This window comes from Megalops cyprinoides, chromosome 5 (assembly GCF_013368585.1).
Source record: "Megalops cyprinoides isolate fMegCyp1 chromosome 5, fMegCyp1.pri, whole genome shotgun sequence".
In the NCBI taxonomy this organism is placed as follows: domain Eukaryota; kingdom Metazoa; phylum Chordata; class Actinopteri; order Elopiformes; family Megalopidae; genus Megalops; species Megalops cyprinoides.
Genome location: NC_050587.1, coordinates 19,657,976 through 19,730,064, shown reverse-complemented (window position 1 = coordinate 19,730,064; position 72,089 = coordinate 19,657,976). Strand labels below are relative to the sequence as shown.

General features: G+C 41.1%; 1 protein-coding gene across 1 annotated transcript; it reads left to right on the top strand.

Annotated features, from left to right (window-relative positions):
- Positions 1-39,260: 39,260 nt before the first annotated feature.
- rasa1b (RAS p21 protein activator (GTPase activating protein) 1b) lies at positions 39,261-69,105 on the top strand. Its single transcript, XM_036529405.1, has 25 exons — positions 39,261-40,461; positions 55,365-55,517; positions 56,643-56,778; positions 57,336-57,406; positions 58,751-58,868; positions 59,241-59,272; positions 59,691-59,743; positions 59,995-60,145; positions 60,358-60,436; positions 60,547-60,670; positions 60,856-61,012; positions 61,431-61,518; positions 61,697-61,777; positions 62,328-62,485; positions 62,595-62,671; positions 62,761-62,933; positions 63,290-63,449; positions 64,574-64,716; positions 66,026-66,141; positions 66,304-66,390; positions 66,663-66,730; positions 67,089-67,177; positions 67,529-67,606; positions 67,828-67,962; positions 68,854-69,105. Exons 1-25 carry the CDS (start codon positions 39,935-39,937, stop codon positions 68,929-68,931), a joined length of 3,132 nt encoding a protein of 1,043 aa, XP_036385298.1. The 5' UTR covers positions 39,261-39,934; the 3' UTR covers positions 68,932-69,105.
- Positions 69,106-72,089: the final 2,984 nt, after the last annotated feature.

The window sequence follows — 72,089 nt, the reverse complement described above, 5'->3', positions numbered from 1 at the left end:
GCCGTGTTGTCCATTATTTTGGCTACCATGGATAGAAGAGAGAGATCATAATTTTTTGAGAAGTATTTTGAGAAGCGTCACAAGCTCCTTCAGGCAGGAGCTTCAGACTGCTCAACTTGCTGATGTTTCACAAGGAACTGGCTAAGCTGATTTTGACATGGAAGTCTCAGGGAAAGATATCAGCTAGGGGCAAGTGTGGTCAAAGTCTATACTCCATGACTGTGATGGCTGAGTATTAGTTTGAGGTTCAAGGCAATACAGTTAAGCAACTCTGAAACAGTTGACTGACAATATCAATATAGGGCATGAGCGGGTAGCTTCATGAAGAACACTGTATTGAGAACTTCAGAGAGGGATACCAATTCAAGTGAAGTTGAATTTAAAATTGCACAACAGCATTTAATTTCAGTTAATTGAGTTAAAGAGCACTGTGGAGCTATCACTGTCCTCTGAGATGGAACACATCAACATTGACAGTGTGTTCTTTGTCCCCAATCCCCATGGACATAAAAAATGCTGCTCATATTTCACTCATCAAGTGACACCTTTTGTCACACAATGGGCAATACCACAGAAAACAAACCTCCATAGTCAAAGCCAGATTTATCACTTGTGCATTAGTAGTGGATATAGTAGTAATTCTTAAAGCATTTCCATATCTCACTTGACAGCTACAGGTCTGCTTTACATCTGATCATACAATCATATGATAACATAATTCTTCCCATGTTCTTATGATGTATCATAATTTACATTTCTGGAAATAATTTTGCTATTTACTATATCACTACAATTTACAACATACTGTAAGCTATCCCCCTTGGGAAATGAGCAGTAATGCAGTAGTGATCTCTTGGGAGAGGTAACTGCTAACTGGTTTATGTAATAATATTGGATTTCATTTGTACTTTATTTACCCTTATAATGGATGCTGTTGTATTGTTTATTTGTTAGGCTCAGCAAACATCTATTTGCACAACACAAGTTCATTTTTTGTTGTATGTTATTACTATTCTAATTAATATTAATTGTTATAAGTTTTTGAAAGAAAATCACTTCACAGTCTCTTTTAAGTTGGATTTTTTAAGTAGGATTATTTGTTATTGGTGCCATCTTTGCTTCAATATACAGAGAAAATGCTCTCTAATCAAAACCGCCTGTTAGCGTTATGCATCCTTAAATGCATCAAAGGAGCAGGGGAAATGATTTTTACTCCCGTTACTGGGTTCGGTATTTCACACTGTGCTTAGTGACAAGTCTGCATGAACAAGAATGTGCGAGGAAAAAGAAACCAAGCACTATAGCCCAGTGAAAAGCTCTAAGCACCCATTATGTGAATAAATAGGATGTGTTAATGTAAGGCCCAAATGAAACAACCATTGCTTTACTGGTTTGAAAACATTACAGTTTAGGTATTGTTTTTAAACTGTATGCGTCAGCGAAGTGGTCAGACTTTGCTGAATAACCCATTTCAGTTCAATTAACCCCCAGGGCTCATGGACACGTATGAATATTTAAGCACAGATACAGGGGTAAAAGTGACAGGTTAATATTGTGAAAATACAGGATGGGATGGTCGTTAATGTTTGTATTTTCCATGCCGCGAGCAAAAAAAAAAAAGTCCTGGTGCTGTGGCTACAGGGGAATGCTTTTGGGCAAGACACAAAAAGGGATGGAGGTGGCAGAATAACAGAGAAAATAAATCTCAGGGAAAGCCCAGCTGAAGCCTCAGGACGATCAGACCTAATACATTTGACACTGGATTTCCATTTTCTTGCATTATAATGGCTGCTTAGCTCCTGCCTCAGGTCTGTAAATAAATTTGCAGTTTGGATGGTGCAGTGCAGGGGTAAACAGATGTGCAACAGAGTCAAAGACATGAGCAGATTTTTTTCCCAACACACAGGTCTGAATAGAATACAACTGGTACAGTACCAAAGCAGGCACTCCATTGTAGGCAAACATTAGACTGAATCTAGTGATTCTACATCTATAACAAATGGGGCCTCTGTGAGTAGCTTGACGACTTTGGGTTAGAGTTAGGGTTTCATGTACTTGTTAAGGCGGCTGTGCTGTGAACTCTTCAGGAGGGAGCCTCCTTTTGCCCCAGTTTGAATAGGTTGTTTCCATCTTTATGTGTTTAACAAAATAAATTCAATCGAAAATGAATATGATTCCCAAATATTCTTTTGTCCTGAAAATTAGCTTTGACGTTTTAAGACTGGCAGTCAAGACAGTTGTCCCTTCACCCTCCAGGGGAGAGTTACAAGGACTGACAGCATAACAATCCTGTACCTTAAAGTTTTTATCTACTCAATATTTTAAGAAATTTGATACTTTGCTTTGATGAAGGTGAAAATTACTGACATTTTTTCAGTCCAACATCGCAAGTACGCACCTGGACATGTATAGCGAAGTAATATCTTTTTAGGTAGACCACCTATCCTGTCGAGGGAGATGTTTTTTTCATGGAACAGAGCCAATAACTACAAAATTAAAAATTTGCTTGCCATCTTAGAAGCTGATAATACCCAAATATGACAACAACCTAATTGTGAAGGGTGTTATAGTATCATGTTTCATTATAAAAAAAACTCAGAGTGAGTCCCCATGCAATATTCCAACACCATACCTTACACATTCCATGTGATCTGAATTAATGAATGCTCACGCATTCAGCCAGAGCTGAGGCATGTTTGACTGGATATAATAGCCAACTGGGGTATGAAAAGAAGACATAGAAGATATATTTTTAGAACTTAACCGTTACAAATATAAGTACAGCCTTAGTACCAAAGGAACCGAGGGTCAGAGGTCATTTGGACGAAATGAACAGCAAATACCAGGAGAATGCAGCTCTCTTTCTCTGCCTATTCACAGCATGACCCATCAAATTCAAGTATATTAAAAGAAAAAAAACGCCCACTGAAACGTCCTGGATGTTTTTTTATACCACCTGGGAGTTGGGTGGAGAGTGCTGGTTATCTCATCTTAGTTCAGAGAAAGGTGCAGCCTACAGTACAATAACCTTATGGCTGCCGCTGATTGAAGCTTAATTGTGTCATCTCATCTTCGAGTTCCCTGATTGCAGCTGCCGTGCCATTTCACCTCTGCGCCTCCTGAGAGTATATAAAAGGCCCTTGTTAGCTCCACGTAATCGAAATCACATGCGGCCTCATTTTGTGTATTTCATGTATTGAGTGAGAGACTTAAACGGAATTCCGACATTGTGGCACTGCAATTTGAGAAGTAAAGAGAGAAGTTTTTCTGCAAATGGATGACTGAGAACAAGTCTTGATATAAACACGCAGCAATGGTAATTAAAATTGAAGCCTCTTTTTCAATAGTCATAAAATTAAAAAAGCATACATACATATCATCACCATCAGGGAACTTGTGTCCCTGCCGTGTTGCCGTGTTCCTGTTTAATGCATTTTGTGTCACTGCTGACCTTTACATTGATTTACACCTGTCATTTTTGTTGTTGTGAAGAAGAGAAAATGTGCAGTGATGTGTTTTGAATTTTATGTTGTTATATAAGTTTAGAAACACTAACATTTACATCTGCACACACAGTTACAAATGCATGGAATAAGTGGTCAAAGACTCCAGAACCCATCTCAGTCAATCTGAGAACAGTAATAGACTCTCTAGAATTTACATAATAGCCAAATGACTATGATTAAGGTAGGACAGGCTGAATGGGTTGTGATTATACTTTCCTATGTCCTTTTGATCTGTGCCTCTTTCTCCTCATTAACTTAAACATCATTTGTGCTGACTACATACTTTTCAGTTTTTGGAGTACCTCATCTACGAATCCTGCCTGAAGGTAAGTAATCCATATTACTGCCGTGGATACACACATACTCAAACAGAAATGGTTTTGTGAGGGAGCCAGGTCAATGATTTGCCATCGTCCTCTCCTGGGTTTAGCAAAGTAACAATAATAAGAGCTTCAGTGTGCATTAGCATGCTAACCAATGCATAATGACACTGATTAAAATGGAGTTTTCCCATTAAAAATCCATTTAATAATTGCATTCTACCATTTCATGGTCAAGAATGGCCAAGAATCTTGGTATAAAGATTCCAAGAAAGCTTAAGATGCTGCAAATGAGCCAGTTTTCACAAAAATAAAGAATTTAAGCATTCATAATAGTTTATTCCACTCATGTTTATAAATAACTATTAATGTAAGTGCTTTCATTATTACAATATTAGTGATTAATCTGAGTCTGATTTAGGAGTTAATTACTGGCCAATTTGGCAGGCCTTTTTTATAGACTTATTCACAAATGAACCAGATATAGGTTCATGGTAATGTAGTGCAGAAACTCTGCAATGAACAGTCTATCTGACCCTCCTTTTCATGCTACTATGCTACATAACATCCTGTATACACTGCATCCCTTCCTGTGATAAAAGATCTTTTGGAACTCCTCCACTGTTGCATACAGGAACTGTTGTGTCCTTTCTGGAGAAGTACCTGTAAGCTCAGAGACAGAATCTTAGTGGTGCTTGTGTGTGTGTGTGTGTGTGTGTGTTTGTGTGTGTAAGTGGTGAGTGTGGGGAGGTGGGGGGTTAGTGTTTGGGGGTACCGCCTCAGGTTCTGAAAAATTAAGAATACCGGTGACTTTCAATGTTATTGTTTCAAATTCATTTTCAAATTCATGGAATGCTTCACATTGAAATCTATTTGAAAAAATGGATTTCAGTTGAAGCCAATGAGATGCTTAAATTAAACAATAATGATCTGATGAGAATTTTATGGGATTTACATCAACATGTACACAGTTCATCGTTCAGGGGCGTTAAGAAAGGAACTTATGATGAGATTACATTACATTACATTACATTATTGTCATTTAGCAGACAGTCTTATCCAGAGCAACTTACAATTTTATCCATTTCTACAGCTGGATGTTTGCTGAGGCAATTACAGGTTAAGTACCTTGCCCAAGAGTGCAACAGCAGTGCCCCAGAGAGGAATCGATCCATCAGCCTTTTGGGGACAAGCCCTGCTCCTTCCCAACTGACAAACAACACTAAACATAAAGTAGGCTATTAATTATATAATAACCTAAACTTCTAAGCTAAGCTTCAGTAATAATTACCTTAAAATGACAGTGGAGACTTGTTTTTATTGCATGCTGCAATCTCAAGTATAATTCCATAACAGTGCAATTTTGCAGGCTATGTATTAAACCTCACAGTATAAAAATAGGTGGAGTCACGCTGTTTTTCAAGATGGAAACACACTGAATGAACTGAATGAGATTTACTGAAAGACTGAACACACTGGAAGAACAGAACAAAGCAGTAGTGACTCGGTGAACTAAAAGAACTGGATGAATGAATGAACTACAGGCTACAGAACTACAGGCACTGAAAGAGAAACATTAGACTGTGTACTAATTTGTTCAGTGATTGGCAGCATTCATGTTCAATGACTCAATGACTAATTCTGATTCGCTACCTGGACGGCAGCCCACCCAAACACGACCTTTCCTCCGATCACCATCGTTGTTGTTTTTTTTTATTATTATTTCGAGAAGCTCATATAGTTGTTGCTCAAAGCATATTGGGGAGGCTGTCTGATTGCTGAGTTAAATAAATTAATCTTTTTGAATATTGAACCACTAAATAGGCTACAGTACACTGAAAAGTTTTGTTCATTTGTAAACTGCACAACATGGTGACTTGAGGCAATCATTGGGAATACATGAGAATAATCTATCTGGAGAGTGGAATTTAAATCATTAATTTATTCTTATTAATTTGGAAGATTAACAAATTAGTGTATGTTGTGTCAGGTTTGATTTTTGTTTTTACAGGTGTATTTAGCTAGCTAACTTAACAGCTGGCTTCACCTGAATTCTAGCTAGCTAACTAGCAATTTCAGCAGACAGTGATAATTTAGTTCATCTTGCAAATTGCCTACATGACTGCTAATGAAGAACATTGTGGATCAGATTTTTTGTAACCTGTTTGAATCCAGTACCTATGAAGAAAGTGAAGAGTACCAAAACCTTTTATTTATTTGTTATTGGCTCAGATGCAGACAGGATGCAGAAATCAGCTCTTTCAGTGCTTCTAGTCCTATTAAAAGATAATGTTAAGGTCGCTTCCTGGTAGCATGGTTGGTAAGTGAATGTACTGCTGGCCTAGTAATCACATGGTCAAGAATGGGATTTGATGACTTCTTAGTTTTGACAGGGATTGAGGAAGGAATAAGAATTCGAGAAATGAGCACATCAGTGAACGTGTTGAATTAAGTCTCCTGGGCAGAATCTCCAAGCGGCAAAGCAGCACGAAATGCTGAGGAAAAATAGGGCAGCCGTAAAACATTTGATTCGTGTATCCTCCTTGCTGGGGCGGCAGAAACTGGCTTTTAGAGCATACAATGAGGTAATTACTTGCATTATTTGCCTGATTTGTTTTCATGCCTTATATGCAATATTTGTTTTCATTGGCAGCAGACAGTTTGCAGTGAGAGGACAGCATTTAATTCAGGAGAGACACAATGCACAGGAGCGTGAGGTAGTTGCTCCATATCCAGAGTAGGACTTAGGGAAATCCAGAAAAGTACTCTGCCCTCAAATGGAAAACACCATGAATGCCTTTCTCGTTGGTGGAAGGGTGTTTACCTTGTTACCCGGGTCTTTCTTGCTTGGGATTTTCACAGTGAATGGGAAAATGTTTATGCAAATCACTATCACTTCAATGTGAATTGCAAGCAGTGAGATTGGATAACATTGCATTTGTTGTGTAACCCCCCAGAAGTCACTGAGACTAGTGATATATATGTATTCATGTACAGTATATACATATACTGTACATTGCTCCCCCCACCCCCACCCCCACCCCACAGCTATAACAGCCTCCACTCTTATGGGAAGGCTTTCCACAAGATTTTGGAGTGTGTCTGTCGGAATTTGTGCCCATTCAGCCAAAAGAGCATTTGTGAGGTCAGGCACTGATGAGAAGGCCTGGCTCGCAATCAGCATTTTAATTCAACCCAAAGGTGTTCAATGGGGTTGAGGTCAGGCCTCTGTGCAGGCCACTGGAGTTCCTCCACACCCATTTCATGAAGCTCCTGATGCAAAGTTCTTGTGCGGATGTTGCAGCCAGAGACAGTTTGGAACTCTGTAGTGAGTTATTCAACAGAGGATAGGCGGTTTGTACGTGCGACGCGCTTCAGCACTTGGCGGCCCCGCTCTGTAAGTTGCTCCTAGATGCTTCCACTTGACAATAACAGCACTTACAGTTGACCGGGGCAGATCTAGCGGGGCAGAAATTTTGCGAACTGACTTGATTTTATGCACCTGTTAACAATCGAATATGAAACACCTGAACTCAATAATTAAGAGGAGTGTCCACATACATTTGGCCATATAGTGTATGTGTGTATATAAATATATATATATATATATATATATATATATATATATATATATATATATATATATATGAGAGAGAGAGAGGTTTATGATCAGTTGAACTTATATGTTAAGCAGTGTGTTGTTGATTTGTGTTCATGGGTGAGGCCATGACACCAATCTTCTGTTCATGACTCACTGATTTAAATATCAGTCAAGTAAAGAGGAACACAAGATGTGTTATAAAATCTCCAGAGTGTCATTATTCTGTTCCCTTCAGGAACACAAACCTTATTAATTAAACTGAACTAATTATAAACAAACTGTCAAACAGTTAAATCACAAATGGCCTCTGTAAAGCTTCCCCTGCAGCAGTGGTGAACAGGTTTATGTCGCCCCCTACAGGTCTTTGTGGTCCTGCTTTGCTGGCACGTGGACGAATCATGACTATCCGTCCTTGTGCTCTTAACAAGTAATAGGTCCACCTGTCAGCTTATTCCCCACTTGACAGAAACTGGCAGATGATTGCTTTTCCAGCGCTGAAAAAGATGTACCCCAATGTAAAGACTTCATTTCCTCCGAAAGAGTTTTCACAAAACAACGACATGCAATTACACTGCAACATATCTGCTGGTTTTAAGTATCCAAAAGATAAGAAGATTTAATGTAATGAAGTTAAATGATGCATAGCATAAAATGCATAAAACAATGCATAAAAGCAGTGTGCATACTAAGCAGACATTTTATTTTTTGCTGTTTTTTATGTGATTGTGTGTTTTAAAAATGATTGTGAACATGCAGAAAATGAATAAGTGGTATATTCTCACATTTTCTTCGGAGAGCATATGCTTCATTTTTAAAATGGAACAACTTATAGTGAGACACATAGCCTGTTCTAGACGTAGAATATAAAGTAGGCTACTGTTGAGGATATAACTTGAAATCTCTTTCGGGGTGGAGTGCCACATCATTAGGAATACCATTCACTTGAGATTAACAGTTCCAATGACAAGTGGCCAGTTGCTGAATTATTTTATGCTAGGCAGGAATAAAATTAGATTTTTGCACCAAATACTAAATAAATATAATAGAGTAAAATGAAAATACATAAGCTTCTCATCCTAAACTCTTCTGTGAGTGTGTTAGGCTGGAGGGGTTAGATATCTGAAGGGTAGAATCCTATACATCTTTTTTAGTATCATACAAAAATGGAAATTAATGAGGTTAGAGATGCAGAAGGGAATCTCAATAAATGGAAAAAAAATCTGTACTGCAAATCTCCCCATCCTCTTTGGCCCAGTTTCATCTTCAACACTATTTAAAATAATGAAATCCTATTCATTGCCAAACTTCCTTCTCCGGGGGCGCCAACAATACCAAGGCCGGCCCTGATTCCACCTTTATTTTGGGTCCCATTGGCACATTATAACTGTCTCACAGCCGACTATATATCTCAAGCCATTGAACAGAAAGGGGATGCATGATATTGATGAAAGTATGCAAACATTAAGAAGATAAGCCTTCGATCCACTATGTTTCCTGCTCACTGGTTGATGAGCCTTGTTAAAGCTGGATAGAATGGGATTTTGTCCATGAGCTGCTAGTGCTAGTGCTACATTTCGGGTAAGTGCAGGTCCCACATAAGTGCTGTCTGGACTCTGCCCTGGAAGGCTACTTCTGCAACACCCGCCACATACCGTAGTAGACCGTAGCAGAACAACCGAGGCTGCATGAGGAGACCAAAATCTCCCCATGATCCATATTTGATGCGGTTGACACAGAAAGGACAGCAGAAGAGATAGAATGAAGAATGCATGCGGTGAGTCCGTCCTGATGCCGGATCACTGGCTCTTCCCCTTCTTCTGCTGAGCCATGGTTTCTGCCCTTTCACAACCGGCATATCAATTTTGCAGATTTTTCCTGCTGTAGAGACATCTACGGGAGGCGCCACGGGCATCTGACGTCCTGTGAATGCCACTTGATAAGAGGCTTTTTTTTTTGTTCCGCCTCAGATGTGGGGGTGAAACGGGATTTTGAGAACCTTAAGAGTACATACCCTTAAATAACCCCTGCCTGAAGAAGTGCACGTCTTGTGAAACAAGTAGACATAGGTGGAAATGAGTTGGAAGGGAATTTCACACTAACACTAGAACGTTTTTTTTCTTTCTCTCAGGGTTGTAAATACACAAGGGAGATTAGGATTCTTTCATTTATAAATACATAAGGGAGATTAGGAAGCAGAGACTGAGTGTTCAAGACCAGGCTTGACAACGTGAACCCCTTTTTTTTCAGAAATACTATGTCTCCCCTCACTTTATGACACCGAAATTATAAATGTTAGGTTTTATTACAATTGGTATTTGGGTAATTATGATGAAAAGGATGCATGTGATAGGTACGGGACAACAGGTACATTCAATAGGTCCTTTTATATTGGCTGCTCACTTACACCTATTAACAGTGTTGCGCAATTATTAAAGAAGCTTGTGTATATCACAGTGCCAGAAAAACAATATTGATGTGCAAGTCACTTCCAGAATATATTGTTTTCCTTGACATTACTTTATTTTCAAGAGAGGATTGTACCAGTTCTATTTGATTAAATTTTTTGGCACTTTTTAATGGTACTCATTATACTCATGTCATTTTAGTGGCCGGGTTCATATCTTAATCTTTACAGTTAATCCACCATTCCAAACCCTTTATGTGACATTAGCTTCTATCCTATTCCAAAGAGCTCCGCCTGTGCTTGGTAACATTTTGTGAAAGTACTTGTCTTTCTCATTCAGCAGGAGTCAGCACATGTCACATCACATCAGATTAATGGTACAGCAAAAGGTAGAACCCATTGATCAGCCATTAGGTGAAGCTGTGACTCAATTTTCACTTTGATAAAGTGTCCCTGCAGTGGAGGTTTGACATGTGACATCTCATGCCTTGAACCAACACACTTTCAACAATAAAGGCATTTGTAATTTCAAACACGTTGTTCAATGCATTTGTATTAAGGTTGAAGAAAAATTCTCTGCTATTTGGAAGACAGTATAACAGATACCTTTTAAAAATGGTATTCTAGCCCTTTTGGAGACCCCTAAGGGTCTTTCAATGGTAAATGCTTTCTTTATCTTTTATCAATTATTGCAAATTCAGTTGTTTAGTAGTAAAGTAGCTTTCTACATAGAAATATGAAAACAAAGATGATGAAGATAATAAAGTGTGGCTGGAAGCCCAAAGAGTGGAAACATTCAAATTATCTATTAATTATCTATTTAAATGATCTATAGTGATGTTTTTTCAAAGTAACTGTGATAAATACTGTAACATATATGTTGCAAATATGTATGATTTAGAAAAGGAATGAGAACACCCCCCCTTCTCTATGTCACTGAACAGAACTGGAAAACAATAGACTTTGTTTGGAAAAAAATCTTCTTTCAGGTCTCAGTCTGGGCTTACTTTGAATTTGTGACACAAAAGCAACCTCATCACACATATGGTTACTATCACATTTTTGGATGTTTCAATCTCAAAATCGTTTTCTGCTTTGAGAAAGAAGTCACCTGAAATGAGAGGTTGACAGCACAGCTGGTGCACCTCGGATAAGGCAACACATGTGACATAGGAGCTGGTAACAGAGACAAAGCATCTCTCCAAAAATAAATATGTGATTGGGAGAAAAGCAAAGCGCATCATTAATTGTACATTTCAGAACCTGCACATGGGGCTCCTCGCTCCCCTTGGCAGAGGAGGGCATTCGTTTCAGCCACAGCAAAGTGGTGGTGGCACAACAGCTCACTTGTGGACTCCTCTAGTGTTCCTCCACACAATTGCCCCTAGTGTTCCTCCACACAATTGCCCTGTGCACACAGAGGCACTCCTTTCAAAGGCAGGGTAGCCAGCAGTCAAATGTGTGTTGTGTGTTGTGAAAATGCCATGCAGAAAATCTGCTCCAAAAAACAAAACAAGACTCCTGCGCTTGGCTCCATTTGATGCAAACAGAATACAGTGCAGGTGCCTGATTCAATACACAACACTCAAATTCTGCAAATGTAAAAAATTACATTTGCAAAACTGTTTGCTCAGCAAACACCGGTGGGACATGACAATCAGTTCCTCTACATATCCTGGAAATACAAAAAGCCTTTAATTTCAGAGAGTGTGCCTGTACTCTTTAATTTAAGATAGTATTACTCTATCAAAAGGCATTCATTTCAGAGTATTGCTCTATCTACACTATCTACTTTCATTTAAGAGCAGTCTAAAGCCAAAAGGCCTTAGTTTCTGAAAGTATTCCTCTACTGAAAGGCATCTGGGGGCAAAATCTACTGTCCAGACTCTTTCCATGAAATAATAAAAATCTTGAGAATTGGAAATGTATCATTACAGCAAAATGCACACTGGGAAAGCACTAGTAAATCTAAAAAAAATCTTAACAGCTGGTCATTTGTATTTATGTATTATTACTTTACTCTTTTGTCTTTTTTGGCTCGTCATTATTTAGTTGTTTAGCACACAGCCGTATGCATGGTAAACAGTATTACCACTAGCATGTTATTTTGTAAATTATTTTGTTTATTAGTATTTCTTGTATTGACAATAAGAAGCTGTCCAGCTCACATTGAAGGATTTTTATGCAAGGAAGGATACGTAATTGAAACTGGTTGATTGACACAGACTGCTGTAAGACCGGCATGAACGGAGCATGTCAGCGGCGAGGCCAGCGGAGTCTTGTTTGTCTCTTTGCGGGAGAGGGCAGTACAATGATTGTTTTCTTGACCTTGGAGTGGGTCCCTGAAGTGGCACAAAGACCCCAGTGAGCAGAGTCCTGAATGGGGTGCCTGTGTCCGGAGGTGGGGCCAACGACGGGCAGAACCACTCGCAGCGGTTTGATGCCAGGCAACTGAATCCCCGCTGAAGAGGAGTGTGCCGGTGCTACGGAGGTCTTGATTAAAAGGCCAGAGTCTGTTTGGTTTGGACCAAACCCAACAGCGTCGTGAATGCTGTCACTTCAGCCAAGGCTCGGTTAACCATGTGGTTAGCACACTGGCGCTGTGTACCAGAAAGGGACAGAAATTATCTTGAAAATGTGTAACAACCTCAGAGGATTAGGGGATTTTTTTCACTCCTTCCAAATGAATGTCATTGATTCTGTGACCTAACCTGAACTATCTGAGTTACCATGTTGTACAAGTGACGTTTTTTGTGCGGAACCTGCGGCTTTTCAAAAGCCAGCTCTCCAAGGACGGCATTTTTGGCTATGCCCAGGAAAGTTCATGTCATGTGTTAAGAATTGATGAAACGCAGAGTGGAAATGTTTTTGTTCTTCTTTAAAAAAACTTTGTATATGTGTTTTCCTGCCCCGAGGTCAGACTACACAGCATGTAAGATAAGCACCTTCTAGCAGCTTTTGAGTAGACACAGGCAAGCTTTCTTATTTCCAACAACCTGTCAAAGAACAGAACGGACACAAGTACTGATCCTGTTAAAAACTAATGCCAAAACAAAACATTTTTTGAACAATTCATGATCCAGTCTCCTAGAACACATTGTCAAAGGCATCCAAACTTTTAAAACTTACACTCACAGGTTATATCATAGGGTTTTATGTCTGCCTGGGGTGAAATGTCCAGCTCTGCCAAGTCTCCATCGACCTTGCCTTTACACTGTCCAGCTTTCTTTATGCACATACATATACAAGATAGTGGGCAACACATCTCATATACTGTCTCACCTTTGGTCATATATTTGTCTGTTCATAGAATAGAAGTCAAAACTTTTGCATAAGGGGGAATGAGAGATATATTGTCATCGTATGTTAAAGAATGAGTGATAGCCAAATTATTTCCCCTTGGTACAGTTGCTGCTTTCTGCAGAAAAAAGAAATTGCTGTGCCTTCAAGCACTGTGAGCACAAATGTGTTAACTAGTTCTGCTAACCAGCATGCATTATCCAATTGGTTATCTTACAATACGGCTAGTTTCAGAAGAGAAATTTACAAAGATTATTACAGGCAAAAATGTTTCATTTTGAGATTGAACATCTTAAAACCTGATAGTGAAGCTGTGAAAAGACAGAATATTACTGAACTGAAAATAGGCTTTCAAGAAAGTGAGAAAACACAAGAAAAATGTTAATGTATTCCTGGCACTGCTTGGTCACAATAAGCTATCCTATGTTATCAGTGGCTTACCAGTTTGATCCAATCATACTGTTTTACTGTGGACAGCAAGTCTTTACATAGGTTCATATGAATGGATGAATGACAGCTCATTGTGGCTCCACCTGTTAGAGGGTTCACATCCAAGATCCAAGATGAGATATTAGATATGCTTGAGATAAGTACAATTGGCATGAAGCCTGACATACCTGTGTGTAGGCCTACCCCATACACACACACATACACACACACACACACACACACACACACGCTGTGGAAATTCAAGACTGAGCAAAGACATGATTAAAGGGCAGGGCTTCAATAACAGAGAATGCAATCACAAATCAACACAGGTGAAACACAGTAACTAAACACAGTAACATAGACAACACAGGAAGTTATGTGGCCATCTTGTGGCCAACCCGGAAAGCAGCAGCTACATTTCTGACATTGATACCATCCTCGTGATTGACAGACGAGTCAAAGATTCCTTTTGGGCCATCCCCTAATCAAATATTTGAGCAGCTGTATAAATGAATGAGAAGTCATGTTGTCACTCAGGGAAGGAAAAAAGTGAGAGGCAAATAGAACGTTTGATAAAGACTGCTGAAGACTGCGGCCCTGGGCAACCACAGAAAGGAAATAAATTTGAATTTCTAATAGGGCATTCCGGCAGAATGCAACAAGCGTTCTCTGCTCAGAGCCTGCAGCAGGAAATGTAATGATTTGGCATACTTGCTGATTTCAAAATGCAGCCATTTTATCTCATTTGGAAATCACATGATATGAATGCCTTTAAACTCTAACACATTTTAATAATGAGTTCATTCAAAAGGTTTGCTCAGTAAGCCCCAAAAATAGTTTTAATAAAGTTTATGGGAGCTCCAATTTCAAACACTTGACAAATGAGCCAGTCTGTGGCATTGATGAAATGGCAAAAGTTTAATGCATTCCTTTTTATTTTTTGCATATTTGTGTGCCATACACGATCGCTTTGGTATTTTTATCCAATGGGTAGCTTTTCATTTTTTCATGAGAGTAACAACCCTCATCTGGTGATGTGATTTTTATTCTTGTGGGCTTATCCCCCCCCCCCCCCAATATGGTGAGGCTGGGTCACTCTCAAAGGCATCAGTCCCTTTATTACTGTCAGGAAGAGATCTGCAGGTATACAAGACTGATTAACGTGCCAGCAATGAACTGTGCCAAGTCATCTTACTGGAACATGTCCCTGTCCCCAATGATAAATAACAACAAAAGGCATAAAGCATTTCCTGTTTACTAAACCGGTGTCTCTATCCTCAGGCCATATAGGGACATCCATGAGAAAACTTAATTGTGTTTGTCCCTTTAAATGGACGCATTTCAGCATGCTGTTCTTGATGATGCAATACCATTGCCACTGCAAAATCAAGCACTTGTTCTTGAGATCAAAGAATCCCTGCATTTCTCCTTGAATTGATATTAAGGGGGTGTTTTGAGGTCTCTTTTGCGCAAAGAGAGTAGTATGTATGGATTCAGTCCATACCAATCTGTTTGACATTTGAAATCCATGGGATGATATAAACATCTTATTTTCAATTTGTTTCTCATTTATCTAATTTTATCGTGTAAAGGTCAATGAACAATCCTTAGAAAGAAATTATTAAACCAATGACATTTAAATCCATTGGCTCTAATCTTCATCAGACTGAAGACTGATGCCTTTTCAATTATGTTTTAGCTTTGACAACAAAATTGTGTCAGAGCATTTCTGCTATAATGTTGTTGCACACAGTGAAAAGTATTTCCCTCTTTTTGATCCAGCACATTACTTTTAGGTCACAAAAGATGTTGTTTTTGATGCCAAATTATATGTATAGATACATAGATAGATAGATAGACAGATAGATAGATTTGTGTTTGTGCAGTTTTTGTTATCATCATTATTATTATTATAAAAGGTTACTTAATATGATTTTTGAATTTCACCCCATAATTGCAAAATGCAGCCATACAAACTACACTTGAAATACGACCTGTTGTTCCACCTGTGTAGAAGGAATGCTAGGGGGAAGGTCCTAGTTAGCCAATACCATTCATCATGTTAGTGCTGACAGACAGGTCCATCACCACCAGCTTGATGAATAGCAATTCCAATAGCTCGGCTTCTCACATCTGAGGCTCAGGCTGACCTCTGTCATCACACCTCTTCCAAACAAGCACCCTAACGGCCTGTGTCAGCAGGAAAGGCCTGAAACCTGACTTGAACCCAGCAGGACTTGACAAAACATGTCTGGTACGGGCCAGTTCAGGTCGATAATTTGTGTTATAGCACTTGGATTTGCATTGGGTAGGGTTCAGCGTTTCTGGATGTCAGGTTCTGAATGCACTGCTATTTATAACCTGGGTTAAAATCTCATTTTGAATGAATGACATATACACAAAAGGAATTAATGTTTTCTAAGAGCTCCAGCTCAAATGGAGGATTGATTTATTTACTTACTCATTTAGACAGGAAGGACTTATTTTTGCGTAAGTGCCCTCGAAAAAACACTGTTCGTTTTGTTGAGCTATTGAATAGATCTTTCTTACTTTCCTATTTGTTTACTTGTACGAACTTTATTCGCTGTATATGGTGTTTTTTTACATAGCCAGACTACATTGTGCTCATGTGTTAAACTCCTGTTCCATATTGTCATTTATTTATTTAAATTTTTGGACAGAACTTCATTCTCTGAGTGCACTGTGTTTCAAAAAGGAGAGGTTTGGGTTACAACATTTTAATAATTGTAAGCTACTGAATATGATTTTGATTTGACTGCACATGTAACGTGTGGTATCAACACTGCGTTGTGTATAGATGTTAACAGGAGTCAGCGAGCAAGCGAGTTTCAAACCAAAGTTCTCACCGCTCACTGCCAACCCCCTAAGACCAGCGTCGTTACCACATGAGCTAAAGGCAAATTGCCGTTAGCCCGTCGGCAACAACGCTACTTAACCAGGTCTCGGGGAAGTGATGTAGCCACTGCAACCGCTCGGCTACCTGCTACCCTCTGTCTAAGGCTTTACGCAGGACTCACACGAGCAACCGCTCGGCTACCTGCTACCCGCTGCCTAAGGCTTTACGTAGGACTCACACCAGCTAATCACTTCAGCTCCGCTACACACACAAGTGCCCCACCCCTGGCCACAGTGCTTACTTCAGAAAATAAATGGCAGAATACATACAGTAAGATTTCATGAGAGAACTCATGATGGTAGTGGTAGCTTTTACATTACAGGCTCAGAGGCTTCACGATAGTACATTAAAACACAGGGGAGATGGGTGGGGCATAGCCCAATATTATTCTGAGAGCTGGAAATACATTTCTAATGCTGCCAGCATATGTTTATGCTGCTATCTATTTGGACTGTAAACTAAAAAAAAAAAAAAAAAGTGTCTTCAGAGTGTGGTAAAGTTAGCTCAGTGTTTGACATTAAGTTGATCCAGGAAAATGTTGGAAGGGGAGCATTTTGTGCAGCCAGCCACAGTGCAAGCTCAGCCAAATGTTTGTATAGTCAACAGACCTCTATGTTTTAGGGGGAATACTTGAGGTGAAAATGATGCCCTCTTTCAGGAAAGAATTCTCGTTGTCATGGTAATACTAAAGGTTTGTCCATGCCTGAGTAACATAGCCTCTGTTCACACCCAGCAGAGACAGTCACCGGGACAAAGATGTAGGCTTTAAATTTTTACCCACTCTCTCATCTGCACTCTCAGGAATCAATCTTCACAACAACCAGGTAGCGCCACCAAGTGGAAAAATCCTTGCCAAGACACTACATGTGATATTTCACATTATTGTAAACAGTAGTTTCATCCTTGATTTTAAAGCATTACTATACCATCTTTATATTCTATACATTAATCAACACCCATAAAAACAATACATTTAGACAAGTAAATTTTGACAAGCTAGACTGCAGGCTAATTATGCCTTGTGCACAGTGGCTGCCATTAATTCTTGAAAAATGAAAATATTGTTGATTTGCAACTTTATTTGCAAGTTGATTTCTAGGGTATATACTCATCATTTCATAATATCATTTGCCAGACATTAACAATGTAATAAGCAGGGGGAAGTTATCGGTGTGTACTGCAGTTGGGGATTTGTAGGAAAGGGTTTCAGTAATGTTGTAACTCAATATGTAATAACTCAATGTAATAACTACAATATCAGTATCATCATTTCAGCAGGTATCAGCCACCTTTCAATGCCATTGAAACACCTTGAAACACAACTCATGACTAAAAACACAATAAGAAGAGGGCTTAAAATTGCAGTTTGTTGCTTGTGCTATTTTTCCTTCTTAAGCCCTCATTCTTGCACATTTAAAAGGTGAAGCTAGTTATCCCCTGAATTTAGATAAAGAACCGTGACAAAAAATGACAACTACAGTCTTTAGCATTAAGAGGATTTTGTTCCTTAATACAAATTACATTCTCTAACAGGTTTCGATGCACACTTGATCCAATTTGATGTGCAAATGATGCTTGAAAACAGCTCATTGTACACTGCATGTGGAACATTGCTCCAGAATGCTGAGCAATCAGGTTGTGAATATAGAACCACGCTGGAGCATTGAAGAATAGATGAGTCATGGAGGGAAGTTAAAGAGTAACAGTTCGCAGGTTCTGAAATGAGGGGCGAATGCTTGAAGAAAAGCTGACTTACCTTTGAGGGAGCATTCTTTCAGCGTTGCCGTTCTGCTACTCAGCAAGAATGGGATCAATTCATCTGACCTCAGAACATGGGAGAAGAATATTGCTTATTACAGGAAAAGATAAGATAAGTTCTGGCATTAATAGATGTGCCTCCCTCAAGAGTCTTGGGCTTTTGTGGAAATAGCCTTCTTTGAAATTTCAGTACACCTTTAGTCTTAGATGTGGTGCTTTTAAAAATGGGTTTTTTCTTTACTTGAATTAGATGCATATACCCCATGTCATATTCTTCTAATTAACATAATTCAAGTGGTGGTTTAAATTTATAAATACATTCACAGCAATTTGAGTTCTTTATCTGAATCTACAATAAAACATACAAGTTGCAAAAAGATTCAAATACAGGATATCTAGAAGCTGGCGTCCTGTATTCCCTTGTGTTTGTTAGCAAAGAAATTATACATAATTCATGATCTCACACACTAGTCATCCATATCACACTGTCTGGTCCATATGGAACAGCTTCCAATAATAGCTGAGACAGAGCAGGTGTTTTGCTGTTCTCATAGGCAGACCTGCCACACACAGTCCATACACCACAAGTCTACAAAACACATGCACATGCGCACACACGCGCGCACACACAGTAATTTTAGTATACCAGTTGTGTGTGCCCACGCTATTGCATTCTGGGAAATAAGGTCAGTGAGATCCGTGCTTCTTGACAATGTATAAAGTACAGTGGTACAATGGGAAACCTGAGTTCATAAATCATCCATACTCAGCACTCCTAAGCCTTCCCGCTAAAAGCGCTCCCCTGGTTTCACAAAGACGCTCCGTTCATCACATGCTACAAAATGTCGCGTCAAAGTGGTGTCCCTCCGGCATTTAATAAAAATGCAGAAACACTGTAATCCAGATTTATGCATTGGATTTAGAGACTGAATGAGACTGAGCAGATAAAAGATACCCACACCGAGATCAAACGAAAACCTCATCTGACTGTGTTATGAAGGTTTAAGAATAGATTAAGAGGTTGGAATTTATCAAAGGATAAATCAGATGGAAAACAGAAAGAACAGGTATAGGAACTATGAACTTTCCATAAGAGCCAATACAAAGTAATCGGATTGTATTCTCTATATGCAGTATGTCAGCAGTTAGTGTGTTTACTAGTTTATTACTGCATTTCATTGGCTTTGTAACATACTATACCAAGATTTTGCTATCATTGTCACCGGACATTCCTTGGAAGTTGCCAAAAGACAGACAGATTTTATATGGAGAATAACATTTACCTAATCCAAAAGAAATAACTAATTTATGAATGCAATCCAAATGGCTGCAATCAGATTAAGACTCGACCTGAAGTGTGATTTTCAGGCAAAGGAGCCAAACAGAAGTATCAGCATGGACAAAAATCCATAAGGTGCAGCTACACTGACGTCCACTTTAAATCTAACTGATCAGTCCCAGAGAGTGTAATCCGGCTAAATCTTACTCTGTGGTTTCCAGTGTGTGATTTATCCATAATGCCTTGAAACAAAATCTCGGAATTTGAAGGGAAAACAGGAAAGCAATCTGTGTCTTATCGATATACATCAAAGTTACTGTACCAGACAAAGTTTAAATATTTAATTGTAGTGGGCTTTAACAGGTTTCTTCTTTATTATCAAAATCAGTTATCAATTATTATTCATTCTGAAATCAATAGATTTTTTTCAGAGTAAAAGAAAAGGGAATAATAATACATTTGCTTGACGTATTCTCAAAAGAAAGAAGGGAGCCTTGATTCCATAGATTTTTTTACTTGATCATGAAAAAATAAGCACTGAGTCATTTTGAATGTCAGTAGTAGAAGTTTTTAAAATGTTAATATGATTATAATTTCAATCAGGAGCGCAAATAATGCAGTAGCAAAATTGTACTCACCATGTCGCAGGCCACTGAAATGCAGTTCGAGTGTATAAAAGATACCGTGGCCTTGAAGATTTATTGCTGTGTGTTTTGTGAAGTTGATGTCATTCTTATATAATGTCTTACATTGCCCTCTGGTGTCACTCACGCCATACTGCAGCCAAACAGGCAGGGGTTTGATGGACTTAATGTGGAAAGGAAGTATTCTGTTCTGTTCTCTATTGTTTTCTCAGTTTCGTGATATTCTACAATATTGCAGCTTGCAAATGTTAGACAACACTAATTTTCCTGAATCTCTCTTTTAATGAGTGTGCAAAGAGAAATCCTTTCACCAGAAATGGTTTTCTAGTCACACAATGGCACTGGATTGTTGCTGACCACATAAACCTACTGAATAATGGACTGTTCAGCTGATAGAAGGTCCCTGTTGTTTGGCTACATGATCTATCTGCTCATTCTGTTCTAGTAAAAAAGTAACAAATCCACGATTACAGATGACCCTCTGGTGACTAAACACTGTCGGAGAAGAGTGGATTATTGTATTAAAGCAAGAAGATTGAGAGTGCAGTCTAGTGACCATTTCACCACAGAAGATTATGTCTGCAGAATGGAGTTATAGAGAGAGTACTGACAATTCTGTATACAGAAGATTTCACAAGAGAAACATGCAGTAGCATTTGAATTGTCAAGTTAGAATGTGGGTACAACTGTAGAGGCAGACTGAGAAAAATCCCATCCACTCAATAATGGCTTTTGTATTCGGAAACTGAATATATCATGATGGGTACAAAACTACAGAAAATCATCATAGGAGTACATTCAATTCATCAATAACATTACCAATGCAAACTGTTAACTGTTGCGCACAGTGCAAAGAGTATTTCAATTATGCAAGGTTAATTTACAGAATAGTTTTCAATGGTCAATTTAAGGCTGATTTGGTGGACATATACTTTAATATTTTAAGACGTTTGAGGTATAACATGCAGCATAAATAGTCAACATATACAGTATATTTGAATATGTACACATATGTGTATACATATGTGCATAGGGTGTGCATTAGTCCTTCTGTTACAGTTTTTATAGTCTTGACAGTTTTCCACAATATGATGTTGGTTGCTTCTCCAGTACCATGGCTTCTAACTGGATCATAAATGACTATATGCATGGCTCAGAGCAACTGCAATACACGGCCCTCACATTGCTCATTGAGACAGATGGCAGGAGACATATTTTGTTTGTATCAAGCATGCAGATGAACGACCATGACATCTAACAAAAGTGACTTATGGGTTTATACAAAGTATCATGGCTTGAACAAACTCACACAACACACCTGTAATCAATTCTGCTTGCATTTAGGCACAAACTACTTCATTACACACATAATAAATGAACATTAGCATTTCCATAATGTACCTAATTTATCTTTCAGAGTTATCCTAATGGCCTGAATCACACCTCATGAGCTCCAGTGAAACTGTTTACCTTTTTTAGTGAATGAGTGAATTTGATTAAAAAGTGAAACTCAATCACTGCTGTGATCTTCAAAAGCATCAGCTCACCTAGTGAAGCTTCAAAAATTAAATTCAACATAGCAACAACTAACAGAAAGTTCTGTTAGCTGGGGTATACTAAGCAAGCCTCATTTATACATCTGTAACATCTATATCTACCTATCTGTTAATATAATATAATCTGTTTGTCTGTCTGTCTGTCATTCAAGGGGAAATATCTCTTCACTGTTCATGGACCAACTTGTGGCCAGGAATTGCTGGAATTTCTGCCATTAGGATGAATCCCTAGTGTCTGTTACTGTAATATCTATGTTGCAGCCAGTTGATTTAAGAGCCCTGTAACCCTACAGTATACAGTAACTATATGAACATTTTTAAAACCATACTGATGGACCTTTACAGTTTACATTAATGTAGCAGAAAAAAGCAAAGGCCTATTGTTTTGGTTCATCTGACCTTTTCATGACCAGTGTACAGTAAAATAATCTCCTTTAATGTCCCAAGGAGGAACAAGGTTGAAGTAGGGAGATACTTCAGGGCAATAGTCCCCGTTCTGAGACCTCCTTCTCAGTCGCTCTGCTGCGGATTCAGCACTGTAATTAAACCAATGAATCATGTGTGAAGTGTAAGTGCGGCCGAACACAATGTAGCACCATTACAACATGACCTCCTTTCCCCACCATGAGCGAGTGCTTTTTTCGTTTCTCTTTTCCCCTTCATCAGCAACTTGGAGAGCACTGCTGTTTCCACAGGCCATTAACTATGGGTCCCATTGTCTTTGTATGTGGTTGTAGGGCACTTGCTTCCAAGTGCAGGAAACGCCTAGATATCTCCTGGAAACAGGAGAGGACTGCTCCTGCTTGTTCATGGGAATAAGATCCTTAAAGCCTAGACATGATGCTCACTTATGAATTCACTAATGGGCACTCACCAACCCAGAGGAATGTTTTATATGCCATCAAATAAAAATGCTTTCCTTTAAATAAATTCTCACTAAAATCCCTCAGTTTTTAAATAGGCAGTGATTAGTGCTTGATCAGATTATTGATGATTAAGCACAATCAGAGCCAGTAGTCAAAATAGTGCATTGTATAATCATATATGGGAAAAATCCTTGTGATTTGATCCTAAACTCTGTAATTCAGTGCAATCATTTCAAAGGCTCTAAAGTAGCACCACTGAAAATATATTCTAATATGATCTGTATCATTTATAAGATAATTACACCTACATTTGAGAGACAATATCATTGTCCGGTAAGCTTAAGTGATTCCACTTTTGACTGGCTTGCACTTTCTGTCTATTTATGTGGAATTGATTCAACTCTACTGTTTCAAAGGTGTCTTAACAATTATCATCACAAAATATGTGGTGATACATTTCACCTGATTTGAATATGTCTTATGGTTTTATGGGGTCAGTATAATTTCTGTGAGTTGTTTGGATATGATATAGAAAATAAGTTAAAATTCCTCCTTCTGCATACCTTATAGCCATACCTCTGGTGACCACTGAAAATTCTGTCTATAAAAAGCAGCATTTTGTCTGAAATATGCTGACATTGTTTTCTAGCAACATGTTTGTATCCTAATGTTTTAGTCAGTCCCATGTATGTAACCCTGTGTTTGTAAATTGAAAGTCTCCATGGCAATGGCGCCATCTGTTGGACATGGGGCCCCCCCAGCCCACCTCACTCTGTCATGACTAGCTGATTCTGCATCTAAGCTGCAGGCAGGCTCTAGAAACACAGGAGTGGTATTCTGTTTATTGACAAACTTTAAATAGTCTGGGGATCTATACAAGTACAATTTTTCTCCAAGTCTCCTGATACAAACAGTGTCAGAAGTGGCTAACATACATACATTATAGTGCTGATTTTTTTTCCCAAGGGGACACTGCTAAATCTCTGCATTGTGAGTTTAGCAGAAAATTTGAAAATGAAATGAAAGATAATTCACAATTAAAGGCTTTACTTGAAGTGAAGGACACAATTCAAGGTGGAAAGGTGAGTTGCACTGTATGTATATGGATACAGTGTTAAGAAAAAAATATATGATTTATTTTCTTCAATTTTTCCATTGATTTATTTATGGTACATGCATGATGTAATATAGTATAAGCATTATAGGTTAATTGGCAGATATATTATTTTTCTGCAGTGTGCTGTAACATAATATGCATTATATGCTTTTTTTTTGAGAAGTGCTAGGCACTAAGGCATTAACTATTTCTTAAACTTGTGAATATCTAGTTCACAAGTTTAAGAAATAGTTAATTAGGCTTTCTAATTTTGCTGATTACAACCAATCTAGAAGGAGATACAAGTGCAATACAGAATTAATTTTAGGTAGTTACCAACAGATAACATTAAATCAAAATGGCTATCAATAATATGAAAAAATATTAATACATAATTTTCTGAATTTACACATATGACTAATTATAGGGCAAATGTATGAATCAAAGTAAATGAATCAATCTATTTTTGACAGTGGTTAACTGTTGTATTTGCAGTACCATGTTTGGCCTGGAGGGTGCATCGCACACATGCTTTTTCACACAAAGAGGCCAGTACAGATCCCAAACATAAATCGTGGCAGGTCCTTTAATAGAAACCAAAACTATTAAATACAACACCCATTCAGTTAAGAACTTGTAGGAAGGAAACCCACAATGGCTGTGCATCCTTTTGGTCATCCTGCTTTGAGATTTATCCTCCTATCTGGTGGGCCAACATCTCAGATTTTTCTCCTCAGGCCCTCAGGACTGACATTACTGTTCCTGGAACAGTGCTCTGCACTGCCCCCTTAAAGACTCCTATCCTTAATGGAAGTCACTATATTCTAAGGGCACAGTAAAACACATGTCTGCCTTTTACTCAGTCAGTTCCATGCTCTGGCCAGGACTCTAGCATGTGCACATGGATCCACATTAAAATGCAGTGGGCAAATTACATCCAGCATCCACCTCTGTGGAGGACTCCTGAGGAGTTTTCTGATTTAAGCTAACCAGCCTAAGTTGTCGGTGTTTTTCTGTACTATAAATGTGGAATGAGCAGCAAATGACAGATGAATCTTATATCCCACGTTTGAGATTTGAGTATTCCTACTTGTTATATCTATTTTTTCTTTGAAATTGCCTGCCATGTTTTTGTGAAAGTCTTCTGAAAGTTGAAATAAGTCCTTAAACTATTTGACAACAAACTCCCAAATCTCCTAGGTAGGGGAATCTATTTATTTGTTTATTTATTTATTGGGGAAAGGCACACACACACACACACACACACACGTACACATTCTCACCCCCATGCACCGGATCACGCCATCTGAGTGTATAAGACAAACCTCCTGTTGTCAGCAGCAGTAGATCAGTGTCTAATATTTAGTACTTTGGCGCCATGCATGTAAGTCAAAGGCAGCTCCAGATATGCAATGCCCACATTTGAAAACATCCACTGACATCAAGGGAGAGAGTAATGAACTGAACCATGCCAATGAGCCTATAGTAGCTCAGACTATTTGACTTCAGTTTACCTAGGTGAACAATGCTTGGCAGAACTGATTGCTTGTGTGTTGACAGGGAAAAAATGACCCCCTGCTTCTTTGCTGACAAATCACATCATCTAATGGCTAGCTCACAATGTAAGGTGTTCCATTATTTCTGAGTGCAAGACGCATCAGTGTAATTTCTTCAACAGCATGCCACACTTTTCCCATTCCTATTTTGATATAAATCGAATTGGTTTCAAACTGCTGATGATCATACCTGAATTCAATACTCTATCCCTGCTAAAACCACTACCTTGATTCTCAATATGCAAGGCCTTAAAACACCTAAAAATGCCCTGAAGATGCCCTCAGGTTGAACGTCCCTGACTCAAGGCATGCATTTACCTTGTGGAAGGTATGACGAACCCAATGTGATCCTGGCTTAAGGAGCTGACGGCTGTTCCATCAGCAGCAGGAGTCAGGGCTCTACCACGAGCGCCGCACACAGATGGGCAGCTGTCAGAAGGGCTCAGGCTTAGGCAATCGCTTCATCATGTCTGAGTTCCTAAGACAGCCATCATAAGATGACCTCAGAGCTGCCTGTCAGGATTACTGAGGATTGAAAATCAACCTCCCCACTGAAATGTATTTGTTCATTCGTTTCAAACCCAGAAACACAAACTCCAGATATTCATAAATGTCTGTTCCTTAGGTTTTACTGTATGTCTGTTGAAGTTTAGTATCTAAATGTGCCAAGATCTAAAATCTAAATGGACATGAATATTGAAGAGGTTGTAGTGGCAGGGTGGGCATTGCTTTTCTGAATCTCTAGCAGTAACAATGACACCATCCTTGATTTAAATTACGATCAACATCAGCTTAGTGTGGGCAAAACAATGCTTTTCAATCTATCAAAGTTATCCATGAAACAATACCATAGAGAAACACTTCAATAGGATGGGCAGCATTTTCTGACTACAGCTGAAACACTAACACAATAATAACAAACAGATCAGATCTTATCAAGAGCCATACTGGAGTGTGTGTGGAGTGTGTAATTTTACTAAAAATTGATATTTTATATCTTTTACTATCATATAATTGCCTGATTGTCCATCCAGACATGATACAATAAATTAAGCACTTTGTTAAGTCCCCAACAAGCGTATATCTTCCTCATAGTAGAGCAAACCTTACACAACGAGGCATTCCTGGTTGATCTATTTGTGTAAAAAAGCCAAGCATTAAACTGTAATCAGATTAAGTAAATATCACCAAGTAAAACATTGTTCATTTTAGGAGGCAATCCATTCTGTGAAAGATTTATTATAATTAAAAATGTAACCTTTACAGTTAGAATCCATTTTTGCCCAAATTTACATAATGCCCATTTATCACAAATAGAAGCACATAATTCATTTCTGTGTAAATTGGCCCAGAAGGGAGAAAATGGCTTCTCCTCATTTATCAGAGGAAATTTCAAAAATGACCAGTGCTGAAACAATTCCATCACACAGAAATTCTAACAACATAACAGGTCAAGGGCCCCCCTCTTCTTTAAGTACTGTACTTCAATTAAGAAGGATTGCTCATCTTTTCAACCAAATCCCGGACATAAATAATAAAAGAAACACACAGGCCACCAAGGAGGTAAAAAGACAAATGGGGAGGAGCAGAAGGCAATGCCAATGAAAAGGTAGGAGTCTGATGCTGGTTATGTTCTAGGCCTCAGATTAAATGCCTTTTATGTATCCCTGACAACCATTTCTTCTTTGAAAGAGGAAAAAAAAGAGCAACACGAGAGCAGCATAAGAAGAAAAATAACTGACAGACTCAGTATAGTGCAAAATAAGTGGGTCTATACACACAAACACATGCACATACACTCGCACACACTTGGAATTGCCAAGGTCTATGACATAAAGAGCAGATGAATTGTTAACAGTCATCAAGCAAATTTATCCTTCACATAGGCAGAATGCAGAGCGTTTATGTACATCTAATATGAGGTAGCATTACGAAAATGCACACAGCAGTGATAAACGAGAATCCATGTAATAACCCCAGACAAAGGAAAGAAACAGTCCTTCAAATGAGGAAATAGTATAAGGTTCCTCCATACATGTGTACAATCATACATAAAGGTACGAAGTTGATTTGCCTATGCTGACTGAATGTATCACTGTGGCATTGCTACTGTAGTGCTGGACGCTAGCATCTTGAAGACATCTGCGTGTGTTTGGGGGGGTGCAGGGCGCCCATGTCAGCACCATGTGGGCACCGTCTGGGACAGAGCCATTACTCATCCGGCAAGCTGCTGCCCACATCCCTGCCCCTAGGTCTGGCATGGAGATGAGGTGGAGCGATGTACCATGAAAGGGTCCATCTGAGACCCACTGCACAGACGCTTCCAGCAGAGGACAGTGGCCCTTCCTGCGGATCTGCCATCCCTGTCTCTGCTTGGTTATATAGCATTCACAAAAAGGGAATCATTTATAGAGCTGAAAGGAATGGCAACAGCATGCCGTCAGTTCTAGAACATTCTTTGTTAGCACCGTTTCAAACCATCCATGGCCAAACTGACACCTTACCAAGGAGGATCGCTACAAGATATTTGACCAAAAAAACATTAAACTGCATCAGACTAAATCAGCAATGAACTACACCAATCCATGCATTTTGCATTGCAATATGTAAGCCCATCTGAAGGTGTCAGTGAAGCCCAGAAGAAATGAAGAGCCGATACCACCCCCATTGCATGAGTTTAGAGGTTATTCCACTTATTTCTTTATACCACAACCACAAATAAATATTAATATTTTAATTACATTTTTAAAGACCTATACTAAATTAAAATTATCACATCTATATAGTTACATGTCAAACCAGCTTATTTACAGACGTACCAACTGGAGAGCTCACTACCGATGTCCATCTTGTCAGTGATAGCTAGCTAGCTAACTAGCAACCATTTCCTTTAACTTAAATTAAAATGACTGTTGGGACTTGTTTCATACATTTGTCCTTATGTTTTCATACAATAATTAAACACGCATGAAAGAAAATTAGCTTTGTTTGCTTTTAAATTATTTATGATCCTTTAATTAGATTTTTAAATGAATTATGAATCTGAGTAATAACACAGCAAAGTGCTGCACTGCTAACATAGAGATTTGCTTTAGAATTAATGAATCTGGCCTGCCCTGGAAGGCTAAAATTGCAATTATATTCCAAAAACATCTGACAAAAAACACTATTTTCCATTAAACAAGAAATAGGCGTGGTTTAAATGGCATTCTGATGGAGAAAGATCAAGCAGAATTAAACAGCTCAGATGTAATGTGATTATTAGGGAGCAGCAGGGGTGTTGATTGTTGCTGAAAAGGAATGATTACAGTACTGTCCAAAGTAGAAGCTTGGAAAGTTTTGGAGAAATCAGTACAATACAACATTGTGCTGACTGCTTTGTAGATCTACACAGGAATAGGGCTTACTTTTAATCAAACAACTGTAACTATATGCATGCCTGCACACTTACCTACATACGCTACATACAACCACGTTCATGCAGAATGTCTTATACCAGCACAAACACATGCCCACATTTGTATACATTTTTACACACACATTTATCTTCGAACTCCGACACATCCATGTATGCTCTTACATACAGATACACACAGACACACACAAACACAGACAGACAGACAGACACACACACACACACACACACACTCAGTGGAGAGCAGTAGAAAAAGAAAAACAGGACCTCGGATCAAGATATTGGTGGTTCCTTGGTTTATGATTACCTACACGCCAGAGGCCTGCACAAATCTGATGTGTTGGTTTCCATTATTTCCAGGTTTTCTCATGTTCCATGAACGAATCAAAGGGCATCTGGATCAGTGTTTGGTCCATGTTTAACATGGAAGAACAATTCTCAGAGCTGAAGGGCACTGAAGATGCATCCAAAATATCCACAGTGCTTAACCTGTGAGTTCAACTAAGAGCAAAGGCTCAGGGCCTCCAGACAATTTATTCTCATTTGGCTGCTCAGTGCTATATTGATCCCATCCAGGAATCTCATTAAGAGGTTTACTAAGCAATCCCGAAGACTCCACTGCGGCAACATGGCAGCACATGATGCAATGTCTCTGTCCCTAATGTAATAAATCTTCAATCACCAGGTGTTTGCTATTAGGAATGCTGTTATAAATGTGTATCTCTGCAACGCTGAGTTATTATGTTGCATTATATTTAAATCCTCAAATATAATATTTGAATTCTGGATGACTACTGGACCACAAATTTATTAACTGGAGTGATGTCTGATGCTTGTTAATCAACAACAATAAAGTTTTATTCTTACATTTTTTCGCATGCCTTGTGAACAAATCATCCTCATCCCAGGACAGTATGGATTCATCTCAGCATCTGGAAGAAAGAGCTATTAGCCTCGAGACAGTCTCCATTAGATCTATGTGAATATGCCCGGAGACGGTTGCTATGGTATTCGGTATGACCTAACGCAGCGCGAGTGAGCACTTCAAACAGCACGCTCGGTCTCAGGCTGTGTCCGCTGCAGGGAAGGAGCTCACTGGGGAGATTAGTGAGGAGAGGAGCGACCCATCCAGAGCCCACCTATGGGGATTACTATTATTACCACCCTGCAATTCCTGTGCGCTAAATCCGCGTCGATAAGAACCGTAGCTGTCTCGCTGTGAATCAGAGGGGCTTAAAGAGGAAGATGGGGCGCAGGGGACCGAGCGCTGCCATGGGGGGGAACCTCCACATCCTGGGGATGAACTCACGCTGACTGTTTCGGGAAGGATTACCTCACTGGTTTTATTGTGATGGTGGTGATGACTTAATCCACGCACTGCGTCTCAGCAGTCTACAGCCTTCCCTCCGGTTGGCTCTGCAATGATATGGAGAGTGCTGCCATTGTCAACAGCCCCTGATGACTGTCTTAGCCCATCAAAGCAGTCTTCTGCTGATTGGTAATGGGTCCCTACTGGAAGTGCATCTCAAGCAATTATATGGGTCAAATGCAATTTATCAGTCCTAGACATGACTCCTTAATAACGCCTAGCCCATTTAAAATTGAGCTCTTTCATTTTCCTATTTGAAATGAAAGGAAAACAGAAATTGCTGCACTGTTTAACTACTTTCTGAGATGTTTTGTGGAGCACCAAAGTGCACATTAGATAAATAACTGCTTTAAAACTTTCCCTACATATCTGCACTGCAAAACACTCACCTTGTTATCTATTTGTTATATGAAAAGATCCCTGGACAGATACCTCTTTTTGAAATACAGAAATGAGTGATTCATTGCAAGAAGTTCCCATATTGGGACATTGATGTGGGTGTTTTGTAACTACTTCTTCCTCTAAGGTCAATTCCTCTTCTTGAAACACACCATCAAAGTGTAAACTACTGGTGAACATAAGTGTTCAGCTCAGCTGAGGTTACCAGCATTGCAAATGACCAGAAAGACTTTTCTATGGTAATCTTGAAGTTAGAATACAGTAAGTAGATAATCTCAAATAATCACATAAATGCTTGTCTGTTTTTGTAACAGTATCCTGTGCTTATCTTTGGCATGCACTGCAGTGCAAGACATGAGAAAGCCCACGACCAGGAGTTAATGCCTTTACTCATTATTGATCTTTTTTTCATCACAGGAAGTGTGGAGGCTGAGCGGTTGCAATTGGTCGCTGGGTTGTTGTGATGTTGCGAAGTGGCCGAGGACTCTCTCTCCCTGAATGCGGGCAAACTGGAGTTCATATTCCCATGGTGACTTCAGAAGGGGGGGGGGGGGGGGGGGCACTCTGACTCATGAGGCTGGGTGGTGATATCATCAGATAATGACGTCCACCTCTGCGCCCCAAGCCATTCAGTGCATCTCCTCAGAGAGGGCAGGCTCCATGTTTGTGTTTTACTACATATTGATCAAGGGGAAGAAATTCAATTGAGATATAATGCAATATTAGTGACAGGAAACAGTAATCTTGCTCGTCAGTATTCTGAGAATTGTGCGATTTGAGAAGGACCTCCTGTCATTGTGACCATTTTGGTGAGCGTCAAATGCTCATAGCTAGGTGCCCATAGTTTGACTGTGTTCACATACATTTTATGTTTTTAAAATGCAAAATTTTGGGATTAATATTGTAAAGCTATACTGGAGTGGAAGTCTCTGGAGGCTTTTGTTACAATTGGATTATGAGTTCATTAACTGGGGTATACATGAGCATTAGCATGCTGCCGTCTACACTGCTTACACTCATCATCTTTACCCAGATGAGGGTGGATTACATCATTTCCTGCAAAATAGCAAACATTTGCCCTCTCACAACCTCTTGAAAACACAATATTTCAATTATATCGGGCAAATGTATTGCAAAAAAGAACAATGATACTATCTGATACTGCATGACATTTGTTCTACATTTGCAGAATATTTGCATTTATCCAAACTTGCCCTCAGCGATTCCTTTGTTTGTGGGGATTGAAATGTCTCAGACAAACGACTGCCTGTCAGATATTGACAGTTCAATAAAACCGAGCTGAATTTGCGGCCATTTTTTGTGAAGCAAATGTTGGGCCATCTGTTTCAGTTAATCCATGTGTATGGAATAGTTCCTAGCTCAGTTTCATGCTTCGTTTCTTCCTAAAATTATCCAGGGGCCTCCTCAGCTGTTACATATCCCTTATTTAAACTAGAGCATTGGGGACTGACATCAAAGACAAGTTTATTGACCAGAAGAAATATTAATGCATGGGTATGCTGCACTATCAGGTCCATTGCACACACACACACACACACACACACACATATATATATATATATATATATATACACACACACACATATATATCCAATAGAATAGCAGCATGGGTCATCATGCTGATAAGCTCAATGCATCATGCAACACTGTGGTTGGGACCAATTACATGATCACACTCTTCCTGTTTCTTGAGCCCCAGATTTGTTTTCCCAGCTCCAAATTATTGACATCCCCTCATCAAATGCCCGCCCCCTGTTTTTGCTGCAGTGACAATACTTAGCCTGTACTACAAGGTCAGAAGATGCATTGGGAGGAGCACATGGTATACTGCTAGAATACATTTTCTCGTCAAGATTATCTTTCTGTGTCATTATAAACAGTCTGGGTGAACCTATAACTACAGTTATTGATAATGTGTTTAAGATCAGTAAAGCAAGATGTATTTATCATTAATGTATGTGCAGGCAGACTACAGAATCAACACAAGGCATTCCCTGATATTCTCTAGGATCAGGGAATGAGAATCTGCACTTTTTCATTGCAGATGTGCATCGCAGCATTTTTTTTTTTTACTTCAACCCTTAAAGAGTCAATGCCAGAATGCTTTCAGATCAATAAGCCAATATGTCTGACCTGTGTTATTGGGTTTGCTGACTTCTCTGGTGTTATAATTATTGCTGTCAGCCTTCTGGTGTTACAGTTGTTCCTGCTTGTTACACAAATGAATTTAGCTACTGAATCAAACAGAATGTATTGTATGTGTATGTGTGATATATGTGTAGCCCAGAGTTAGCCATAAACACAGTACCCAGGACTTGCAGAAGTCCCAGTCAGTACATTTGACATACACACTCACATGGGTAAACAGTTATTTTCATTTTGCAGGCCAGCACAACTCAATCAACCAAAGCACGCAGCTGTGATTATGACTACAGAGATCGCCCACTAGTGGTCTACGAGTGAACAGCTCAGCAATGTGCAGCCCTGGCACTGCCAATCAGTCCAAAATGATCCCCCCTTTAATTTTCATTACACTGTATTACTTTAATACCACTTAATGTTATTTAAATCACTTCTTTGCATATAACGATCCATATGCTTTGTGGGAACTCAACATGACATTTTTGCCAATTTTTTACCATGTCACCATGTCATCCTGTGACATGCAGTAATGTACAGCCCACTTTTTTAGGAGAGAATCCTCGAATATTCCTGCCTCGGTGAAAAACTGAACCAGATGTACTCTGTCAAGCTCAACCCAGGCGCTTGGACCATGGCCTGCGGGCATTTGTCCCCCCCTCTCTCACTGCGTGACTGACTGGTCCACGTGTGCCAACGCGCTGCCGTCCATATGTGCTGCCCAGCGGCAGCTGCGGGCCACCGATGCTTCCAGGCCTCAGTCTGCACCACCCATAACACCATCCACCCCCCACCCCCATGAGTGAGAAAGTCAAAAGAATGCCCCTTGCTTTTTTCCTGCTGCCTGCACTCATCAGCCAGGGGAACATTCTAGCACTGCACATGGCACAGTGTAATCACAGCAGGCCATCTTTACCCCAAAAGCACATGGTCATAAGTGTTGCCAGCTTCTTTTAGGTTGAACTGAAGTTGATTGGTTGGCATAAATAGAAAGCACCCATTCTGGGTGTGGATTCACTTTAAGTGTTGTGTTTTTCCCACACCAAATAATGTCAAAGTAAAATTAAAAGCACCTCAAACACACAGTTCAGGAAATTGTCACAATATTGTCTATATGTATAGTTTTTCCAGGGCGATAGTCATTTTGAATAGCATTGTTACCTTTCCACGCTCCTTGCCTGATCCAAAGTCTTTTGCTCTGAAGACCTAAATTAGGAGGCAGTTTCACACTGTGTGACTAAAGCCTGGGGTGACCTGCTGATTAAGTAGAGCCATCACATCCCCATATGCTTTCCCAGTCCCCGGGGGGAATTCTGGGACGTTGGGCGTCACATCCAGCAGCTTGAATTCCTAATGCATCGTTATCAAGCTGACACCAGCAAGGCAGAAGACAGCCAGGAAACAGTTATATTAAGCCAATCAGAACATCTGGAATGGATAATCATCAGGTGCTGTGGCGTTTTGCATATCGCACCGTACAGCGGGGATGGACATGCCACACAAATGCAAGGCTAATCTGTCTGTTATCGCACATTTAAAACAGATCACAGCAAATCTGTTGCTGAGCATTGAGATTACTGCATCAGAATGCATTGTTTAAGCATATTCTCTACACACTGCCTAATTTGTTTTAACTGCACTGAGATGGAGCATTGGGATCACTGAGTTCATTATGCTTATTTTCTCTAGCTAAATGATTACTACATTTTACACCTTTCCACTGGATTGATCATTAATGTCTAAGGCAGCTTTTTGTTTAATATCAACATTTTGAACTTGATTTGAATTGAATTGCAGTATGATCATTGACTGCTTTTTATTTTTTTTAATAATTTGTCTGTCATAAAAAAGAGGATAAATATCTTCTAACAATAAAACAAATGCTATGCATATGTATATGTATCTGTATAACTTTAAAACAGCTTACAGTACATACATAGTGTTGGAAGTATACTGGGATGATGAATGTGATAATGCATATTTTGCCATAAATGCAGAACAAAAGCTGAGGCACATGTGTTGTGGGCGGGGGGGGGGGGGGGGATTTGTTCCACCCATAGACACTATGTGCTCTGCGCAATTTATGTGATAACTGATATGCCCGCTGTCATTACCATGGTATTGCAGATATTCACTTTTATCTCCCATATAGGGGTTTATATGTGCCTGCCAGTGGGTGTCTGTTTTAGGCCAAACTGTCTATGAGAACACCATGGCTACTCCCCTGGCTTGGTCTCTCTTCAGCGCCTCCATAGACACTTCCTTACTCCATTTTAATATTGCCCACTCCTCTCCTAATCCAATCAGGTAGCTTTAAAACAAACTTACTGTACACATTGTGAGCAATACTACCATTTTTGCCTCATTTTGTTTTTTAACAGAAATGTTTCAGCAGACTTTTCTTATTTTTTGGTAAAATTATATGAATTAATATTACTGTATCAGAGTTTCAAAACATTGTTTCTAGACCATTTTATTCTGAAATGAGAGTCTTTCTAATAAGGAACAGAAAAAATGCTTATGTGCAGCCAGTGGTTAACAATGGGAAAAACCTTTTTCAATCCAGTACTTGACAGAAAGACCAATTAAGCAGGAAATATTGAAATAGTTTATGTATTACAATATGTATTCAAAACTAGGGTGGCTGGTGAGTTCCCTGTGTGTGGTACAGAAATTTACAACTATAAATTCCATGTTTGAGGACATTAATTTAAGACAGTGCAACATGTCAGCGGGTGCCTGTGCAGCAACTGTCTAAAAGGAGCACCGGTCAGAGCTGCGCAGGTGGAAGAAGAGCTGTCTGTGCGCTGACTGGAGGCATAGCTGGTGGGTGCTACACTATCACACAGCAGCGGCCTCTTCTGGTAGTTTCAGATGCCTATATATACAGGAGGTCAATCACAGGCCAGGTGGAAGTCCACTGCTCCCAATCAGAGGAGCCACTTCAACCTGTTTAACTCCCTCTACTTCCTCCTTCAAAAACAGGCAATAAGACATACCCACAAAGCCATATCCCATCCTGACCAGACGTGCCATTTGCACCTGGTCCTGTCTGAACAGGAATCAGACTTTATAGACCTTTCCTAGGCAGCTGCTGCCAAATTTAAAGAGGCAATCTCTTATCCTGGAATGGGAGGGGATTAACAGGTGTAAAAACTATACTGTGAACAGATACTAAACTGTACACTCCAGACCAGGGCATCACCCCACATCCTGTGACAGAATGCAAAAGTAGATAAAACTTAAAACTGAAGGGATGGTTGAATGTACGGATTAATCAGTCAATTCATTTAAAATATTTCACCACTTCCTTGAAGACTGTCAGTGGAAACGTGGACAGAATTACAACAAAAAGCAATACAAAATGTTACCACAGATTAATGCTGTTTTTTGGAACACACTCCAAAGTGCCAGAAAGACCGTTTGATGGAAAGGCTTCTCTGGCTTGACACGCAGCTATTGGCTGGCGATCAGTAACACCACCTCTGATGTCTTCCTTGTGATTGTGCTCTCCCCTCAGACATAGCTTCTTTGCTTTCTAATTTACAGGCTTCTGGCTTCAGAACCCATTTGGGAGAAATCATTATGTGTGCTTAAGTAGAGGGAATTGTTGACACAAAAGGTGTTAACATTGTTACAGGAGCCCTTTTAACCAGCAGTGACGGAAATAAAGCTCACTGGATGAGTAGCACCTATCTTCCAATGAGCACCCTCTCCTCTGTATTGTGCTATGTGATTTGCAGTATGAAAAATACCCATCAGTTGAATGTGTGTATCAGAGGATTGCATTTGTCTCCCCTCAGCACCCTGTATGAGTGCAGAGGGTGTTGCCTTTAGATGAGCCTACTATACGATTGACCTCTTAAAGCATAAAATGCTGTTGCAAAGGAAAATGAATGAAGAAGGAGATGCTGTGGTTTATTTATATTAGTAAAAATCTAATGGATTTTAAAGCCAGTCAGATTATATAATCAATATTTACTGATTATTAGATTCAGTGCAACTGTTCTTGGAGGCTAATGTGCATTAAAACTTTACCCTGAATGAGATTATGCACTGAACAGATACAGTGATTTGTTATTTTATCTTGGATATGCGCCTATACCATACTAAAGAAATATGCACAGTCTCAGTGGTATAGATTTTTTTAAGGGAAAGGACTACTTTAATAAGTGTAAAAAATTTCAGTGAAGTCTGACAGATTGATGGATTTGATAGTGGGTGACAACTACCAGAATCACAATGATACAAAAAACATCACATCTTTTCAAAAGAAAAAGACGACTACAAAAGAATGAAATCTACTCACTATCTGCTCACAATTTATTCAGCCCAGGCATATGAAATTTTAGCAGCAGGACAACAGATTTTATCTCCTTTATATTCGGCTGGGGTACCAAAAGACTATTTCTATCCTATATCTTTGAAAAATCATTTTCTGAAAAACACCACAGAGCTCCACACAATTTATTCCCACCAATACACAACCCTGTGAGCCTTCTTGCCCAGCAGGTAAACGCACATATGGATTGCAAAAAAGCCAGCGGTGCCGCAAACTGTGTGCCTTTGACATCCACATGTCCTGTTTTCATTTTCCATTAACTCTGACACCCGTGTGCGTGTGAGTGAAGTGACTACCGCATGGAAGATTGCCGACTCAATACACCATCTTGTATTTACAGTTCACAGGGACCTTTGCTCGCAAAGGATCAGAAATATACTGCAGCTAGAAACCAAATTAGGCTGACAGTATTCCTCAGGCAGTGAAGAAGGACTGGCCTTTGACCTGCTGGTGGTATTGCTTTTCACGCCACGGTCTCCAGCCCTGATGATAAACACTCGCTGGGTCCTTTTGAAAATCAAAGGTGCAAATAAGAACAAGGAGGGGATGGGAGGGGGGGGGGGTCCCATTACATCAACATACAAGTGCGAGGCGGCCTGGAACAGAAGATACAGGTGACAGGCAACAAGCGGATTTTCTGTAGTACGCGCTGAACCTGGCTTCCCCGCACAAGCACATCCCCCCCTTAATGAGAGGCAAGTTCCAAAAGAGCAATTTGCAGGCTCGCAGCTGGGGGAGACAACCACCGTGGGTCTGCCTGGCGTGTCATTGGAAGCGATACAGATGAGAGCAGCCATGAGGCGTCCACAGAAGGGCAGCAGCAAAGTGAGAGGTGCCTGAGGGCCACTTGAGGTGATTAAGCACAGCCCTGAAAGCTGTTGCCAGCTGCCGTGTGCAGAATCACTGAGCAGTGTGATGGAGTGTGACGGAAACGTCCTATTTTTCAAGCAGCAGCACCAATAATGACACACCTGTCCCTGTTGCTGTCACTGTTCATTATCATACCTCTTTATTTTGTGTTCAGAGCACTCCAGTTGGGATTAAGGATATTTAGCCTTGAAAGCCCCCAAGAGTGAAGACTTACCTCAGAAATTTTTGAAGAATTATACCCTATGAGGCCATTTGATGAAGATGTGCTATGATCCATCCATACTTGGATGAGGTGTAGACTAGCTCCTTCTCCAGTACTGATAATCATATTTTACACTCCTCAGAGGACAGCGAAGTGAAATGTCGCTTCGCGTTCCGTTAAAACACACCTAAAAGAAGGCATTCCTGCATGGAGAAAAGATGCAAAGCAACAGAATGAATGTTATGTTCTACATATAAGCATTTTATCAAAAAGAATATATTTGGATGTAACCCCTTTGTAATCACCAACATTTTCATTAGTAACTGTAACTTACATATTTACAAAATAACTACAGATTTTTTTCTCAGTAACTGTAACGGATTACAATTACATTTATTTTGTAATTTAACCATGTAACGCTGTTACATGTAACTAGTTACTCCTCAACACTGGTTATTACATTACTAACATTTAGATACATATATGTTACAATTTTTACATGTTATCCATTTATACAGCTGTGGGTTAAGTACCTTGCCCAAGGGTTACAACAGCAGTCCCACCTGGGACCTGAACCAGCAACCTTTTAGTTACAAACCCTGCTCCTTACCACTATGCTACACCACCAACAAATGGCTGAAAAATTATAGTCTGTCTTTATATGGCAGTAATATGTCTGCAATGCACTTACATATGTACTACAGAGTACTTGCATAGTAACTTTTGTGAACACGCATGCTGTAGTTCTTGGACAGGTGTATTTATCCAAGCCATTAACACAAGCTGCAGACAGGTATAACATCTGTGATTATGCAACTGTGTGTATGTTCAAAGCAATTGCACTGTGCCACATTTATTAAAGCATTTACAAATGTAAAGCTGGAGCATTTACCCTATTATTATCATAATCTCCCTCTTTCCAGTCTGATTTTAACTCCATCTTTTAGGTATCCGCGCTTTATCATGTCCAGTCATGGACATGTCCAGTTTCCACCATCTGCATTAAAGTAGCCCAATCCAAATTCAGAGTGTCAAAATTCCTTTGCATGAATCTCAGTTTTTGACACAACGTTCCGGCGAGTGCACTCGCATCGGGCAAGACGCCGCTACATGAAAAGAAAAAAAAATCTTAACAAGTTACACAACTCGTTATGGTAACTTCCCTCTCCACTCTCGGCCACAGACCACAACCTATTCCCTGCGATGCCAGATATAACGGAGTCCTCCGCGACTCTGCGCTCGCTTAGCCGGGCCTGCGCGTGAGCGAGCACGCGCTCCGACAGGACAGGACTGGACTGGAGGGGAGAGAGGGTGAGAGCAACGGCGGCAGCAAAGCCACCAGCCATGTAATCGGGGAAAGAAAAAGAGAACTTGCGCAAGAAACCCTGCGATTTTCCCACCCGCCGGGCTTAATAAGGACAGCTTGATTGTACCGCAGATCCACATCGCAGCGGCGTGACACGGCCAGAAAGTGCATATCTACGCGGTTGGAACTCATCGAAAAAAAAAAAAAAAAACAGGAGACGCACACTGACAATAAACACTCCCCGTCAAGTGGGCTGCTGCTCTGAGAAACTGACAAAAAAATAAGGAAAAGAAGGAAGCAAACGCGTTATCTGCCTCATCCTGTGATATTTTCGCGAAACCGGTTACTTTGCATATATGTTTTCCTAAAACTCAGGAGCAAAAATGAAAACTTGAAACTCTCTCAACGTTGCTCACTACTACTAGCTGGCTAGCTAGCTAAAAGCTAGTCAGCGTATCTTAGCTAGCTTTTTTCGTAGTTTGTGAGTGCTGCGCGGAACAGCTAGCTAGCAGACCGTGTTGTTTTCTAAGTTTGAAGTTTTGCCGTTCCGCGTTTCTCTTTGTCAGAAGTGTCTAAACCGGGAGAGGAAGGGATCGTTCCCTTCTAAATTTCCCCCTTTTCACGTTTTTAATCAAAATGATGGCCGCGGACGACGGCAGAGAGGAGACGGGTTCGGTTTCGGCGGGGACAGGAGTAGCTGGCGGAGGAGGCCCTGAGACGGCCCATTTTCCGTTTTCCACCAAGCAGAGATTGCGGGACATTGATTCCGGGCCGGGAGCGGCTCAGAACCTCCGCCACTCTCCGGACACGTCTCCCGACCCGGTCTCCGAGATAGTGCTGTGCTCGTTTGCCGGGGGAGTTCTACCGGGCTCGTCCCTGTCCGCCGCTGGGAGTGGCAGCGGCGGTGGGCACGTTGTGTTTGGGACGGGCTCAGACACAGGGAGCGGAGCGTCACTCTCTCCCACTTTGGAGGGACTGCCCAGTCGGATGTCACCCACCTCCGGGAGTCCGGACGGAACTAGCGGCTTCCCCCCATTGCCACCCCCTCCGCCTCCCCCTGCTTGCGGGACACTTGGCACTGTGGATGAAAGCGATGCCTTGGATGGGCAGGAATACGAGGAAGAGGAGGTGGCATACGCACTAACTGCGCCGCCCACGAACCAGTAAGGTTTTTTGTGTGTTTGTTTTTTGTCGAAGATGTTGCCTTTGGTTGTTCTATCCTAACATGACATGTAGGCTAGCTCACTAGCTAGCTGGCTGGCTAGTAAATACCCAAGGTTCAGTGGCCAGCGGGATGACTGGCGGCGTTTGTTTTAAGTGACATTTCAGCAGGCTTCAAAGCCAGGCTCTCCTCAAAGTTTTCTGTCGGGTCAGCTAGCTAAGCTAGCTACAACTTGTTGACTGCAGCTGTCGTCCCAGCCGCTCATTCAAACTGTGGCGTAGAAGCCACTGATAAAATATCGCACAGAAGTGTGTAATAAGCAGAGTGACATTTCTGGAAGTCCTTCGATTTGAAAATGTCGACAGGATAGACTGCACGGCTAACTAACAAGCCGCGTACACCGAGTGGCACACGTGTGCGCTGTCTGTCTACACTAGTGGGGGTTCATCTGCATGGTGGACGGAAAATTCGTAACTTATAACCAACCAGCAAGCTAGATGGTTGTGCAAATATTTATCTGAAGACCGTTTCGTGTGTTGAAATGTGGCAGTCGTTTCAAATGAGATTGCTACACAAGGGGTAGCTTTCACTTTGTGTTTCTGGAAAGCGATGCTGGGATGAGGAAGTCACTTAAGCTGCAGATAGAACTATGTCCTTTTCTCCACTTAAGTTGTACATCTTAAAGCACACACATCCTTTGGCTTTTAAATCAGTCATCCAGGCATAAAACAGCAGGTTACACCTTGATGCCCCCAAAGAATTCAAGGCTATGATATTTTCCAGTTTTACTTGTCAGGCTCCATGTGTGCTCATATCCCCCTTGTCCTGAAATGTGGACACATGGTGACCAAGGGTGAAAAACCACTGGTGTGTCAGAGGTATAAAGTAATAAGTTAAAAGCCATACGGTGTTACCCGAGCATTTCAAGTAGGTGCCAGTCTTCCTAAAGGGGAACAAATCCTGTATTGCACTGACAATAGACACTTAATCTGCAATGTCCATGACTGTTGAGCTCTTTGTCAGTGTTTCAAGGTCTGCTGTATTTACCATCGCAGCAGTGCGCCCACGCAGACCAGCTTATCCAATCTGGTTTGAGGTCATTGCAGGCCCACACAAAACACAATATTTAACACACAGTATTGAACAAAACAAGCAAGTGTGTGTGTGTGTATGTGTGTCTCTCTGTTGATGGTGAAGTTACCAGGGTGCATCAGTTTCCGTGTCATTTTCTTATGGTGAGAGGTGTCAAGAATGTGGCCAAAGGCTGTGATTGGTGAAGTGCACTTTGGTTGGGAGAAGGGTTGCCAGTTCTGCTCCTGGACAGGTGCGATCTTGCAGAAGATTTTATACTCCAGCCAAACACCCTGTAGCCCACATCAGTTGTAGCATCACTGTTCGAAAAACTTGTTTGTCTTTGAACTGTGAGCAGGAGAGATCCTCAGCTGTGAGCAGCTGATTCCATCTTCATATCTGCTCTCCAGTTCTAGACATTTGCCATAGCATCAGGGGTGGCTCACCAGTCAGCGAGACCAGTCACAGATGTTAACCGTAGTACTCTGAAAACATGCTGTAGGTGATTTGTTCTCACACATTTAGTAGAAGATTTAGTTGCACATTACTAGATTGGGGCTCTGTTAAGCCTACACCCAGTGTCTGAAAGAACACAAGGCTTTCAGCAAAGCAGGTAGGTAGCCAGATTGTGTCCTTTTTCACTGTTGGACACCGCAGCTTCAGATTATCTCTAGAATTGTTATAATATATTTAGCATAATCATTACTTTGCAAATACAGTAGGAAAAAAAGAGAAGTTTTATCTTACTTAGTTGTGTTTCTGCCAGCAGATGAATCCTGTTCGTGTTAGCAATTATGTTAACTTAACTGATTTAATCTGAACACAATTTTCATATTGTGGGGCCTATGTAAAAATACTTTAAGATGTTTTTATTCCTGTTAACATTAACACCCACATTTTTGTTTCATACTGTACTGGATTTTTGGTACACACAAAGTCAAAGGTCAGGAATGCCAGGTTTAGGGTAATGTGTAAAATCAACACTATTTCCATGTGTTAGTCAATTTTTTTTAAATTTTGGCTGGACTAATTCAATATTTGGCTTAGGCAGAGGTGGACAAGCAAATCCTTTTCAGCACAACATCACTCATAAAATGACCCTCGGTTAATGGAGCATTATAATCCTTTTTTTGTTTGTTTTTGGGGGGTATTTTTGTTTGCATGGATACTGATTCCTTGCTGGTATAGTCAGAGGGGCCTCGTTGTCAGTTAGATTGATGTGGAGCAGTGCCCCGGATGGAGGTGAAAGCGGTGTGAGTGCTGCCCTCAAGTTTCAGCTCAAGTCTTTATCATTGAATTTGCAAGAAGTATTGGTAACGGTTATAGGTAAACAGGTGTATGTTGAAAGTGCAGATTAACAATAACACATGCACATCCATAAGATTTCACAAGTAGTGGGTGTGGTCACAAGTAATCAAAACAAATTGAACAACTTACTTATAAGTGGATTACAGCTGACAACACGACAACATTTTGGCAAAATCACCTGAAAACCATGGGTTTGTGCATTTTTCCTGTTTGAACTGTTGAATGTCACATAGTTGAAAATTTGTTTTTGAGCATCCTCTGTCAACATCACATCATGTCTTTGATCCAGGTAGGTGCATTTCATTGATGAAAGCATTGCATTACATTACATTATTGGCATTTATCAGGCACTCTTATCCAGATCGACTTACATAAATTGCAGTTTTTTACAATGTTATCCATTTATACAGCTGGATAATTACTGAGGCAATTGTGGGGTAAGTACCTTGCCCAAGGGTACAGCAGCAGTGCCTGAGTGGGGAATCGAACCGGCAACCTTTGACCATTATGTTACACTGCCGCCCAAATCAAACTACAACTGTATGGGCCTGGTAGGAATGTACTGAGGCTTTTTTTCTCAACCATACAAATACCAGTTATTTTTTCAGCAGTATTGACCATTTCAGATACCCACACTCTTTGATTCAGAATCTTGAGAACTGTCTGCAGTTTATTTCTAACCTTACAGTCTTTGAGACAAAAATGACAATGTTGGACCTCAAGTCCTTTTTGAGGTATGGTTAATTAAATTGCTAACTTGCCATTTTATTGCTCATTGTAACTTTTTAATGCAGCCATACATCTATATGCATATTAACGTGTAACTATTCCATCATGGCTTTTAATTTTCAATGCTGTCTTTTTTTTTTTTAAGAAAAATGTACACCAGTGGCAGTGGTGAAATTCAGGGTTGTCAACAGTGAACCTTGGTTTCCTAGGTTTGATTGCCATCCATCAACCTTTTAGATTCCACCAGTATCCATACAGGAATTTCTCTGGAGGGAAAAAAGGCAAAGGCAAACATAGGGGTTCTCATGTGCCATTTAAATAACTATAAGCCAGGGGTTCTCTGGCAGCACTGGTACTGGCATGGCCTGCAAGCGTCACATTGTCTGACTGCAGAACATTGAATGAAAAGAAGGTAGAGCTACAAGGCAGGGAATGTCAGATGTGGGTCACAGTATAACTTTATGGCTGCAAAGGTGGGTTCATGCAGATGTGTCAGTGTTGTGTTGACACTGGTACTGAGAAGACAGCATTCTGTGAAACAGCGCAACATAATTTTGAGCATTATCTGTATTACACATGGATATTATACTTGCATACTGTGATATGAATTGTTATATATATGTAGCATGCTAAATTGAGTGAATGTGTAAGGCTAATGTTTTTTATTGTTCTTATCCAATCAAAGTATATTTGGGCAATTTTGCTAAAGAAAAAGGAGTCAGCCATCAAGCTGTGGAGATGAAGTCAAGTGAAACTATGCAGTCAAGCTACTTATGTTGACAGAGTGGCAAATTTGGCAACAAGGAAACTTGTCACAATAGAAATGGAATAGCATTTGATGCAGAAGAAGCGAAACTAACGGAGCATCACTGAAAAGTGGAAGTGTTAAAAACTGCAATTTTGCTCCATTTATGCCTAAGAGATGACACGTTTGTGCTGCACACTCCATTCAATCTACGTATAAACCCTGTCATCATTGTTACTTTGTCATTAAAGAATAAGTGGGTCTGAATTGGTGGCTTTCTGCATGATCTCTCAGCATTACCGTATATTAGCTAGCTCTTTGTGAACACTGATGCATACACGCGTGAGTTGCCTCAGACTTTCTTACTCTGAGTGTCGTACATGTCATCTTTAGAATGCTTTTTCCACTGTCAGAAATCCCTCTGATTGCTGATCTTGCTAATTCTCTCACGTTGCTTTAATGTCGGATTTGTCTGTGTCTCTAAAGGTAATTATTTACTTGTATTTTTGAAAATATCTTTTTTTATTAGACTTGAAGTTCAGATGAGCAATCCATGTGCATACGTGCCCATCTGTGCCACACTCAAGGCACACACAGCAAGCAAGCACAAAAAACATGCCTAGTTATTGAGGTTGTGGACGACAGTGCTGAATTAAATTCCTCAACAATTGCTTCGATATGGGTCATTTTCTTTGACTGAATATACGAGTCACGGCACACCAGCACACAAAACCCTTTTTGTGAGCAAAAGTTTGTTCGGTACACGCAGACTCTGAGATCTCTCAAGTTGTTCCACTATTCACAATTTTATAATATCTGTTACGTGATTCAGACTTACTAGGTGGTTGTGACAAATCCTGTCACTGTTTAGTAATAAGATACATATAAACCACATTAGACAGTTTAGTGTCAGATGCATTTTTGTAGTTATATTTATCCTTTGTAGTTCAGCTTCAGTAGTTCAGTACCTTTGTCATGGGGTTTTGGGGTCTAGTGAAAAGGGGATCCTGTAAGGACAGTATATATTTACGTGGTTTTGAAATGGATGCGGACACTGCAGACGCTGTCTCTCCAATGTTCTGTAGGTATGCGCAACTGGAGCTGTGGCCTTTTTGGATGGAAATGGAAGGACTAATGATTAACAGTAAATTTAGCATGCTGCCTGCAGTGTCCTTCGTGGGCTCTGCTTGTTGTTCAGCACTGTGTTATCAAGGACCGTGCCAACTGCTGTGTGTTACTGGGAGATCTGACACCTCGTATGCCTGGTATAGTGGATGTATAGCAGTGGTGAATCTGGTAAAACAAGGAACAGCCTTGTTTTTGGGTGAGCAGTTTGTGCTTTTTCACACATCTAGTGAATGATCTCAATGACCTCTGTTATCCTGCCCCTTCTTTAAAGCCTAAAACTGAGTTTTTTATGTGAGGTCTGTTAGGTTCTGCCAAAGGATGCTTATTCCTTGAGGTCATAGATGGGAAGCAGGCATTAACAGGTAGGAGTTGAGTAGTGATAGTTGGATAAGGGCCCGTGTTTCCAGTAGGCGTGACTAAATATTTGCACTATGTAGTGCAAGAATTCCAGCCTGGTCTTATCATTCATACTTCTTTACAACCGGTGTTCTTTCATAAACAACTGAGCCGGCAGGGGAATAAATATTTTGCTAATTTTACTACGCAGCAGCGAGGGGAACGTGAATGTGCTTATCGTGCTGCTGAAGCAGCGCTCGGGCTGAAACAAACGTGAAGCTGGAAATTAGCACTTGGTTTTGAGTTTCCACGAGGATTAGAGAGGATTTGAAGTTGCAGACCATTTCATTAGAAAAGCCAGAGAGTGGGATCAGTGTTTCAATGCTGTTTGAGGCAGTCATTCAGGGTACTTCTTCGACGGAAACACTAACTAAACCTGCAGTGTTCAATTTGCATAAAGACTAATTGAAACTGAACACACCGGAACTGATTGCACAACTTCCGTCATCCATTTAAAACTACCTCGGTCATTTTGGACTGATAGGTGGTACAGTAATTAATTCAATCAATCATTTAATAAAACACAGTAGTGTAATATAATAGTATGTCAATTTAATTAATTTAATTAAGTAAATGGTGTGAAAAGTTATAATTCCCCCCAGAATGTTACTTACTATTCTTATTCCCCCTAGCCCTCTGTAAATGCTTCAAGCGGTGCATTTCTCTGTGAAGTCACACTTCCTGTCGCTGGTGAGAAGTGGTCCTCTTCTGACTTGTTAGCCTCAGGGCCCTGACTTCAGTATGTAAAGCGGTTAAACCTTTTTTGAGGGCCCTGTGAACTACTCTTCATCCTGTTCGTGGTAGAGCTTACCTGCCTAAACCACAATGCATCTCGCCACCGCAGGTTTAATGAACTGCACTCTCACTGCGAGGATCAACAAGACACGTATTCCCACGACTTCACTCAATATTATAGACTGTAAAGAGGATTAGACAAAGAGCTCGCATTTGGTCTCATATGCCCTGATCCTTTCGGACCGACACTTTTTGAGGAACCCGTGGGTCTCCATTGTGACAGCCTTCCCAAGATGGATGCCCATTAACCAGAGCATGCCTTCCTTCCTTTTCTTTCTGCCTTTCCTGTTTGAAACGTCTCAGCATGTCAGTGTGGCTTTTGAGCATGTTGGTGTGAGCATGACCATGATGTTCTCAGGATGCTCAGCCAGAAGGTTGAAGGTTTTATTAAAATCAACAAAAAATAACCAAATTGGTTGAAGGTTTTATGCATTATGCATTATGTATAAAACAAAGGTTTAATGCATTATGTTCTGTCTAGTTCGAAGTCTTAAGATGACTACATTTGCAACACACCAACTGAGCACCTCAGTTTGATAGTTGGGCATGTCATACTAGCTGAACTGAACATTTTGTTAATAGCTACTTTTGTTCGTAGCACACACAGAACCCCTGAAATTCAGGTGTTGGGGAGATGAAGACAGATGAAGCACTCTATGTATTATTGTAATACTTTATGCTGGTGCTGTATATCTGTGATTCCCATCGTAATTAAAGAGTGTTACTGATGGAGAGCATGCCACGTTCAGGCCTATGAAAGGCTGTCCATTTGACCCTGAGGTTATAGCCTGGCTCAGGGTTATAGTTACAGTCTGGCCTCTAGGGCTCATGCAGCCACATGTCTGATCCATTCCCTAACTTGGTCCATACTCTTATAGGATTCTCTCCCACTGAAACGCTTCAGTGGTTCATATGTGGAGAACTGATGTTATTATTTTTTTTTTTTCTAAAATGACATTTTCTTCAAAACCCACGACTGATATCCAGCTGGATTATGTCTTTTTTTTCCAAGCAATGGAAAAAAAGCAACGGCGAGCATATGGGAAGTCCCTGAGAGTGTCGCGATCCGCACCGCTCGCTGACCAAGAGAGAGTGAAGCCGGGTGGAGGGGGGGTGAGCTCAGTGAAGCAGCAGGCTCTTCAGAGAGCCACAGAGACGCGCTTAGAACCGTCCCAGTTCTTCCCCCGACGACAGCGAAGCCGGACCCCCCAGCCTTTCCTCTCAGAGAAGCTCGGCCGCAGGAGATGCAGCAGAGGGCCAATTCACTGTAAGTGGGTGAGAGAGGGGTCGCAGCTGCTGTATCTGAACCTGGTTGCGGAGGACCTCCCTTGCCCGCTTCCTTTACTGTGATCGTATGTGAATGGGTTTGGAATAGTGTTTTTGAAGCAGGACCTTTCAGTTTGGATGCTGGAGTTTTTGTTTGCGGAGAAGGATTAAGACATCGGTATGTTCCTCTGTCTCCATCCCTGTAAGACATTTCTGCGTTATCATATGGTGTGGCATGGTTTGGGTATGCTGATATCGGGTAAAAAAAAGTTCTATAATTTGGAAATGGGATGTGTGTTATGCCATCAGTTCAAAATATGAGCTGGAACCAAAGTCATGATGGTCCGTGTTCTTTTGTGCACTTAAGGGACTTCAGGCATAGGACTAGCTGTGCTTGTTGGAGTAGGCTGCTATTCCAGATGGAGTTGCTGTTGTGGAGAATTTGTCTTTCCAATCTAAGGAGTGCATGCAATGCTGTAATGTTTTTGTGGAAGGTTTTTGTTTTTGCAAAGGGAGTGCAGCCTAAAATACATAACCAAGTGCATCTCTCAACACACAAAAATAATCTGGATTTTTTAGTGTGATATGTGAGTGAAGAGTGATTTTTTTAATTCTGCTGCTTAAGCATTTGTTAGTAGGCTTGTTTACGTGCTTTATCCTTAAAGTGTGCAGCCTGTATTTTTTTTGTCTTGAAGTTCAACCTCTGATGTAACAAAGCTAGTTTTCGTTGTTACTCTTTGTTGACAGCTGGGTTTGTCAGTGGTCATGTGAGCACAGAGCCAATGCGAAGCAGTACACTTTCATTCTTCATTGACACCTGTGAAAAGACAGAGGACATCTTTGGAGAGGTTGTAAAGGTAACCACTCCCGTCAGCATGGGAGAGCGCTCTCTGAACCCTCTAAAGCCTGTCAAATGCAGAAGTTTCTGTGTCCGTGACTTACGGCACAGACGAGCTATGCTAAACTCAAAGGTCACAGCAACAGTGAGAGTAAAGGGGGTTCGTAGGTGTGAAGCGTCTTAGAAGGCTGCGGGGGGTGGGGGGGGTGGGTGAAGTGTGGCGTGCCACTGAGCAAAGGCCCCGATACAGAGAGGCTGCCTCTGCATACGCGCCCACGCATTTAAGGAAGTGGGGAGGGGGAGTTCCCTAAAGGTCTTCTGTGGGCAGGTGAGCGTATCTCACTGTTGAGCTTCCTGCCTTCCTGTGACAGCAGGTTCAATAGATACAGGATCTGTCATTTGCCAGGGAGGTTAGAGTGTCAAGATTTCTAGGCTTTCATAATGGGTGTGTGTTATCCAGCGTTATAATGTGGTAGACAGGCTCTAAAGGTCAGATTTTACTGGAGAGAACAAATGTGGTGCTATGATTTCAGACTAAATATGATGTCTGTTTAATAGTGAATGCATGGGTCCTGAGGGATTGAACAAGATACAGGGCCACTGCTTTTCCGCTTTGGAAAAGGACAAATTCTGGTCAAAATGGCCAGTTCAGTTTTTGTATTGTTTTGATTACATTATCATTCTTTATTCTCATTCTTATTATTTTAGCCACCATTTTTGTCTTACCCTGTTTAATAACAACAGAATTTACATATGTAAAAAAAAAAACAATAACTGTTCAAAACTTTCACAGATGCGGTGTCAGTGATAATGAGAATTAAGTAACTGTATTAAATAGTAGCTAATGAACTATGAGCTATCTTTGTAATGAGGTATCTTTGTAAGGATTTTGAAGAGGTGGAGGTGGCAGTTTTGTCTACCTAGGTGTGTCTCACCACATTGGATCCTTCAGCTCTATACAAAATGAGAGGCACATGTTTTTGCAGACGCATTTTCATGAAATGACACGGTAATTGCATTAGCGCTGAGGAAGATGAGCACCAAGCAGAGACAGCGCATGCAAATGCAGTTAATCTGTGCTTCCTGCATACTGGAGCTAAACATCTCACCCCGCAGTTTGTCAGTTAAAACAACAGTGCTCCCTCTTTTACTTCTAACATTTTAGTTGCCGTGCAGTAAATTGAACGGATGTTGATTACGTCTTGATATGCCTAGATTCAATTTAGACTTCCCAATTCAGTTTAAGTACAAACATTCCATTTCCAAAGGTCAAGTGTGCTATTCTGTCACCAATTCCAGGAAAACCAGGGCTGTGGTGGCACTTTAAAGAGTTAAACATAACAGTAATGAAACAAAACTAGGATTGGATTGCATGCAGGTGCAGTGTACAGATTCAGTGCAGTAAGTTTATTATAATAAGCAACTATTACTGCACTGAGGAAAGGCCTATTAGCTAAGTTAAAACTAAGAGTAATACGGTAACAAAAACAGTATTGTGCCATGTGCAGAATTCAAAAAAAAAAAAAAAAGCCAACCACGGTGCATTGGAGCAAGCTCAGCATTGCCCTGACATAATGTCGCGTTAACATGAGTGGTGCATTAGGGAAGACATTTCTCAGCTCTTCGGGGGAGAAGGAGGGTAGTGGTGCGTTTCATGCACAGACATGAGCAGGCATTCCTCACCGCTGATAACACGGAGCACCCTCTAGCACTCGCTAGAGGTTACGCTCTTTCTCCGTCACCCCACCTACATGGCCCCTTTCAAACCCAGGCACAGAGAGAGAGAGACCAGTGCTGCACCTTCCACGTATCAAGGTCATCCACGGGAGGGGTCTTTCCATGTCCCGTGTCTGAAGTCAGCCATACCTATACCATGTTATTTTTCCCAAATATGTTTGGCAAGCGTGGTGTGACTTAAAGCATGCTATAAATAACTTTAGATTGAGCTCTGCTGAGTTGATCATGAGGCCCGCGGAGCATCTGCGGCGGTTGAAAGTGCAGCCTGCTTCAAATGGGGGGAGAAAAAAATATGAGCCTCATTACATTACATTACATTATGTATGTGCTCAGAATACGGCCTCATTCAGGTCAGCTTGCAGAGCTTAACCACGTTTTGCATATTAGGCCTGGCCATGTAAAAGTCTTTATGGCGAGCGAATGCTGGGCGCTTACTCTCGTTGTGCTTATTCTCGCATGCGACAAACATAATGTGACAGTAGAAATACAACAGCCATCCATCTTGATGTAGCCTAGGCCCCTGCGCATTTAGGCCCGCTGTATGAAATGCCGTAGCAGACAGCCTTGGTATTGTATGTTTTCCATTTGATGGATGGGGATGTAAACTGAAGCCTGGGGGGGGGTATATATTACATCAATTTCTCCAACCCCCCCCACCACCACCCCACACACACTCTTAATGTATTGCACTCTTTAACGTCCAGGAGAAACTGTGAGCTTGCAGTTTGAGCTGTGGCCAATAGGTAAAACTGAGTCAGCTGATTAGTCCAGTCCTTAGTAGTGGAAAGTGAAGCTTGATGAACCCCATAATGGGTTGTGCTACAGTATGGTGTCAATAACTGTCTCATATGAGCTAATGTAAAATCTTCGCTATCTATTGCAAAGACTGGCATCGACATTTGTCAAAGTATCAAGTCTAGGTAGTCATTAATCGCACAATAGCTTCACTCATTTTGGGCCCCCAGGAAGTCTCACTCAGCCACCCCTACCAATCACAGCAGCTGACCTGACATGATTTTGTGGCAGCGTGGGCATACCCTCATCACCTGCACTCTGAGCTTCACAGGCTTGTTAAAGAAAAACGGCATCGCGAGCATGAACTGCATGCGAAGCCCACATCCTCCCGCTTCCGGCCCTCTCTAGCATCGATGCTTCGCCCCGTCCTAACTCGGTAAACAAAGGTACTGAGCGCAGGAGGCAGCCTGGCAGTGCCCTGCGGCACGCCAGCTGCTTTCTGTCCGTCAATGACAGCGAGATGAGGACTGATTACTTTATCCAGCGCTGGCTCCCAAACGTTGCTGCTAACGTTGCTGGTCACAAAATTGTTGCCATTTGTGGCTTAACTGTGAATTCACTGATTTTTTACTGACGTTTCACTGATTGGTTGCGTTGGGTCACATGAAACTTTGTCTAAGGATCTGTTATCTTCACAGATCACAGCTCAAACCTGTGAAACGCCTTGGTGGGAGTGGGTGAGATGTTGAAATGCCTTCACTTCCGCTGCTTTCTTTTAATAATTAAATTGGCTCTGTAGCGTGCTAAGCACATGTACATCGGAAGGAGCGCAGTAAAGAGGTTTGAGATCGCTGAAGCGTGTATAGATGCTCTTCTCTGAGGCATGCTGTGACCCAGGAAATGACACTCCTTAACCGAAGTGTTCTCCAGCCGCTAAAAAAAAACAGGCTCTCATGGAGGTGCAGAGAATGGTTAATTTATGCAAACGCTTTGGAGACGTAAAAGAGTGTGTTCCAGAGAGATTGTGTTGACCGCTGACGCATTAAAGAATCATTCTTTTCGGTTTGACTGTGATCTCAGCGTTCTAGATGTGGCAGTTTGCTTCACTGTGGGTCATAGCAGAATGCAGGCTTACAAGAACAGGACTGCAGGGGGAAAATGAATCTAGGAGCACCTGCTGTTTGATTAAGAAAATGCTTGTCAACATTGTCATGGTTAGAGCTGCACAGTATAGCCGCCTTTACCCTGACACTCATTGCGCTGTTTGAAGTTGTTGAAGTTTGCTGTTTGAAGGTGTATTGTATTAGTTGCCCTATACGCTGTAGTTGTACAAATCTGATGTACTGTGTCCTCAAACAGACCTTGCTCTCAGCTGAGAACTACTGTCTCATTGTGGAACTGTACACATCCTGTCCCCGTACTGTTGCTATACTTACTGTTTGCACTTTTGTAAGTCGCTTTGGATTAAAGCATCTGCTAAATAAATAAATGTAAAAGTAAATATAGCCGTCGCAATGTATCGAACAGCCATTTTTAGTGCAATAACAGCTATCCCTGGTATGCGGTGTTAGGTTTCTTCCCATATTGTTTTCCCTTTAGTCATACCTGATGTGGGAGCACACCTCCAAAGTTCAGTGAAATGCTTCCGGGGCAGAAAAATGTCACTTGTATCTATATGTTGGTTAACTTATCTACTAGCTCTGAAAAACACATAGCATATGTTTTCACTCTTTATCTTTGTAACCATGTGTTTCTGTCTACCACATGGAAGCAGAATACTGTTGCTGTGATATCAACATTGACTAGATACAAATGGCGTTTTTTTTTCCCCCAGAAGCATTTCACATGGCCTCGGAAAACTGGAGGTGTGCTCCCACATCAGGGATGACTAAAGGGTAAAAAATATGGGAACAAACCTAATGCCACATACCGGGGATAGCTGTTATTACGCTATAAATAGCTATTCGATACATTGCGACGGCTATATCATGCAGCCCTAGTCATGGTAGATCTGAGTTATGCCTCCTTGTCTGAGGAATGCCCATTAGCTATTCTTAAGTCCTTATCAGCTTGTTGTGACGACAGTATGCACGAGTCTATGAGGGTGTAGCCCTGACGTGCCTTTGTGCACTAGCATGCATGCCTCCGAGCTGCCTACTAGGTCATGCAGTGGTGTTCTGAACCAGCAGACAGAAGTCTACTCCACATTAGCAGTGTCATTACAAGGGGCAAGATTCAGCAATCACCAGCAGAACTCACGGGAGGTAGTTCATCACTGATCGAGTCTTACCACAGAGGGATCGGATGCAGCTGGTAGTCTGGTAGTATCACTGGTAGTCACAAGGAAGATCGGTAGATCACTAACACAGTCTCATCTCATAGGAGTCAGCTCATTACTGATGCATTCTCAACTAACAGAGAGGAACTTAGCTCGTACAGCCTCATTAACATTAGATTGTTGGAATTTAGCAGATATTCTTATCCAGTGACTTACATAGGTTACATTTTTTTTCCCGTGTTATCCAATTATACAGCTGGATATTTACTGAGGCAATTGTGGGTTAAGTACCTTGCCCAAGGGTACAGCAGCAGTGCCCCAGCAAGGGAATCGAACTGGCAGCCTGTCGGTTTCAAGTCCTGCTCCTTAACCACTATGCTACACTGCAAAAGGCAGGCCTAGCACATCACCAATACAGTCTCATCTGAGGAAGCAGAAGTTGGCTCATTACCAATCGTCTCATCTCACACATGCCTACCAAAGATCCACTCAGCCAGCCTCCCTATCTTATACATCCCCAACCTGCTGTGCTCATCTGAGTGAAGGAGTGGCCTTTTTCCTATGGTCCATATGGGAGTTCTGAAAGGCCTCCTGTTAAAGAGCTTCCTTAAGCAGCCTTTAGCCTCAGCAGTGCTGCAAATGGCTATGTTTTGGAACTAATTTTTCTTTTGTAGGGACTTAAATTGTCAAGTAGGTGTTGTGAGAAAAGCTACTGTTTAATTCATAGGTCCTCAGGATTGTAGTGGTTCAGCAGCTGTGCAACTGCCGTAGGCTTATTTGTTTGTACTCTCTGCTGTCCTTTTTATAATATGGCAGTCTGTGGAATTCATTGACTCTAAGGCAGGTACCATCAGCAGGTTTGTTACGAAAGAATTTAATTATTCATATGATGACTGTTGGTTCATGAAAATGCATTGAAACATTTCTCTCCCTTGATGAATCAACACTTCAAGCTGTTATAATGAGTTTAATCAGTATGTGTGGCTCATTCATGCAAACCTTGACTTGACTTGCATTTTTTTATCAGCTGGAGTTCTTGGTGTATTATTATCAGTAGTTGGTTTTGTATGTGCATGATCTTGTTATCGAAGTTTGTGATTAGGCTGTGTTTCCAGTTGTAGATTCATAAGACTGATACTATCAGGTGTTATTACATTACATTATTTGCATTTGGCAGACACTCTTATTCAGAGAGACTTCCATCAATAACAGGTTTGTTAGCTGGATATTTACTGAGGCAGTTGTGGGTTAAGTACCTTCCGCAGGGGTACAGCAGCAGTGACTGAGTGGGGAATCGATGTGGCAGCCTTTCGGTTTCAAGTCCTGCTCCTTAACCACTATGCTACACTGCTGCCCAGTATAAGCTGCCCACATATAAAACTACTCAATTATGCATGTACAAATTGACACCTGCAGCCCTCGCTTTTCTCAAACAGCAGCATAGAGGTCCAACAAGAAGTGAAAACAATTGTATAATGCAGGTGATAAGCCAACATGGTAAAGAAAATGGCAATTGTGCAGTTTTCTCAGATTTTGCCACAGAGGTAATCAGTAATGAAAATTATTGTATAATGTAGATGATAAGCCAATTTTGGAAACAAATGAGGAGATGGTGACTTAATTTTTTTTCTTCACATCGTCGATGTGAATGTAACTGGGAATGATAAATCATGTCAATGGGGTACCACATTGCTGATGTCATTGTACATCGGCACAATCCCAGTGTGTATCATTGTCAATTGTATGATCATGTGGTTAGTAATTTTGTTTGCATATTACCGTGTTATCAGCAGTCGTCCTTTGTGCATATGAGTATGTTGTTAGCGGTTGTTTGGTTTGCGTATTAACCGTGACTGACGAGTCTCTGTCCTGCTGCAGGTGGTATCATGGGAAGCTTGACCGGACCATCGCAGAGGAGAGACTGCGGCAGGCCAGGACGCCGGGCAGCTATCTCATCAGGGAGAGCGACCGCCGGCCGGGCTCCTTCGTCCTGTCCTTCCTCAGCATGACCAACATGGTCAACCACTTCAGGTGAGTGGAGCAACGACAGAACAGGCACGGCCCACCGTGAATCACTTCAGAGCAAGCTTGTTATGTGCGTTATACTGACGTGTGGCTACTTTAGTGTGTCGAACGGTACTGTGTGTAGCAAATTTCAAATAGAATGAGACTGAGACAAAAGTCATCATACATTTGTAGCAGGGTTTCATAGTAAAGACATTACAAGCAGCATTACACCCCTCTGTAACAGGATTTCATTGTAAACACATTAGAGGCAGTGTTCTGCTTCACTGTAACAGGGTTTCATAAAAAAGACATTACACATCACACTGTAACATATTTAAAAATTTAATTTGCTTTGAATTTAAGTACATCTTTCTTCACTCACTCTTCTTTGATTAATTATTCTGCCACTTGCTTGTTTAGGAAGTTCTTACACCTCCTTAACCACAGCAAACCCCCTGCAGAGTCCAATGGGCCTGCAGTCAAGTGAAGCAACAGAAAAGACTGATTATTCTGCAGTTTTAAAACGTTCATATTTTGGGACCAAATAGCACTTTTTCTGTGAGCGTTTGTGTAAGCAGGTTGTATTGAATCAAAGCCAAAGTGACTGGAGCATGAGTTGAATGGCTGAAATTGACAGCTAAGCAGTCTGGGGTGTAAATGTATCACAGATCTTTTTTTTTTTTCTTTCATTTCCACTGTTGAGGTTTAAATTGTTGATCCAATATAATGACACTTCTCAGTGCCTTGAACTGTAATTGCATCTCTGAGATTGAGAGGCAGGTTTGTCAGAGTGGAATTGTAACGCAGCTAATTATTGTACTGTTTCTCTTCTGTCAGCTCATTTTCCTGAAATGCATTATTATCCACTGCTTCCCCTGTGGCTTCATGTGGGCTTGTTTTCATTATGATAAGCATGTGGAGCTAAAATATTATACACCCAGTTGTTAATCTTTGCTTTCGACAGCGCAGCAATGGCATTTCATACAAAGACGTGATTGAATCACTCTTGTTCTTCTAAGATAAATTTCCTGTATGACCTGGAACTGTTTGTCTCCCCTCAGCTTGTCGGCAGCAGTTAAAATGTGCTTTGTGAGCAAGCATGTAATGCGCAAGGACGTTAACATGACTTTTATTTGTGTTTATTTGCAGGATAATTGCCATGTGTGGAGACTATTACATTGGCGGGCGGCGGTTCTCCTCCCTCTCAGATCTGATTGGTTATTACAGCTATGTGTCATGTCTTCTGAAAGGAGAAAAGCTGCTGTGGCCAGTAGCCCCTCCAGAGGTGAGACAGTTATTAACTAGAATTGGGTATCGTTGAACAGCAGTAGAAGCCGCTGAGGGTAACCCTTATAAAATCTACCAAAACTTTGCCGTGCTGTCATTGAATGTTTGGAGCTCGTAAATAAGTTTGAGCTTTTTTGTGAAATAATTACAACCCTATTTGATAAGTAAGCCCTTGAAAGTAAAAATATGAGGAGCATTTTAAAATTAGAAGTATCAAGCACAAACCAGTTAGCTGGCCAGTGATGGCCAGCTGCTTGGCACATCCAAGCAGACGCTTCTGCAGGGGTTTATGTTCTTCAGAAAACCCACATAGCTGCCGTGAACGTGCAGATCATTATGCAGAGTGAATCTTTCGCCTGCTCCGCGGCTGTCTTTTTCACGACCAGAGATTGTGGCAGTGTTCTTCTGTTTGACATTTGGATGCGTTTGTCTGCATGGTGATTATTGATTGCGTACTATGAGCCAAAGCGGAATGCTGTATTGTGTGTGTGTGGAGTCACAGCGGTACTCCACGCGTGAGCTAATGCTGAACCGGAGTCCTGTGTCTTGTTGCAGCCTGTGGAGGATCGACGGAGGGTCCGAGCCATCCTCCCTTACACCAAAGTGCCAGATACTGACGAGATCAGGTGTGTGTGGGTCCCTGCGCTTCTCGGCAAAAGGCCGAAGCAGTCATTCAGCACTGTTTGTCTCGGCACATAGGGTGTAGACCCAAACCTGAAAATGACATTCTCACATTCCGCTCACATGTGCGGGTTCTTGGTACAGCTGCGATTAGCTTCCAAGAGGGAAGTGGGGCGAATTTGCTTTGATGCCAAAGGTTAATAATTTGATTGTTCGATCCCCACTGCTCTGCCTAGAATTGAGAGTACACAGCGTCATGATAAATCTCGTGAGAACACAAGTTCCTTTCTGTGTTTGTCTAAACCAAGAAGGAAGTGCACCTGTTTTGTTTTACTAGATTTCTTTCTACCATTGACAGCAGTAAAATATCTGAACGATTGACTTCGGTCTGTGCTACATCATATTTGGCTGTATGGTACGGTATCTCCAGTAATAAACAAATGATAAATGGATGGTCAGTCCTTGTTTAATCGAGTTCCTGCAGAGCAGTACTCTTCCAGTTTCCCTTCTGGGTTCTGGGTTTGTGAGGTTCATCTACCACATATACAACTTAAATGACATTATAGGTGAGATGCAGATTGAACTCTTACTGTGTTTTCTGCATAAGAATCATGGGAAGTTAGACCTAGGTGCTAACAGTTAGTTTGAAGGCTGCATCAATGAGATTCAGACTTCAAACTGTGCACATGAACATGCTCTAGACCAGTGGTTCTCAGCTCCGGTCCTGGGGACCCACTGCTCAACATGTTTTAGATGCCTCCCTGCTCCAGCACACCTGATTGAAATGATCAACTGGGTATTAACTGCCGCAGCTGCTTGATAACAAGCTGATCATATGAATCAGGTGTGTTGGAGCAGGGAGGCATCTAAAACATGCTGGGCAGTGGGTCCCCAGGACCGGAGTTGAGAACCACTGCTCTAGACAGTAAAAAATAATCACTTTGAAAAAATAAGAAAAGCATTGCATAGGAATATCATCATTCTACATGTGTCAAACCCATGATTTACCTTGGGCTGAAAGTCAGGAGGGAAGGCGTGCCCTGTTGCATGCAGTTTTCTGCCCCATCTGCATGAGATCCTTGTAGATTTGGCTCGCAGGAGACACCTGCAGTTAAAAATGTGTAATTGCAGCAAAAGATTCCAAAAGAACAGGCTTTGGACCTCTGGATGATGAGTTGTGGCAACTGAAAATTTGATGTATTCTCTCAAGCATCTAGAAGAAATTTTAAAACATGTAAACTTAAAAAACAGATCTTTTCTATTCTTTTTAGGGTAATGCTACATGTTTAAAATATGTGGTGCCCTACATAGGTGGTAATGAGGAACTATTCCATGTCTTTGTCCATTAGTTTCCTAAAAGGGGACATGTTTATTGTTCACAATGAACTGGACGATGGCTGGATGTGGGTGACCAATGTCCGGACCGATGAGCAGGGTCTCATTGTAGAGGACCTGGTGGAGGAGGTGGTAAGTCAAGTATTAGTTTAACAAAATGGGCACTTGTATATTATTTAGCTACAAGCCTAAAACCTGACTTCCGCTTGTTGCTTATACGAATGTCATTTGCATGGAAGGGTTATTTGGTATCTGAACAAAGGCACTGGTAAAATGAAAGAGAGAAACGTTGAGATTGTAATGATATTGTAATTAGTAAAGTGTGTGTTCCCAGGCTACAGCAGCTAAGGCGTAAGATCACAAAACGTTCCATATGTTCCATACGCTGGCTTGTGCCTGTAACTCAACAAGGTGCACTGTACACAATGCTTTTAGCTTGTAGCCTTCCTCAGGCAGCCGTCTCCCTGGCATTGGTACATATAACTGCCTTGTACTTGATTTCAGGGACGTGAAGAGGACCCACATGAGGGCAAAGTGTAAGTTCATTTTGTGTTGTTAACCACTGTTATATACCCTGCTGTCAGTAGAGCTTTTAGACATAATGTAGTACCAACAGACAGGGGATGGTGATGTTTTAATTCAGCAGATTTGACAGCGGCTCCACTCTTCACTGTGTTAGCTGAAGTAGTTATTTAACATGTATGCAATACTTGACTCTTGATTATGAAATATCTGAACACCATATTACATCGCAGGTTTCAGTTAAAAATCAGGTGTTGCACCTGTTTTCATGCTATAAGATGAAATTGTCATATGTCTATTAGGGCTTATTTATTTCAGATTTTCTCTCTGCTTTTTTCTAGTTTCCTCTAATTGGGGAACCTAGAGAGTATGTCATTGAAATCCAGCCAAGCAGACACCCTCAATAACAGGCTCTCTCCACCCTTTCTCCAGGTGGTATCATGGGAAAATCAACAAACAGGAAGCGTACAACCTGCTGATGACAGGTACATTGCCTTCAGCATCGATACATTGTCACAAATGGGCACTGCCACTGTTACAGTAGTGTTGAAGTCATCAGGCTTGTAATTACTAACTCTGCAATTGACTAATGCCTCCATGTTGCTTTCTGATTGGTGAAATGTGATTGTCATGTAGAGTCGGAGAATCTGTGGTGAGTCTTGTATACTATACTTGAGAATGTATATTTTTTTTCCTCTTGGAGAAGTGACAGTCCATTTTTCTTTGTCTCTCTTAGTTGGACAAGTGAGCAGTTTCCTGGTCAGGCCCTCGGACAGCACACCTGGGGACTACTCGCTGTTTTTCCGTACCAATGAGATCATCCAGCGGTTTAAAATATCCCCCACTTCCAACAACCAGTTCATGATGGGAGGGAGGTACTACAACAGGTAAATAAGATGCATGGGAATTTGCATTGTTGCCTTCTCTAGCACTTGTAAACTTCAGTATCAATGAATTTAGTTACGGGCAGTCACCTGTAGCCATAAGGCAAATAAGTCAGAAGTGGAGATGAGCAGTTCGGATGCGCTTTAAATTAGAATTAAAATGCATAAGATAACTGCCAAAAGTTTATTGTCTCATTCCTGCTCTTTGCTGACAGTATTGATGAAATCATCGACCATTACAAAAAAGAACAGATTGTGGAGGGGTATAACCTGAAAGATCCAGTATCAGTACAGGTAGGGGTGCCACAAAGCAGTTCAACACACTGAATTGAATACAGTTGGTGCTCATTGACCTGTGGAATGTTGCATCAATGATTGTGTGCTTTATTATTGTGCTTTACCAGCATCAGGAACAAGTTCTCTCTGACGTGATGGATGGCAAAGAAATTTATAACACTATCCGGCGGAAAACGAAAGACGCGTTCTACAAAAACATTGTCAAAAAAGGCTACCTCCTATTTAACAAAGGTGGGTGCTTTAAAGAGAGGTTTGGATGACTTGTCTTGACCGAAACCCTCAGCTATAATTGCAGTGCTGGCATGTCAGCCAGTTTGGTCTCTAATAACTGCAGTGCTTGCAAGCCATTAGTCAACAAATTCTGTCTCGGACTGCAATATTCCCTCTGGCGACTAATGCGGTCTCGTCTGTTCCAGGCAAAGGAAAGAGATGGAAAAACCTCTACTTCATCCTGGAGGGGAACGACTCCCAGCTCATCTACTTTGAGAGCGAGAAGCGTGCCACCAAACCCAAGGGGCTGATCGACTTGAGCGTGTGCTCTGTCTACGGGGTCCACGACAGCATGTTTGGCAGGTGAGGGGCCGGGCTCAGCAGGAGAGGGAAGGGCTGAAGTCAGAAGCTGGGCTCAGGTCTTTATAAGGGACTCACGCTGTCAGTTGAACCAGTGCTTTCAAAGCTTTAGCTTCAAGTGGCTTGTCTGTAAATTATCCATTTTTTTGTCCTGTTGGATCTGTATACATGCCACCAAGTACTACTAAAGCTGATACAAATTGCTGAATTGCACCACTACACAAATGACTGAATTGGGACAAATCAACACGTATGAAAAAAACAATGACTTCACATATGATGGTGATGATAGTGAAACCGAGAAGGGTGGTGCACAAACACCACATTAGATGCTACAGATGTCTTCAAGGCTGGTTTGGCCTGCTCCCTCATAGTTTCTTTTGCTATACAGAGCCATTGATCTGTAAACATTTCTTTGCAGGCCAAACTGTTTCCAGATTGTAGTTCAGCACTTTAGCGAGGAGCAGTGCATCTTCTACTTTGCAGGAGAGACTCCAGAACAGGCACAGGTTTGTGTCATTCCGTCCTTTCTGTTTGTTTTCCTTTCTCCTCAACCTTAATGCAAAACCAGGAAATTACACTAAGGATTTCTTCATTATGCAAAATGAGCTCCAAGATCTTTACATCAGAAATGTTTTCTCCTTGCAAAGTCATATTTTGTATTCAAACTCCGTTCGACGTTTCTAGGACTGGATGAAGTGTCTTCAGACTTTCTGCAGTAACCTGAGGAAACCAGCTCAGCCGTCCTCAAACAAGCGCCTTCGTCAGGTAAGCACTTCAGTCTGTTTTAGCACCTTCCACCTTAGACAAGTGGGTATTTGTTATGGTTTTTATGTGGTGACCAGTTGTATGCTTAGCCCACTAGCGTTACTGATTTTGGCCAGTTCGCAAGCTGGGGCAAAGTAGCTAAGATAAATAATGAAGGGGGAAACAAGCACACTGCCATTTCTGGTCACATTTAGACTTAGACATACTATGGAGTCTTTTTTCTGTAAAATCTCAGCCTGAGATTGCAGACAAAGCATAGGCAGTTGCCTCAGTTTTTGGAAACAGCAGCATTCACGGTGATGTCATGTGCAAGCGACAACATTGATCATGATGTCATGTTGTTGTAAGTCTGGTAGCAGGTGATACAGTGCAAAGTTTGTTGTGCTATACAGATCCAGTCTGTACTCTCCTGGCTCCAGATTTGCAGTGGCATAGCCATGTTGTACCCCTGCTAGTGTTTGTGTCCTGGGGTGCTGTTTCTGTGTTTGTAGAAGAGATGCAACCTGTTAAAATCTTGCCAACCTTTTGGGCTTCACTCATTTCCCTTCAGGTCAGCAGGCTAGTCCTGAATGTAGAAGAGGCCCACAAGCTACCGGGCAAACACTTCACCAATCCCTACTGCAACATCTACCTGAACAGTGTGCAGGTGGCAAAGACGCACCCCAGAGAGGGGCAGAACCCAGTGTGGACAGAGGAATTCATTTTTGAGTGAGTCCATTCCCCTTCTCTCTCCAAACCCCCACCTGTCATCATTAAAGACAGAATCATTTTTACACCATTCTGGTTCCTAATTTTTATTTTATTATCTTCCCACCAGTGACCTGTCTAGTGAAATAAACAGGTTTGAAATCAGCCTGAGCAACAAGACCAAGAAGAGCAAAGAGAGCGATATCTGTATGTCCGCACCTTGTCTTCTTACTTTTACCTCAGCTTTTGCCTAGAGTTTCCCTGCAGTGCCCATGTCTTTCCTGTGCCTCCCGTAGTGTTCATGCGCTGCCAGCTGAACCGTCTCCAGAAGGGCCAGATGATCGACGAGTGGTTCCCTCTCAGCTCCTACATTCCCCTGAAGGGCATCGAACCCGGCTCCCTCCGGGTCAGGGCACGCTACTCCATGGAGAAGATTATGCCAGAGGAGGAGTACAGCGAATTCAAGGAGGTGGGGAGAGCCATTACAATTACATTCCCCTATGTGAAAGCTTAAGTACAGATGTAAATATAACAGTAATAATACTGTATTATGCTCTACAACTGTATCGTTGTAAGTTATAATGTCTGACATTCAACAAAACAGTCACACAAGCATCCTAAGTCTTTGTTCAGATAACCTGAATCTGAGGTTACTCCTCCTGATTATTCTTGAAAGGAATTGTGGCATCTGTAGCAGCCATTATTTCATACCAAAGTACATTATAGAACCCACAATTCCTTTGCCTAATGATTAAATTGTGAGCAGTGTGCCCCACTTTATGAGATTGAAACGCCATCTGACCTGTGTGAATAAACCATCCCCAGCTGGTCCTGCTGAGGGAGTTCCATGTGATCTACGCGCTGGCCCACGTCTGCGGGCAGGACCGCACCCTGCTGGCCAGCATCCTGCTGAGGATATTCCGCCATGAGAAGATGGAAGCACCTTTACTGAGAACACTAAACGACCGTGAGATAAGCATGGAAGGTGAGAATTATTAACGGCCAGGAGATAGATGGTAGATGAGAACATTTTTAATGGTCCAGGAAATAAATAGGGTAACCACTCAAAACCACTGAGGGATAAGCGTGGAAGGTGAGAACAGTAAATGACTGGGAGGTGAACGCCAAAGGTGTGAACAGTGAATGACAGCAGCATCAACACAGAAGGTGAGAACAGTAAAGGACCGGCTAGATAACTGTGGAAGATGAGAACGCCGGAGACGAGAGAAACGTGGAAGGTGGGAACGTTAAACAGCAGAATAAACACCAAGGTGAGAACAGTAAACAACAGGAGGACGAACATTGAGGTGAGCTGAGTAAACCGCAGCAGAATAAACATCAGGGTGAGGTCAGTAAACAACCGCAGAATCAATATGAACGAGAGAACAAGAGACAGCAAAGGTACACAGAGAATGTGAGAATACTAGAAATGAAAGCAAGGCAAACGTGGAACGTGGGAACACAAAAAACTAGAGGGGTAAACCTGCATCCTGAGTATACTACAAGTGATAGCAAGAGACTGAGAATGTGAAAACATGTAACGGTAAAGGCATAAACACAGAAGATGAGCACACTACAAAGACCATGAGGTGAACATGGAAGGCAGGCTCTTCCACTAACGCCAGCCCAGAACTAGCACCTAATCACCGTATCACACCTGGATGTCCTAGAGACACCCGTTTGGTCAGCTACCGGGGACAGCCCTTTTAACCCTATATGTGGCCGGCTGTCTCTAACAGTCAGAGCGCTATTGCAGAGTGTGTGTGTAGGAATGTAAAGGCAAAATATAGTTAAAACACAAGGCAATTTAAATAGAATAGAACTGGCTCAAACCTATCAACACCAAGCAAAGTGTCTTGAGCATCATTCTTCCCATGTTACATTACATTACTGTCATTTCGCAGATGCTCTTATCCAGAGCAACTTATATACAGTAGGTTACAATTTTATCCATTCATACAGCTGAATTTTCACTGAGGCAATTGTGGGTTAGGTACCTTGCCCAAGGATTACAACCACAGCGCCCTAGCGGGGCATCGAACCAGAAACCTTTTGGTTACGAGGCTTTCTCCTTACCGCTACACCACACTGCTGTCCCCCCATGTCCAGATGAAGCTACAACACTCTTCCGGGCCACCACTCTGGCGAGCACACTGATGGAGCAGTACATGAAAGCGACTGCCACCCCGTTCGTCCACCACGCTCTCAAGGACACCATTCTGAAGATCATGGAGTGCAAGCAATCCTGTGAGGTAGGGCCGCCTTTCCGGCTGAGCTAGCTGCACACTCACTCACACGGACACATGCAGTCATCTGATCTCCTCCTTGTTCATTTCTCAGGAAACACTCCCATCTGAGTGTCAAACTGGCATTCTGATGTTGATGTTATCTTTTGAATTTGTGAGAATTTTTTGATAATCCTCTATCATATTTTGATCTTTCTTTTCATCTGACCTGGCTTTGGCCTTGGACAGCATTGTTCTCTCCTCTAGCCCTTATTTTTTAATGATGGCTGTAGAGAAGCTGAAGGCTCTCCTTCACAATGGCCTATCGCTGCTCTAAGTCATATTTCACATTGCAAAAAAGTTGGAATGGATGCCTGTTTTGGTTCATGGGAATCTCATCTGCCAAAATGCAAGCAACATGGCTCTGAAGTAACATTGACCTGTGCTTGACTGTCTTTGCAGACCCCATCACTATAGAGTACATATAGTTCCACAGTGGCTGACACCTCTCTGTAGGTAGAAATCGCCATGATTTCAAATATCATACAAGCATATCAGCTTAAATGCTCCCAGTTTGAACAGAGATCATGACTGGATAGTGGTTATTCTCTAAGACTACTGCAAATCCTTTAAAAGAGCCAAGGGTGCACATAAATCGGTCTTTTAAGGCTCTAAAAGATGGTAAAGGTCTGCCAGCCCAAATGATAACATTACTTTCATTTAGCAGACACTCTCATCCAGAGTAACTTCCAGCACAAAAGAATACAAGTGTGCCCATTCAAGTTGAATGAGCAACAGTGTCAGATCAGGTTAACGCACTCCCAGACCACTGAGTGCAAGCATAACATTCTTCATTTATGTTTAAATTTATTGATTTGCCCAATGCTTTTATCCAATGCGACTTCCCTACTTAACTTGTGCAGTCTGACTAGACAAGGGAAGCCAAGAATACAAGCAAGTAATACAAGTAGCAGGTGTTAGAGGGTGGGGATTGAGGTTGAACCGAGATGCAGTCAGAAGAGTATAATTTTCTGTATGACCTTTTATCCCAGACTTTACCCCCTTGAAAATGAGATGTCACAGATAAAGAAGTTTGTACCATTAATTAAAGTCTGAATAAGTGAGGAAATGGAATCGGTTTCTTTTTGGTGTGTCACAGGCTCTGAATGGATGTACTGTAAAACCACATTGTCAGCATGTTAGTGCTATTCAGCATCTGCGTCACTGTCTTGGCACATTTCACGGTGTTTTTCTCTGCTTTTGTCATTCTAATTCACTCTCTGTAATTTAATTAGCCCTCTTTAAAGTCCGATACCACTGCCACTTCCCTCCTCAGCTAAATCCCTCCAAATTGGAGAAGAATGAAGACGTGAGCTTGAATCTGGCACATCTCTTGAACATCCTGTCAGAGCTGGTGGAGAAAATATTCATGGCTGCCGAGATCCTTCCGCCGTAAGTAGGAAGACAAATCACTGCACTTACTTAGGGTGTCAAATACCTCCAGCGGCATAATGAGTGGATTTCATACCCTAATTATTTGAAGATGTCCTCCTGGAGTCTGTAAATTTCATTCAAAGTCTTGTGTGTTTATCGTCTTTCTCTTTGACTTCGCAGGACGTTGAGGTTCATTTATGGATGTTTACAGAAATCCGTGCAGCAGAAATGGCCAAGAAATACGACAATGAGGACAAGGGTCGTGAGGTAAATTGCCCAATTTCCACCCACGGAGAAAATAATAATTAATTATAAGTGGCTTTATCATTTATAAAACGTATCTGATTATTATTTTTATTGGTATATTTATATAAACAATCGATCTATAAAACATGGCACTGGTGTAGGAGGAAGAAGTGATGGGATCCCCCTTGTTGATAGTGCTCTCCCTTTTCTCATAGATTGTTCTCATTGTAAAGGCTCTTTTGATACGATTACTCAGCAATACAATTTGACTCAAACTGATTTAACCCTTTCAGTGGTTTTGTCTTCCTGCGACTGATTTGCCCTGCAATCCTCAACCCAAGAATGTTCAACATAATTGCTGGTAGGATTATGCACATTATAATAACATGTTTATTGTTACTACAGTGTGTTATTATGCTTCTTAATCTGAGTGTAATGAGACTGCACAACTAATGTGTGCTTCAGTAATTCTCACGAAGGTCGGTTTTGTTTGCTTGACTTGTGCCGAAAGGCTGTTGTATTACAAATAAACATTTCCGCTGCTCATTCCCTCACATATTTGTGTGAGTAGGAACTAACGCTGACAACACATGTTCTCAATGGAGAAATCTCATTTCCTGCACGTACGGTTTAATGCTCCATGCATGGTGGAAAGTTCATTATCAGTCTCAGTACCTTCTGTGTGTGTGTGTGTGTGTGTTTCATTTCTCCATGTGCAGACCCCCCCTCCTCTACAGCTGCACGGACACTCACGCTTGTTGCCAAATCAGTCCAGAACCTGGCAAACCTGGTGGAGTTTGGTGCCAAGGTAAAGTTAACCTTCACCACAAGGGCATTTTTAGGGCACTTTTTTTGCAGTCTCTTTGCTCTCAAGCATTCATGTAAATTGAGTTGTTTGTTTATGCCCATGTAACACAACTGCTCTTTTCTGATTATATTGTTCTACTCAAATGGCAGTATTTCAAACATAAAAAAGCACAAGATTTAAAATCATGGGGCATTTTAAGTATTCACTAGATGGAATGCAAGCTCAAGTCATTTTGAACCAGTAAAATTTTTAAATGGTTAAAATTTAACATTGTGCACTGTGATGATAGTTATGTCTTTATTTTCTTGATTTCCTACAAGAGGCAGACCTTTTATGCTCTTATTCCATTAGGAACCCTACATGGAAGGGGTGAATCCCTTCATCAAGAACAACAAGCACCGAATGATCATGTTTTTAGACGAGCTGGGGGTTAGTCTCTGTCTCTTATGCTATTTTGCTTCCTTGTGATTTGCAGCTATTACTCCATACACAGGCAAAAGTAATACTAATAAAATAAAGTGGAACAGCATCATCCACTTTGGTAGTAAAATGAACTTATTTGTATTATGGGGATTTGTGAAATGGATCGTTAATGGGAAGTCCACAGACAGGGCTGAAAGGCTGAGCTGTGTGTGTGTGTGTGTCTGCAGAATGTCCCCGACCTCCCAGACACTACAGAGCACTTTAGAACTGACCTGTCCCGGGACCTCGCTGCCTTGCATGAGATCTGTGTGAGCCACTCAGACGAGCTCCGTACCCTGAGCAATGAGCGGGGAGCGCAGCAGGTACGTTTGTGTGTCTCTGCGTGCGTGTGCGTGTGCGTGTGCGTGCACGTGTGTGTGTGTGTGCGCGTGCCTGTGTGACAAGCTTTGCACCCATAACAGTGAATGGGGAGCACAGAAAGTGTGTGTGTGTGTGTGTGTGTGTGTGTGAATCAGTGAATAATGTACATATAGCATGATTGTGTAGTCATATTTGTGAATATTTATCAGTCAAAATTTTTTTTTTGATCTTTGGGCATTAAATGAGATGGAGGGATGAAAGAAGTCCGGCCTAATGTGACGGTACTAAGAACAGGGAGATGTGTTCAGGTCTGGGGAAAAAGGGAGGTATGCTAATGTAACCTCCTAGTTACTTACAATATTTCATGTATATTTAATCTTCAAGAGCCAAGAGCCACAAATATGTTTGGTATTAATTAGCTAGTCATGAAGCAAGTAAGTTCTGTGCCCTAATTATTTTGAAAGATAACGGGAGGAAATTAAACTTGTCTAGGATAGACTGGAGAATTAAGTTAAATTTATATGTAGTTAAGTGATGAAGACAAAGCATACTATAATCAGTGCTGGCATGTGTTTGATTTGGTGGACTGAGAGGGCCACTCCCGCTGGCAAGATGATAACAAAAAGGTATTCTTTGAAACAGAGCCACAAGCCTCCATAATATTATGCAATCAGAGGGACAAGTGAGCTACAAGATCAAAGTGTTTGAGGAGGTTGCATTGCATTTCAAGACAGAAAAGTCCTACACTGTGCTACTTCAGGGTTGAATGGAAAAGCTCACTTAGTGTTCTGATTGAGTCTGAAGGACTTTCTTTGTAAGCAGAGAGCTGTCAGAGTGAGCACAGGTCTTTGATTCCTCTGTGACGGTCTCACCTTGCATGCACTGTGTTGCAGCATGTTTTGAAAAAGCTCCTGGCAATCATGGAACTCCTCCAGCAGAAACAGGGTCAATATGCCAACAGCAACAGGTAGTTAGCCGTTCCACGGAGTCACTCATTGGACCCCCAGCATGCTCCGCCTCCATCACCACGGCAACTCCAGCCAGCCCCTCCGCCTCATCCTCATCATATTCCAGCACACCTCTGCCACACCCTCCGTGCCATGTGCTCTACGCAGCCGCAAAGAAACGAACCCCCAAAAAGCATAGCCCTGTCTGCACCTTGGGGTGGGGGGTGGGGGGGGGGTTTTGGGTTATTGTTTCTGAGACATGGGTGCATAACTCTTCCCATCTCACAGAGGAAAAAAAAAAAAGAAATCTTTCCATGCCTAAGAGGATGTCATATTATTCCACACAAGTTGCCAAAGTGTGTGTTCCTCTCTCTGCTCGACACACGGAGAGCTACCGAGAGCAGAACAGTGACCACTCTTATAACTGGATCATGGGCAGCCGTGCTTTTTATACTGTAATCTGTGACTGATTTTGTTTTATGGTTATGACAATATACACAAAAGTGCTGAAAACCATCTCTCCTGTCTAATTGTATGTAGTATTTTGTTCTGACTGTGCAGAATATGTAGGAAAGATTTGTCGCAAGAAAAACGGTTATTTTATACCAGAATATAAATTCTCTTGGCTGGAATCATGAGTATAAAAATTGAGACGTTGAATTTTTACCGCTAATTTTTGTTTTCGATTGTTTGCTGTTTGGTTCAGTCTTCCTTGAAACTTCTACATGCCAGACACATAATCAAAGAAAAGACGAAACAAACTTAAGGCCAATGTTTTCAGCAGTAAAGTTTTTGAATAGAACAAATTGTATCAGGAATGCATGCACTTATTAAACCCTTTTGTAAAGTACTGATTGAGTCTTTGGTTTTCCTCTCTCATGAACACAAAAGAAATACTGCTTCAGCAATGAAAATAAAATTGTCAGGTCAAGGGCACATGGCTGTAGGAATCACCTTGTCTTTTCATTTGAAGATGGATGCCTTTAACAAAGGGGAAACATTTACTGTTGATCTGCAGTGAAACCATATGTGCAACATACATGTATTTGTAATTTTGCGAATGAATGGCAGTTGCCTCCTCTAAAATAGATGTTTCTTGTTTTGACACAGTTGTGCTACTATACATTTTCACTCACCATTTCCGCCAAGCATGCAGTTTGAAATTAATTTGGGTAACGCTGAATTCATTTCATCTTTGCCAAGATTCATGTGTGTCCATCGCTGCAATCCGGTACTGGAAATGTTTGAGTATCCCAGCCATCCTGTACATGCTCACTGTACACCATTATGAGGGGATAATTTTGGTGATCAAGAAAGGATGTTGTGTCTTTACACCAGCAGAGACTGCAGCAATTTCAGATCAACAAAAAATTTTCATTTTATTTTTGATAAATGTAACACGTAAGGACATTTAATGAATTCTTAATGAAATGTTTTGACTGCTCCTCCATTGACCTTCCTACACCAAAGAGATGCAATGCGACCCAAATGAGGTGGAGTGCGCAGAAATGCAAGCAGCCTCAGCTAGTGTTCAGTCAGTTCATCTGGGTCTGGTCTGCACAGCAACTGATCTGTAAGTCATGTGGATGGTTCACTGTTAGTTGAGCCTGCTGTGTCAGCGAGTACATCTACCATTGGGATCGGTGGATCTGCAGAGATACGACAGATCAGACTCGGGAGAATGTGCCACACAAGATTTTGCCAGGTATAATTTTCTCAACAGACTTTTATGATTGACTGATTGGTTGACAGGAAAAACATGTACATCAAAACACAGATATAGTGGTAGGAGAAGCTGGATTGTATCCATCCAGCTGCTGCTTGTCAGGTCTTTCACACAGGCAGTTATAGGTCTGTGCAGGAAAAAAGGTGGATTTGAAAGGATGATGCCATTCTTTCATCAATGGCGTCATTGTGTATATTTTTGTTTCATTTCAGAGTGGAGTGCACAATTTTGTCTGTTGCAACTATCCAGGTAATGTAAGTGACCCAGCTGAGACAGGCAGAGACGAGAAGATCCACAGCCAGTGTAGAACTCTGAACATGATAGGCAGCTTTGGACTTTTTTTTTTAACTTCCTGCTTCTGATAACACTGCACCTAGTGTGCAAATGCCCGTTTGCTGAAAATCAAACCGACTTCAACCAGAAGGATTTTTAAAAAAACTATTTATTACTCCAATTTTCCAGGATACTGTATGCAAACTGGTTTAAAGTAACCATGTGCTTGAGACTTGTCTGTATTCAGGATCAGCTAGGAGTTTCATATTATTGAAAATCAGTATGGTTTAATATAGTCAATAGGTGTTTTCTGCTCTGGCAGAGGACATCTGTGCTCATGGTTTTAATTTTTTCCCCCATTTAATTGAATTAATGTACAAAATGGCAACAATTAAAGTTTTTTGTGTGTGCGTGTGTTTTGCCACTCTAGTCCCGAGCGCTAGATTGATTAGCATTCTGATCTGTATATTGAATGAGAAGATTGTAAGCTATCAATTTATACTGGATCAAACAAATATTTTGGTTTTATTTAGTAGATTATTTGTAAAGACCTTTTCACAGGACAGTTGAAAACATTGTTTGCTGTGTGTTATGTTTGAACATTTGAGAGCTAACTCCTGAGTGTAACTGGTGACAAACTGGTGATTCATTACTTTTTAATGAATAATTGAGTTATTAATTTTGCAACAGTATTTTTTTTTTATTAACCAAACAGGTTGAGTTTATTCCAAATTTAGCAGTGCTGAAAATGAGATGAACCCATATTTGATAAGCGCAAATAATTTTAGATTTTTTAATGGTGTTACAGGGACGAGGAAGTAATGTAATGTAAAGCAACTGATTTTTTTATTTGCTCAAGATCTTTTCCAATGAAGCCATACAGTGCAGTGGGAGTATGTGAGTTACTGAATGAAGAAAACAGTTCTGCAAATATAACACTAAACACGTAGGAGTTAGCATTTTTGACATTTGGCTGTTTCAAGCATCTGGTTTTAGATGAGGATGGCTTCTCATTTTGGAGGATGGTATTCCAGCATTTTAACAATGACATTTGAAATTATGAGACAAAGCAAAAAAAAAAAAAAAAAAAAATAGGCTATAGATACCGTTTCAAAGTTGTGTATATCTAGTCTTGGAGACGATCCAAAATTCAAAACGACATTTTACAGTTTTATTTCGTGTA

Excerpts from the sequence above, each read along its gene's own strand:
- rasa1b (XM_036529405.1), top strand. The coding sequence starts at position 39,935 with ATGATGGCCGCGGACGACGGCAGAGAGGAGACGGGTTCGGTTTCGGCG. Across the intron at positions 40,462-55,364 it reads ACTGCGCCGCCCACGAACCA|GTGGTATCATGGGAAGCTTG; the intron begins GTAAGGTTTTTT and ends GTCCTGCTGCAG. Across the intron at positions 63,450-64,573 it reads CCGTGAGATAAGCATGGAAG|ATGAAGCTACAACACTCTTC; the intron begins GTGAGAATTATT and ends CCCCATGTCCAG.